General features: G+C 46.2%; 1 protein-coding gene across 7 annotated transcripts; it reads right to left on the bottom strand.

Annotated features, from left to right (window-relative positions):
* Nucleotides 1–6,631: 6,631 nt before the first annotated feature.
* LOC147416446 (DEAD-box ATP-dependent RNA helicase FANCM-like) lies at nt 6,632–38,382 on the bottom strand. 7 transcript variants are annotated; one of them, XM_086508349.1, is made up of 9 exons: nt 38,271–38,380; nt 38,008–38,173; nt 37,785–37,912; nt 10,837–11,169; nt 10,636–10,768; nt 10,352–10,555; nt 8,300–9,530; nt 8,050–8,199; nt 6,632–7,872 (listed from the first exon to the last, which is right to left on the bottom strand). In XM_086508349.1, the coding sequence occupies exons 2-9, from the start codon at nt 38,162–38,164 to the stop codon at nt 7,260–7,262; spliced, it is 2,949 nt and encodes a 982-aa protein (XP_086364475.1). In that variant the 5' UTR covers nt 38,165–38,173; nt 38,271–38,380; the 3' UTR covers nt 6,632–7,259. The 7 variants fall into 7 exon arrangements, with proteins under 7 accessions (XP_086364475.1, XP_086364476.1, XP_086364479.1 ...); XM_086508350.1 differs by having other exon boundaries at nt 10,352–10,549; nt 38,271–38,379; XM_086508356.1 differs by having other exon boundaries at nt 7,737–7,872; nt 7,961–8,199; nt 38,271–38,382.
* Between the last annotated feature and the right edge of the window lie 14,575 nt (nt 38,383–52,957).

Below are 52,957 nucleotides of genomic sequence, written 5' to 3'. Positions count from 1 at the left end.
AATGGCTGCGATAGTGCATATCGTTGACAAGGGGATAGGCTCAAGCATGTAAGTGTGAGTACGATTTTCATTTTCAGTGAAGAACATGGTTTTTTAGGGGGCACTATGGGTGGTGTAATGTATGAAGCATGATCCACCGGATTCCTCCCAATCTGTAATACATTGGCATTGTAGAAAAGCTTCATTCACTTGCGAGTCAATTGAGGCATCATGTAGAAAGTGTAATGCATCCCAGCTCCCAAACCACTTCTTTATGTCTTGCATCCATCCGTGCTCAAGATCTTTCTTTTATGCGTCTTTTGAACTTTTTTTCTTGCTTCCCATGCAATTGTAGGAAGCCGATGTGAGGGGTTTTGACGCATCTTTATTATGTACTCCACAACATTTTCCATGCCCATAACCTCAATTGGAAAAGATCCTGACTCAAGAAGTAGGAGCATATATGGTGTTTGTGTCTTAACTTGAAGAAAGTTTGTAAGAAAACTCTTTTGGACATTCTCAAACTCTTTCTGAGTAGACTTTGAGATGCTCCCACCCCACAGTTCACCTCCATAAAGAAGAACCAGTGTCACCAATGTGTCAAAAAGGTACTTCTTGAGAACCCAACACTTGATGTTTCCCACATTACACATGCTCTCAAATGCATAGTATGCTCTCTTTTCCGCTTTCAAGCATGCATAAGCACATTCATGCCACTTGTGATTTTTTGAAATCTCAAGGCCACAGTAGTTAAAGCTCTCAACAACTTCAAGTGTCTCATTGTTGTACACAATGCATGGCTTATCCTTATGGTTGGTTTTCACAAGCATAACCTTTGTTTTGGATTCATTCACCATCAGACCACTATGCAAGAAAAAGTTCTCAAGGACAACCATAAGCTTTTGTGCATCTTCTAAAGTGTGTGCTAGAAGCACTACATCATTCGCATACAACAAAAGCATGATTACCGCATTGCAAATAGGGACCATTTCGATGCCTTCTTCTTGTATAAAGTCAAGTACCATTTGTTTCAATTGATCGATGCATAGATCAAAGAGAGTTGGTGACAACGGACATCCTTGTTTAATACCAATAGTGCTTACAAATGTTTTTGAAATCCCTCTTCCCATGCGCAATTGGCACATCACCTATGTGTAGGATAATTCAACTCGTGTACATAACTTACAAGATTCATAAGCTATTGGTTTTCATTCTTGAGATAGAATGCCACCGATTACTTGTCCACTTGCATCAATGAGCACACTTAATGCCTTTGAGAAGTTCAAAAGCGGTAATATTGAAGCATTCACTAAAGCTTCTTTGAGTTTCTTGAAACTAGCTTGAGCATGTTCATTCCAGTAAACACTTAAGCCTTCTTAAGTGTATTAGTCAATGGAGATGCAATCTTTGCGTAGCCTTCAATAAATGTACGATACCATCCTATTAAACCAAGAAATCCATGTACTTCTTTTACCGATTTTGGCGTAGGCCAAGCTACAACAACTTTGATCTTACTTGGATCAGTAGAAACACTATCCTTCGATACAATAAATCCCAAATTATCCACCTTATCTCAGTGAAGAAGGTGCATTTACTACGCTTAGCATAAAGTTAATCTTGACGAAAAAGTTCAAGTACTCGTCACACATGTTGTTCCTGTTCTTCTTTGTTTCTTGAGTAAACCAGGATATCATCAAATAAGACAAGAAAAAAATCATCAAGATGCTCTTGAAACACATCGGTCATGAGACGATTAAAAGTTGATGGAGAATTTGTAGGTCCAAATGGCATAATTGCAAATTCATAATGTCCAAAACAATTGTTGAATCCTATCTTTGGTATGTCCTCCTCCTTGATTCGGATTTGGTAATACCTTTACTTAAGATCAATTTTTGTGAAGATAGAAGCTCCATGTAATCGGTCAAGCGACTCATCAATCCTTGGTATTGCATACTTATTCTTGACCGTCATCATATTTAATCCACGATAATCAATACAAAGATGTAGAGTACCATCCTTCTTCTGATTAAACAGAACATGAGTACTCCATGGAGAAACACTAGGTCGAGTGAAGCCTTGTTCAAGAAGTTGAGTCAGTTGCTCCTTGAGTTCCGCAGATTCAGGTACCAACATTTTGTATGGCCTACGGGCAACTGATTGAGCTCCTAGAACAAGCTCTATTGCACGATCAACATCACGCCTAGGCGGTAACTGTGAAAGTTCTCTCGGAAATAAATCATCAAATTCCGTTAGCCATTCGGGTTCAGACAAATCTAACTTCTTCTCCTTAGGGTTAAATTTTACTGTGTAAATCATTTCATTCTTCCTAAGACCCTGCATAAGTCTGGTAAGGTTCACTAGCCTGAGTTTAGGTTTTCCCCATTTCCCAGTAATTGTAACACTGGAGTTTTTGTCATTTTCAAAAGTTAATGAAGCGAATTTACAATGTACGTGAGATCATTGGCCTTAAGACAATCCATTCCCAAGATTCCATCATAGACTGCTATGGGTAAGACTCTGAAGTTTGCAGAAGTATTGTGACCATCTAAAACAAAATACAAGTTACTCACTCAAGTAAAAGATTTAACCTTCCTACCTGTAGCTAATTCCACTGTAAGGTCTGCATCAAGGTGTTCAGGCGAAATGAGATTGTTTTATAAATGACAAAATACTCCAAAGCCATTGAAATCTTGACACACACAACATTTCAATCATAGTATAAATCATTCTATAGTTCTGAAACTATTACATTCCATGATGCATTACACTTCTATGTCCTTTAGATTGTCTCCATTTAGATTTGGAGTTTTGTAACATTTTTTGCATTTGTTTGTGCAAGTTCTTATGAATTTTTGAATGCATTACCAACTTTTCTTATGGGAATGGGTCTCATAGCCCTTAGCATTTTCATCTTGTGGCCTGTACCCCCAATGCCCTGAAGCCTTTATTATTTTATCATCATCAAAATTCATGTTGTTCTCTACAGTGTCAAGCGAGTTGCAAGCCTAAATGATGAGAAGGACCTTTGAATGATTTAGAACTTAGGAGATGATATGATCATGCCGCATTATTCTCGACAAGACACTTGTTAGCCCCTAGGTTGCAATAGGCAATTCTCAACGAACTTGTTAGCTTGTCTGTGTTAACACTACTCACATGTTTTAGGTATGGTAGTAGCTTCTTCTTCTCTGTGCAACACATGCGTGTTTAACAACCAAGTGCATTAATGCACCACGACGGCAAGGGCATGTCATTGTGACTCAAATCCATGTTCTCTTAAGTGTCACCTAGGTTGATGAAGAGCCCCCTAGGTGTTGCATTTGCTCAAATGGGTGTGGGACCTATTGGTTATTACTCCAATTGAGCACAAGTTTTTGGACCTTAAAGAGGAGATCAATGCCTTTCGGAGAGAGACTTGAAAAACTTGCACCCCAACGATGAAATGCTTTATTTTCTATGTATTGTTTTGTGCAATGGCCCGACATGTTATGTGGCCTAACTCAAGTCTCATACCATTTACACTTTGAGCTCTACTTTAGTTAATTTTTAGAGGTATATCCTCTACCCCTTCTTCGTCTAAGTACATGGTGGCCATCTTGTTTTTTTCATGGAATCCTAGTTGCACATGCAATTTGCCTTTACTATTTTTACTTTTTAAAGCTAGGGCCGCCAAGCTGGCAAGGGGAAAAGAACCTACAGCCACGAGGGGGGGGGGGATGCATTTTTTTTATGCCATGCCATTTATTCCATGGCCCCATGTTAGGCCACCACCCAGAGGTGACATTGAAGATTCACCCCACACAATGACGCACTTGAGGATCAAGGGTGAGAGGGAGGTACTCTTTTCTTTCCAGTCCCTACTTTGCCAATCAAAGTATAAAGCTTTATATATTTATGAAACTTTGCCAATCAAAGTATAAAGCTTTATACTTTGCCAATCAAAGTATAAAGCTTTATATATTTATGAAACTGTGCCACGTGCTCTCGTGTATTGCACTTCTCTATCCTCCAATTTCTCTTGATTTTTGATTTGGATTTTATTCATAGCTTGTTTTACATTCATGTATACAATTTCTTGAGGATTTTGTCTCTCACGAATCTATAAATGCGATACCGGCTATTCTTAAGGATGGATTTCATAGCCGGGAAAATTTACACCTTGTGGACCATCCTCTCAATGCCTTGAAGCCTCTATTAATTTATCATCATCAAAACCCATGTTGTTATGTCTATACTAGTCTTTGAACAATTCACTACAAAGGAGATGATATGAGTATGCCACGTTATTTTGGGCCACACAACCGCGAGGTTGCAATGGGCAATTATGAATGAAGTTGTTAACTTGTTTGTGTTAACACTACTCAAATGTTTCAGGTATGGTAGTAGCTTATTCTATGTGAAGTGAACAAGTGTTTAACAAGTAAATAGAATAATGCGCCACAACGATAAGGACATGTCAATGTGACTAAAATTCATGTTCTCTTAAGTGTCATGGTTGAGGAGAGACACATAGGTGTTGCATTTGCCCGAAAGAGTGTGGGGCCTAATGATTTTTTACCCCAATAGAGCATAAGTGTTTGGGCCTTTAAAGGGAGATCAAGGCTTTTCAACAGAGGCTTGAAGAACACATGACCCAATGATAAGGTAGTTTCTTCTATTTTGTTTGATGGCCTCACAACTCTATGTGGTCAAACACAAGTCTCATATCACTTGGACTTTCATGCTCTACCTTAGTTATCTTTGGCAAGTATATACCCTAGCTCTTCTTGATCTATGTACATGGCGACCAACTTGTTCTACCTTTTGACTTTTGACTTTTTTGGGCTAGAGCCGTAACCGTCGGCAAGTCACGAGGGCACGAAGCAAGTTTCCCCTTCAAGGGAGTAAAAATCCTTTCCATGAAATGCCATGTCACGACACCCAAGGATGACGTCAAGGAAACATTGGAGATTCACGTCATAATGATGCAAGCATTGAAGACCAAAGCCGAGAGGGATCACCCTTTTTGTCCCACTCCCTGCTTTATCAATCATAGTATTAGGTCCCCTCAATCTTGAAAAACTAAAAATCCTTTAAAGACATCTTAAGTGCATAAGTGAAGCGTGAGCTCGAGAAATGAAAAGACCTATTAAGGTGAAAAGTCAACAGACATCTTGTTTCCATATAAAGAGGTGGTTGACTTCAAATTGGTGCATTTTTTATGTTTTTCTTCTCTTTTATTTTCCCTTTAGTGTTTTCTTCTCTTTAAATTGTCCTTGCACTATGTTGAAGGTAGTAATTTTTTTTTTTTAAAGCCATTAGGAATACTTTTAAGAATTAGTATAAATCTTTCTATAGTTATGAAACTATCACTTGCTCTCATGTATTGCACTCCTCTGTCCTCTAGCTACTCTTAGTTTTAGATTTGGACTTTCATACTAACATCTTTTGCATTTGGACTTCTCATGTATTGCACTTCTTTGTCCTCTAGCTTCACATCTTTTGGATTTGTTTATGCAAGTTCTTGAGGAATTTTTCTCTCACAACTTTAAAAATGCAATACCAGTTAAGTTGAGGGTGGGTCTCATAGCCAATCAAATTTGAACCTTGTGGTCCATACTCTCAATGCCTTGAAGCCTCCATCAATTTATTGTCACCAAAACTCATGTTGTTACGCCTACAATGGCATGCAAGTTGAAGCCAAAATGATATGAAGGCTCTTTGAACGATTTAGTACGTAGGAGAGCATTCCACATTACTTTTGGCCAACACTTTTTGACCCCAAGGTTGCAATAGGCAATTATGAAGAAGGTTGTTAGCTTGCCTATGTAAACATTGCTAAAGTGTTTCGAGTACGATAGTACCTTCTTGTTTTATGTGAGGTGCACGTGTTGAACATCTCAATGGAACAATGCACAAGTGTTGCATTTTCCCCTAAGAGTGTGGGACACATTGACTTTTACCCCAATTGGGCATAAGTATTTGGGGCTTAAAGAGGAGATCAAGGCCTTTGGGGAGAGGCTTGAAGAACCCATGACCCAATGGTAAGGTATTTTCTTTTCTACATCCTATTTGGTTCGATGGCCCAAAAACCGAAAATGGCAAAACACAAGTCTTATACCATTGTGACTTTGCAACTCTACCTTAGTTATCTTAAAAAATATCCTTTTCTTCTTGATCTCCATGAATGGTGACCAGCACAAATGTTAACTTGCAATCTACCTTTAAAGCTTTTACCAAATATAAATGCAGTGTTTCTCAAGGATGGGTCTCATAGCCAATAGAATTGACACCTTGTGGCTTAAAGAACCAACGACCCAATGATAAGGTACTTTCTTTTCTACATCTTGGTTTGTGTGATGTCCCATGTGGCCAAACACAAAGTCTCATACCAGCTGGACTTTACGAACTCTACCTAAGTTTTTTCATGATTTGATCATTCCTACCATACCCTTGTCTTTTAACTACATTATGCATACAGCAAATGGATTACTTGTGGGTTTAGAGAATTCTCTTTCTTTGCTTTTGATTTTCTTGTTGAAAGCTTTATCTCACAACACTGATCCATGCATACGTTTCCATTTTCCATTTGTTGAGCTTTCACCATGAAGTGCATGCTGACTTGACCAAACCTTATAGTTGACAGAGTAGCTTGACCAAGGAAAGACATATGTCAAGTAACTCTCTTCCTACTTATGGCAACTTTGATGTAAGCTTGGAGCCGGAGATAAGAGAACTTTCACATCGCTGCACAATTCAGCGAGATTGCAGGTGCAATAATGTGGCATACTAGAAAGGTCTGAATCGGAGAAAGAGAGTACTTTTGCAACAAGCCATTCTGCTGCAATTCCTACACATTTTTGAAATTTGTTGACATTCTGGAGTCTTGGCACCATATGAATCTTCAATAGCAGTGGGAAATCAGCCCTCCACAGTCCAAACCTCTTAAAATTACTCAATTTTGATATACAATGTTGCATGGTACTTATTGTGGGGGGTAATCGGAATATTAACAGCACACAAAATTGCAAGGTTAGTGATCATCTTCAGCATGTAACCTCAGTCCAGCTAGTCGCTGGCCGTCATTGGATATCACTAGGTAACTCAGCACAGCAAATCATACCTGCATGGCAGAAAGACATCCGTCCCAATGCCATCAATGTAGCCAACTTGACTATCCACATTTGGATTCAATATCATGCTTGTCTCACGCATAGCATCAGCACCAAGTTGTGAGTTGCATTGCACTTTTCGAGCTTACGAGCCAGAGCACAAAATAATTGGCAGGCAAATGGCTCTTGTCAGCAATCAATGCCAAGATTGAATGATGGGAAAAACTCGAAATCTTCATCTTGCTTTCTGTCCAGGTCAGCATCATTATTGCATGATTGCTTTGGCACTAATCGTGTTGCTGCCTCGGGTTGAGGAGCAGAATTGCCAAGGAAATGGGAGCGGGACTTCTGGACAGCCTCAACTTCTAAGGCATCCAAGTCGAGCCCTGCAAACAAGTCATCATCGAAATGTCCGGACAGATTGCGCGTCATGGATTGCTCCTGCTGAAAGCTTAGTTTCCGCTTTCTCTCATGTACTTTGGTTGTCGAATGCATGCTGCTATGAAGCTGCCCTGGCACACCCTCTTTTTGGCTGCTGGTGAATCTTGTAGGCTCCCTTGTTTCTAAGGTGCATATGGATGGGTGGTTGCTGACAGTCGGGGTTGCCCGCAACTCCCTCATATTGATTGTAGCTGAGCCAGGGTCCACTTCACCGTGACTGTCAGAAGAGACAGATAGAACACTTTCAGAGCAGTTCGGCAATGTGAAGTTGCCGTCACCAGAGATGGGAGTTCTTTGCAATCTATGTTGCATCCATGGTAAGGGGCATTCATCAAGTGGTGACTGTGTCAGCAAGGATTTTCTGCATAAAACGGTTGTATGTCATGTCCTTGCTAACACCTGGAACTCGTATGTGCAGTTTAATCATTTAAAAGCAAACATAGACGAACCTTGATCAATTACTCAATCTAGATGTCTCATGACTTACAGTTAGCCGCCAAACAACAAAAATGAGCAGGATTGGTAGCAAAACAAGAACCTGTAAACTGCCATCATATCTATGGGCTCATCAGTCCCCTCTGAAGCGCCCACAGTAGGTTCAACTTGGTCATCGATGAAATCCTGCAGTGACCCCTGCTCATCATCTTCATCATCCTCATCCGTAGACACGTCCTCACCAGAGGATACCCTACAAACAGAAAGAGAAATGAGCACTCTTGATCACATACAATGAAGTGACAGCAAGCCCCACTTCCAAACCAGGACTGACTAGTTATCAAAGTACATACTCTGCTTCTTCATCCACAAGCAATGCAGCTGCAAAGCACAGCTTTTGTTTTCCTGCACGTTTTTTCATATGATCCGATGCACACAGTTTCTCTTTCCCTGGACATCTGTTTAGGAGCTCTAGAGGTTGGAGCTCTCGAGATAACCGCTTGCTTGTCTCTTTGGCTTTACAAAGCCGTCGAAACCTTCTAGGCTTTTGAGCAGAGGAAGATGCCTCTAAAGAATGGTTCCAATTACTGCCATCACTCTGCTGAAGTACAGGCGTTTCTAAGTTCTCTGAAAGCTTTTTGGCTTCTCTCCTCCCATCACACACTTTAATAGCAGATAGTGCTCGAGTTAACTGTGTATCATCAATGATCTGGTTATCTGGTTTGAATTCACTGTCTCCAATCTTTTTAAATTTGTCTGCAGTTGAGAGTAGGGTTAACCCACACAATGGCTGTGGGTTCTCCTTTATTTGTGGTGTGCTGCTCATATCATTCAGAGCATTTCCCGAATGCTTGATTCTGTCGGTTGATTCCTCTACAGGCAGAGAAAAATTGCTCTCTAAACCTGGTGACAATGGAACAACACCTTGCTCTGCCAATGTGCAAAGTCGTGGGCTGTCATCATCGACACCATCCTCACAACCATCTTTATCATCCTTCTCATGGAGACTACTGCTGGACATTTCTTCTTCAGGTGTGGATGCTACATAGTAGCAATCTCTTGGCTTGGTTGCAAATGGTGTTTTGCTTGCTGGTGTGTCCTCAAAACCAGGATCCACATTCTGCTTTTCTGTAGCGCTGTTTAATCTCCGTTGAACATTGGTCATTGGCAGTTCCCTCTGGATACTCAAAAAGCTGTGCAACATTGTGTTTATTCCAGTATCCAACTGTTTCAAGAGCGAAGTTCTGAGAGGCAGCATTGGTGGTGAAGCCACTTGAACAAAGCCCAAAGCATCAACCGATACAATTCCTTGGCTATAGCGATAGCTACCCTCAGAGGCAGAACCAAATTGTCTGAACTTCTCCACATGAGCATGAAAATCATCCCCAGTAGACAGTCCACAATTTGTATGACAATCTGGTGGTAACGGCTGTACATGTTTTCCCACAGAGTTTGGAAAATGTGATTTACAGTGACCTATTGAAACTCTCAAGCAATCTTCCTCTCCCATTATAGTTACTTTCTCTGTGGGGCAATGATCTGTGCACCTCCCTTCTATGCCATCAACATCAATTATAACTTGTGCTGTATGTAAACAAACAACCCCAACATTATTTCTATTCAAAGAAGCAATTTTGGTTTCACAAACACATCAAAAACAGACTCCAAAACTTAACAATATTTAATGCATACAGTGGGTGCACTCTTCTGACACTATTACAGACGACCCAGATTACAACTAGATAAGCATTGTTTACGCATCGATGATTCTTCCTTCAGCTTCTTGATATGATCAGTACATTGCTTCAACATTAGTTTACCGTCATCTCTGCTCATAGAAGCCTTTCATTTGTAATGGGCTGCATTTTCTCATTCTTGTCGATATTGGTCTCATTTTTGGCAAACTTGGACTTCAACTCTTTTCTCTTGGTCAGCCACGTAATTTAAGTAGTGTGCCATGCATGATCTTCAGGAGCCATGGTACGATCATGCCTCTATTGGTTCTAGATTTTTGTCTCCTCTCTCTTGGTCAGTCACATCATAAAGACTCTTGAAGGGGTTTGCAAGTGTTTTTTTCCCATATCTCAGAAACCGAAAACTGTTGTCCAGAATATCAATGCTACAATTTTAACAATGGGCTCCACAAGCCACTGGCACCATCATGTACCAATTGTCTTCCAAACAACTCATAAGACAGATGAGAAAAGAGGTGGTACGTTTTCAGTACCTAAAATTTATTAAATTCTCCGGCACATGGACTGAGCCATCATTTTTCATTCATTTAGTTTGTTAGTTTTCAAAAACGTTTCACCCTCTCTCTTTCTTTTCAATCTAGTCATTTGGTGCAATAGAAGCTCCTAGACAAAAGAGGTTCAAAAATTCTAGTCATGAAAATTGAAACTTACCTGGATTGAGGGTCATTGATCCGATGTCCTGAGCTTCCCCAAAAAAGGGTTTTGGGTGTGGAGACACTCCATTGGCGTTTACGTCATGTTGTTGACCATGAAATCCATGTAATACATCATCATCTCCATTGTTTGGTACAGAAGAATACGAAGCTTCCTCTAGCTCAGTAGTAGGGGGATTCATATGATTTGTATCATCTGGCGCTAGCAGCAACATATTAATGTACTCTAGAATTTTTCGTCTCAACAAAGAAACAAAGCATTTTGTGCAGCAAAGTGCGTACCTTGTTCAGCAAGGAAGAGATCATCATTCCCTATGTCACCATCCTCCTTAGTGGAATCATCACCTTTCAAATCATCTTGTTCTGAAATGCTCTTGTGCAAATTTTCACTATCCTTCCCATCAAATTCACATACCTATGCATAAAGAAAATGTGACTTTGGAGAACCAGCTTTCAAGTCAGTGGAAGAAAAAGCATCAATACCTCGTTATCATCTCTTCTCCTGGTTTTGAACTCGTGTAGCGACTGCAATGTATCAATGAGCATGGAGGTGGTTTTCTCTGAGTGTCTGACATTATGCACCTGAGTCGGGAGTAGCTGACAGTGCGGAAAAGCGATCAAGGAAGGCTTCCATCTATCACTAGCAGCCTGATGGGGGTTGAAGTACCTTCGCAGTATCAGAGATTCTTCAGGGTTCAGGTCTACAGCAGAAGGATCTACCGTTTGCACTACTTTTTGTTTGCTCTTGACACGTGGAATAAACTTTTCAATTGCCAGCTCCACGAGTTGAGCTTCTGGTTTAATAGAGTGTGGTACCTACAATAGACCAAGGTAAAGCAAAATGTGATGTTATCAGACCACAAGATACCGTTACTACTCAACCTCATTACGTTAATACCAAGAACTTTCCAACAACTTAGAGGAGATGGGAGAGGAGGCACAAGATACAACAGAAAGGAGCAAAAAGAGAGACCCTGCAAACTTGGGCTTGCAAAACAGATTTCGCAGGTACAGTCTCTTGCATTGAAATGGGTGCGTTAATTCTAACCTTCCAAGTTAAACAAGGCGTCGGCTGATTGCCAGGAACTATAAAAGCCATCCCATGCGTGCATTGTTCTATCGCAATCAGCAGATCTATCTCTTGACACATCATCACACCTACTTACCCCCCAACCTACTGCCATGTAAAGCACTTCAAGAGAGTCAAGAGGTTCAAGCCACAGAGCAAAGCTAAACCTGACAAAGTCCAATTTCTTTGCAGCACCTATGCTAAATTGGATTGTTAATGTGATACAAGCCAAGGATGATGCTACTAGCCCTGTCAAACAGGGATGTCGGCATTCGTGCAGAGAAGGATAAGGGGAAAAGCAAACACATCAAAGCACTCAAAGATACAGACAAATCCCTTAGTGCCTTACCGTTCTCTACTAAGGGCCATACCATTGTCACTTCTGAAGGACCACACTCGACAATCTTAACAGCTCTCAGTTCCAATTTCCACCTCCCACTTTCCTTTCCACCCTCCCTTCTATCACGCCTCACATCCCTTCGAGCAGCACATCACACCAACTACCCACCACAGTTACCCATCCTCATATCACTACCTCCCTTCCATTCTCTTCTGCTACAACGCACTCCCCTCTATTAAGGCTGACAATAGGAAAAAAACAGCATATATCTGGAAAGCAATAACCATGTTCCCCATTGTCATCGTTGAACCATTCTTAGAATCAGTGTAGAAGAATGTCCAAAGGCTAGATTCTACGCCGTAAGGGTACAAGAAATTAAGCACTTGAGTGTATTCCCAATCTGCTAAGAGATTACCTGAAACCTGCTAAGAGGTGCCCTCTCTGGTCTCACGATGCAGAAGAAAGGGGACTGAATGACCATATGTGGACGGGTAACTCAGAAGACAAAAACACACCCAAAGAGACAAAGTTGCCGCAGGAGAGGAGACACGTGATGGCAGACTGCCTTGTCTGTGACCAAGAAAGGGACATGAATGAGGACCAAAAAGATATTGTTGTTTTGTGGATTTGTGCAAAGCATTTGACATCGTGCCACATATGAGACTCATGAAGAGACGCAAGGAATACTTTAGGGCTAAATCAAGGCATCCCACTTTAACCCATGTGAAGGTCTCACAATGTATAGACAGGATGGGAGGTCTAGAGATAAAAATTAAGCTAGAGTGTTGATACTCATTCTATTATATGCACTCCTTTCTCCCACTCTATTACATGAATATGTCATATTATAAAGTGAGACAGAGTGCAAGTACACTCATCTCACAAAGGAACATTTAACACTTCTATGTTTATTCCACATTGCATGTTTTCCAAAATCTCAAGATTTTGGAAACATGCAATAGGTAGAGATCTTTTCTATGGCACTTGTTATTAGTTACAAGGATGGATAGTATGGTTTAGGAGCTGATGGAGTTCAATTTAGCCACATAAACTCAAACTCTTTTTTGCAAAGGAGAATGACACGGATGGTTGAAATATTGACATCAATATATGAGAAGTTCCACATGTGGAGAGTATGAATTCTCATGAACTATGACACTAGAGCCATATTTTCATGTGTCACCATGGATCCTATAGTGTTGGTCAATCTTGTTCTCTGAAGATCATTGTAACACTCTCGTTTCAGACAATTATGTGACCAAGATTTTCTATTTAGATATGATTATGATTCTGCTTGTAAAAATGGCATATGACAACTTTATGAGTGGTTGTATGGTAGCAATGCACATTTTGGTAATCTTTATCAATTGTTCTTTTTAACAGGTGAATCAAGACATTCCACTTAAAAAATGTTTATGCTACGAGTATTATGATTTAGGGAAAATTACCAAAATACCCCTCTAATTTGTGGAAATTCCCAAAATACCCCTCAAATTTCAAAAATTCCCAAAGTACCCCCTGAATTTGTCATAAATTCCCAAAATGCCCTTCAAATTTTCCAAAATTCCCAAATTACCCCCGGTTGTGAGAGTAAATTTCTCCAAAAACAAAAAAAGTTGTAGCTTTTCATAAGAAGAGTGAATGTCTACCATACAGGATGCTAAAACTAAAATTTGAGTCGGTTATGTAGGCTTTGGAGATGAATTGCTTCATTAATTTTAGACATATTTCGCTTTTTTGTGTGAGGTAATTGGCGACAAATTACATGTAAGCACTCAAAAACCGATCTCAATTGTCAAACAAGAATATAGATTAAAAAATCTTGAAGAATCCAACGAAAATAGATACGAGGGTATTTTGGGAATTTTTGAAATTTGAGGGGTATATTGGGAATTTCCACAAATTAGAGGGGTATTTTTGTAATTTTCCCTATGATTTACTATAACATGTTTACATCTCCTCAATAAGCATGCCTGTTTGTGGAGACTCTGTTTTTATGATGTTTATTACGAAGTTTTTGGTCAAATGGAAAGACAAACCTAAGAAGGTTCCACTTACGAAATGATATATTAACGTCTTCAAAAGGCCAAAATGACCTATGAGACCAAACCGATACAAACTGGTGAATCTGATATCATGTCTGGATACAAAAAAGAGATGCTAAGAATGAAACTAGCAGTGCTACTAGCTAATACTGTGTGGGATATGTGTGATCACTGATACAATGGGTGCCTAGTATAAGAGAGTGATATAATGGGTCATGAGTCTATCGTACTCTGGATGTCGAGATAGTATGGCTCGAATCCTCAGTTGCAATCTCCGTCAATGCTGTTAAACTCCTCTCCTTAGTCGCGGGCGTCTCGATCTCCCTAGCTCCAATGCTCAGTCAACGAGAGTACCGTGAGTGAGAATGAGTTGAGCTTTGCAGCGGTGGCTGCTTCTCTATCAATCTAGTGTCTGGTGTGAAAAAATCGGTAATCTATCTCTGGAATAGTCTCTCTTCATATCTCCTCAGTAAGTTGTCTTTGTGTCTGTGTAACTCAAGTAGATACAATGCAAGGCATCTCTGGTCCTGATAGCTCATGACTCTAAAGAGGTGTTTGAAGCCCTCTCTTAACAGACAGTGGAAGCCACCCCGTATCTTGTAGTACATTGTGCACTTCAGCGGAGATAATGTGTCGTGCTCTCTACAGTGGGTGCTCCTCAGTGCAATGTGCATCACATCTCACTCCAACAGAATAACAACACAGGAAGCAGGAAACAACAGAGAAATAACACAAAGAAATCAACAATAGAACCTTAACATATCGACTCAACTAACTCAAAGAAACCCGTACAGACTCTAGCATGGCAGCACACTCAGCTCCAGCCAAGAAACAACACAAAGAAATCAACAATAGAACCTGAACATATCGACTCGACTAACTCAAAGAAACCCGTACAGACTCTGGCATGGCAGCACACTCACCTCCAGCCAAGAACTCATAGGTACAATGGGGTGTCGAGGCTCAGATGTGCGAGGATGGTGCGGACATGATGCGTATAGCTCCACATGATAGACTCTAGACTATTGACCACACAAAGTAGATGATGTCAATAAACCCACATAGCTACGGATATATACAACCATAAAGAGCCATCAACGGCTCACAAATATCTAATCCAACTAAGACTATCTCAAAACTATGGTCGTGGTGGTTTGGCCCCGCGTCCTCTAAACCACCACTCGTATGCCTGCCACGTGTCACTGCCCACGCAAAAGTCAGTCAAGTGTGGGCTCAGCCCAACTGCAACTAATTGTTTGTCCAGTGCCTGTGACACTGTAGCCTTGCTACAGGTTGCCCGCCACAAAACCACTCACCGTCTCGGTGAAAATAACACTATGTTGCAAAGAGAACCGAGAAGTCACTATACGTACAAAAGAAAACTGAGCAGAGCAATGGGGTCCTGTCAACCGAGAGAAGCCACTACTGCACCTGAAGTATCCGCCTTTGGGGGAGGAGCCATCGAATCGATAGTGGGAGGCTGTTGCTGATAAGCTCTACTGCTTTGAACGAACTCGCTCCCGGTGACGAGAGTTGCCACTTGGTGTGTAGCTGATGGAAGTACCTGGCTTGAAGTGTACTCAAGGTGTCGACTAACACAACCATGTCGGTGTGCACTAGCAAGGCCGTCGCAAGGAATGCTCTGTGTCGACTACATATTCGGTAAGAAAGTCGATGGCTAAGCCCCTGAGGATAGTAGGTAAAGTGCTGAGAGTGGCCGTATCCGACAGAAGTGTGTGTAGAGGGTCCCATGAAATGGGCAGAGCTACTTGGTTGTACATACCCAACAAGAGTTTGTACCTGTATCCCCTACCCTGTCCAACCATATCCCCTACTCACTGGAGCCGCAAATCCCATATCACTGTGGAGTAGCACTACCAGAAGTCCCTGCATCTGAGCTCGGAGATCTCAATGATTTTAGACTTTTCTTGCAATGCGTATCGCAAAGCAAAAATAGTAGCGTCTCTATCCGTAATCGCGCTCTCTACAACACGCAGAGAGCCCTCCACAGCTGCATATGTAGCGGAGTGGTGTTGGTGAGTAGCTGCCAACCGCTCTGCCCCAAGCTCAATGGTAGCAATGGCCTGCCTTGACTCCTGTAGTATGTCCTTAGATAGCCAAAAAAGTGATGTAGAATCGCAAACCCATCCCCTGTGAGTTGGAGAAGATGCTCTTTATAGAAAGCCATCTTCGTACCCAGCTCATGTATCGGTTCTATCCATGTCCTCCTAGTGTGCAATTGGGTTAGGTCCTGGCGAATCAGTCTAGTAATCTCCACCCATGTAAGAGACAACGATGGTGCATCAAGGGAGTACTAGAAGGAGGCCAAGTTGTCCATGTTGAAGCCATGTATATGGAACCATGACGACATATGTGCATAACAGCATGATGTGCCCCCCTGTAAAACTAAAAGTTTGGAGGACTCAAAGGCCAATCAGACATATCTATCTCCGATAGTATCCCATAAGTTGTGCATAAGAGAGACTGATCTGGTAATCACCTCTGTCTCCATGGGGGAGGTTGCTAAGTCCGCTCTAATGATCTCATGTGGTACGGAGACCTTGGCTCTAATCGACCGAGATATCATAGATACCAAGGGTCTCTCCACCCATCCTGCCTACAGACGGTTCCCAAACTTGAACCCCATAGAACATAACTGAAGCTACTAAGGTATCAAAGAGCCAAAGTTTTGTTCAGGATTCCTGAAATTGAACTTGTGAACACAACCTCTCTAATCCTCCCAAGGCCGCATATGCTCGGATTAGTCTAGTCTCTGCTGCTCTCTTCAAACAAAACCTTGGCCTAGTGAAGGCTACCCTAAGATAAGTGTATGCATCTGTGTACACATTCTCCTGACCATAGGTGAATGTAGGTGCTGATCTCCTGATCTGCTGCAGTGTGGTGTTAAACACCATAACCTTGGTTTTATAAAGGTTTACAGACAATCCACTATCCTCTGCAAAGCTATGTAATGCATCCAGATGTCAACACAATATCATCAGCATATAGCAACAATGAAATCCATGTCCCTGCCAACTGGGCACCTCTGTCACCCTCTGTCAATTATAATCAGAAACCTCATCTACATACAAACCAAATAGAGTAGCGGACAATGGACAGCCTTGTTTCACTCCAATATTGGAGTGCACTAAATCAGATATCCCCTCTGGAGTGGGTACATGTCCCACCACTGATTTGTATAGAACCATGATCCCCCAAATCACCTCACTGGGCACTCCCATCTCCTGTAGTCTGCGCATCAACCTAGCTCTAGGCACCATGTCAAATGCTTTTCGGAAATCCACAAAGCTACAGTATATCCGTCTCCCAGGTGCCCACCCCTCCTGGATGATGGCTCTGAGTGTCAGAATGTGGTGGAAAGCGGAGAAGCCTCTCCTGAAACCGACCTGTCCCACTGTCCGTATACGCTCACTCTCTGCCCATCCGTGCAATTGTTATTATGAGCGAAGTATAGAGCTAGAAGAAAGCAACAGAAGGCGCTCACAATAATGTACAAGAACTTGGGACTTGGTGATAAGCTTAATCTTGATTACAAGACTTAATACTTTATTAAGAGAGGTAGATACAAGACTTGGATTACATGACTTGAGTACAAGACAAGGCTTGATTTCAAGGACAAGACTTGAAAATAAGACAAGAACTAGTAGAGGGCTTTCCTCATAGGAGCCTCACAATTGGTGTTGGCAAGACTCAAGGGCTTGTGGCCCAAGACCACTATTTATACTAGTGCTTGACGAGGTTAGAACTTTCTAGGTTCTTCTTGAGGAGGTTAGAATCTTCTAGAACATTCTTGATCCTTCTAGTTCTTCTAGATCCTTCTTCAAGTTTCTAGAGCTCCAGAAACTTCTAGATTCTTTCGAAATCTTCTCCAAGCTTCTAGAAACTTCTAGAATCTCCTTGATACTTTTAGAACCTTCTAGATCCTTCTAGATTCTTCTAGAGTCTTCTAGTAACGATGCAAGCGATGACATCGGCGATGATGTAGATGATGGCACAAGTGATGACATCAGTGATGATGTAGGTGATGTCATAAGCGACTGACTCTCAAGCATCCATGACATTACCCTCTCCTCTAGCGACGAGTTCCACGAGGAGCGGTGGTGTTCCTCGAATGGGGCTTCCATAGATGCTGGCCTATAAGAGATAAGGAAATCAAACCTTGATAGAACACCACTCCACCTGACTTGGCGATGATTCAAGACGCAGGATGCCATGAAATATTCCAAATTCTTGTGATCTGTATAAACAATGATCTTATGAGGAGCTCCTTCAAGTAGGTGACACTAGGTTTCTAAGGGGTCGATGATTGCTAAGAGCTCTTTGTCATGGATTTCATAATTGATTTCTGCAGCTGAGAACTTGCGGCAATGAAAAGCCATTGGATGTACTCGACCATCCTCACCTACTTGGGATAGAATAGCACCAAGGGCAAAATCTGAAGAGTCTGTTTCTAGGATGAAAGGCTTTATAGGATCTGCATAAATTAGAATGGGTGTGGTCGTGAAAGCTTGCTTGAGAGTCTGAAAAGCTCCGCGGCCTTTGAGTCCCAAACAAACTTATTATGGCATGTCAACCTTGTGAGTGTTGTAACCACCTTGGAGTATCCTTGATAAAGATACGATAGGAATTTGCAAATCCGAGGAAACATTGGACATCTCTTACCGAGGTGGGTGTCTCCCAATCAAGGATGGTTTGAACCTTTTTTGGATCCATGGAGATTCCCTTTTCAGAGATAGCATAACCAAGAAATTCCACCTTAGATTCATGAAAGGAACACTTCTCCAACTTTGCATATAACCCTGATGCACGAAGCTTTTCAAGCACTAACCGTACATTGTGCATGCTCTTCTTGATCCTTGGAAAATATCAAGATATCATCCAAGTACATTACCACAAAATAATCCAAATACTCCCAACAGATGTCGTTCATTAAATGTTGAAAAATTGTTGGGGCATTTGTGAGACCAAATGGCATGCCGGTATATTCAAAGTGGCCATACCTTGTTGCGAAAGGCTCTCTTCCATTCATCACCTTCTTTGATCCTAACTAGGTTGTAAGCACCACGAAGGTCTATTTTTGTAACTGAGCTTGTATTTTGCAATGCCTTGATGACTGACCGTTGTCGCACTCTGCATTGGCGCAATGCAACATGCTTGACAAGGCCTTGCAACATAGATCCTAGTTCAACTTTCTAGAGCTTTCCAGAAACTTCTAGAGTCTCCCGGAATCTTCTCCAAGCTTCTAGAGATTTCTAGAATCTCCTAGATACTTTTAGAACCTGCTAGAATCTACTAGATTCTTCTAGAGTCTTCTAGTGACGATGCAGGTGATGACATAGACGATGACATCAGTGATGATGCAAGTGATGTCATAAGTGACTGACTCTCAAGCATCCATGACGATTGCTGCTCAAGGATAGAAGCATACAACCGTGCCAATGTGTGTCCCATCATAATACTACGATAGTTTCTAGGCTCTGTAGGATCACTTGCCTTGAAGAGAGGCACAATAGTAGATAGTCTCCAAGTCTCAGGTAGACCCTCACACATGACACGATTGAACAAGACTGCAATAACCTCTGCCAGCTCTAGCGCGGATAATGTGTCGTGCTCTCTACAGTGTGGGTGCCCCTCAGTGCAATGTGCGTGGCAATCTCAATCAAACAAATGGAAATTCACTCAAACAGAATGAAACACAGAAACAATGGATAGCAACAGAACAACAGAGACACAACAGTGGACCAGAACATGTGGACTCGACTATCTCAAAGAACCATGTACAGACTCTGGCGTGGCAGCACACTCAGCTCCAGCCCAGGACTCACAAGTACAAATGGGAGTGTCGAGGCTCAGATGTGCAGGGTGAGTGCCGAGGTGCTCTGTGTAAGACTCGCTACCAAGACGATGACCAGACCATCCATGAAAGATAATGATAATGGCCCAACGGCTACTACTCATACATACAATCATAAAGAGCCACCAACGGCTCATAAATGTCAGCCAGCTAAGTGTGACCTTGCCACATGTCCACTAGGCCACCATCCGTATCCCTGCCACGTGTCACTGCCCAGAGTGTCCGTCCAGTGTGAACAGACCAAACCAGCTGTACTAACTGTAACTGTGTCCTGTAGCAGTGACACTGTAGCCTGCTACTACAGGTTGCCCGCCACAAGACCGCTCACCGTCTCGGAGAGAGGAAGACTGAACAACTGTGAAAGAAAACCACTAGCTACTGCATATTTACAATGGTGCTTTTCTGAACCTGTCATCCAAGAGATAGAGTGGTGGCCACTGTTGCACCCAAAGTATCAGCCTCTGGAGGTGGAGCCATCAGATCGATGGAAAAACTCTGTACTCTATGAGGGCTATCCACAAACCGACTCTCAGTGAAAGAAGCAGCCACCTGCTGCTCGGCGAATGGGAGTACCTGACTTGAAGTGTACTGAGGCCTCCGACTCAAACACCCATGTCTATGTGCGCCTGCATAGCCATCACAGAGAACCGTCTGGGAGGATGACATATGCGGTACGGAGCCAAGAGTGCCAGGTTGCTGAATTCCCTGAGCGTAGTAGTCAAACTGCTGCTGTGAAGCTGTACCTCCCCCAAACTGTCGATGATTGTACTCAGCATAGCCCATAGTCGGCTGTACTGATCTAGCTGGATGAACCCACCCGTACCGCATGGTAGGCTGAGGGTGCTGCTGAAAATGCATGTCCCCTTGGACTAGCATGTCCCGAAATCCTTGCATTTGAGCTCTGAGGTCATCAATAATCTGTGTCTTTAAGTGCAGAGCCTGACGCAAGGCAAAAATTGTAGCATCTCTATCCGCTATGGCACTCTCTGCAACTCGCAAGCAGCCTTCCATGGCTGCATATGTGGCCGAGTGCTTCTAGTGGGTGGCTGCTAGTTTCTCTGCACCAAGTTCAATCATGGCTATGGCATTTCTTGACTCCTGTAGATTTTCTTCGAACAACGAAGAAGAGTCATCTCCACTAGAGGAAGCAGTAGTAGCACCTGGAGGCGTAGTAGTAGTAGGGTTACCCGGAGGCACTGCAGTGGTCGGGGTGATAGGTGTGATCGGGGTGACGATGGTAGCGGGTTCAATGGGTGAGCTGGAGATGGGAGAGAATGACGAGGGTACCATAGGTGCTGCCGAGAATGGTGTTGTAATATTGGCAGTAGTATAAATGGTAGCAATGGGAAGAGATACCTGTGGAAGAGATACCGTTTCAGTAGCAGGAGTGGGCGTACTAAAAACATCGGAGCTCACAACGGCCTCTGGCACTGTAAAGACGGGAACGGGGTGAGAAGAAGAACGTCTTGGAGGAACTGTCACCCTAGTCTGACTCTCTGAAAATGGCAGAGGTCGTAGTGTCTCTGCCGTATCTTTGATCACTTTGACTCTTTTCTTCTGTTTCTTCTTCTGAGCATCTGTGCCGAGAGATTTCCTTTTCACTTGCAGTGGTACTGTTGTATCCTTATCCACTTCCAAAGGGTAGATACGGATGTTGATCACCCAGGTCAATAGTGGCGCTGCAAAACATTGGAAGCTGGATTGAGATGACTATACTTGTGCTCTAAACCTTTTCGCCCAGAATCTGATGAAATCCACAAGGAATGTTCTTGATCAAGCAGTAAAGACCATCACATAGTGGGAATGTGGTCGGCACGTCTACTTTTCCTTTTGCTCCTTGCGCATCTCGCACCAAAAAGTAATATCTGAAAGCTGCTAAGAGAGCTTTGTGATGCTGCAGCTCAGGATGATCGGGTTCGAACAATGCCTTGCATGCCTTTATGGTATCAGCCTTGGAGAGCTTTGAGTAAGACCGGGTACTAGGCTGCAAGGAGGGAAAGTTTGTCATCCCCATTGCATTTCCTATACGTGTAGCTGTCAAAGTGTGACCTCTAACTTTTGGGAAATTCTTCAACATCTGATGAACCATGCCGACAGGTATGTTATCTGGGAGGATAGCTTCAGCTAGTGATTTGATATCCAAGGTATCCAATTGGGCCTGTGAGAGAATATCTCTCAGCGATGGTTTGGGCAGCTGCATGTGAAAATTTAGTGAAAACTGCAACCTCATGACTGATTACATGACTCATGATTTTTCGTTTTCCTTTTGGATCTTTCTCCTGATCACTTGAGCTGCCGTTGGAAGTGCTATCACTATCCACGTTCGAGCTGGACTCTGCCTCTGACGTCAAGGCCTTGTAACTTTTGTCGGATGGAGCACTAGAAGACATGTCAGTGACCCCATGGCTGGTATGTTCTGATTCTTCGTCAATTGCATCAATTTCCTCTCTGTGTGGTTGAGCCTTTTTCCTAGGCAACAATTTTTTTCCGCCTGCCATAGCAATTTGTTGCCGACTGTATACACTGTAGTAGTCTCTTTTATACAACCCAATAGCTTATATCAAACTGAATGCAGCAGAGTGGATTTGTTGGATTCCAAAGATCATACTTGGACAATATCCCTAGTGAATCACATACATCAGTACATACATCCTTGTGTCTCTCACACAATTGCAATTCAATCCCAAAAATTGCAGTTCTGTTAAAGCCTCTTTCTATCGGTTATGTTGCTGTTCTGTTCTGCTGAGAGAGAAAACGGTGGATTAACGCCTTTCTCAATAATTGATTAACACCTTCCTCAATTGGGGCAGACCGGCTGATGTAGCTTCGATAGTGGAGGCCCAGCCAGAATCCAGATCTGCGGGAGAAAGTGGGCGAGGACTCGCCAGGTATGGCAGAGGTGCGGGTTCGACAGGGGGCTAATTTGAAGGCTGGAGAGGAAGCTAGTGTCAAGAGAAAGGATGGCAAATTCGATAAGGGAGGGCGAGGGTTCGATAGGTGGGGACGAGGGCGAGGGCGAGGGCGAGGGCTGGAGAGGGGAGGGCAAGGGCTCGATAGGGAGGGGCGAGGGGAAGGGGGCGATAGGGGGGGTGGGGCTCGGGCTCGGGCTCGAGAGGGAGGCGAGGGGTCGATAGGGGAAGGCGAGGGCTGGAGAGGGGTCGACAGGGGAATGTCGAGGGCGAAGGGTTGACAGGGGACTAGGGCGAGCTTTGGAGAGGGGGGGCGAGGGCGAGGGAAATTAGTGGTGAATGGTGAGGTTTCTGTGGCTTCAAAAGAGGATTGAGGTAACCAATCCACACAATCAATATCCAGGGGGCAGCCACATTCGACAAAAAGCAGTTATGAGATGAGGCTTATTGAAAATGTAAGGAAATTGGTGGGCAGCAAACGGTATGAAGATGCCTTTTTGCTGTAAGAAGTGCCATTTCATCTAAAGAAGACCTCCATGTGGATGTCTACAAGGCATTGTTAGGTGATATAAAACATGAGACATGGCAAAAAGACGCATTCAAGCATGTTCAGGATGGGAACTCTGTGCTTGTTTCTGCCCCTTGCGGTCAGTAGGAGGAGATGACAAGGGGCTCATTAAGCAAGAACAGTGCGGGGGAAAAGAAAGAACAAGGCCTAGATAGAGAGCCATATATAAATGCTGTCAGAGATAGAGAATAACATTTAGGCCTTATCTTTTCGGCTATGGGGTTTCATTAACCAGAACGGGCTATTGACCTGGTGGGTGCTATCGAAAGATGTGTTGAAATTCCCACCCTAGAGAATCTCACCTTGCACGTGTGTGAACGAGAGGGAACAGATAACCAATTGAAAGGAGGAAAACATCAGTATTGAATCAATTTGAGGAGTCGTTTACAAGAGATAGTCCCAGAAAGCAAAGAGAGAGATTTGATGGTAAGAGAGTGCATGTAAAAATTAGAGACGGAAAAGAGAGATGCAGTTGAGCTCGTTTAATCGCCGAACAATATCCAATAATCAAAAGATCTATTCGATGAGACTTGAACCTCGGAAATTACAGAGGGGGGGCAGAGACAAAGACAGAACAAGAGTAACTGATGCATGCATTGAAACAAGGGGAGTTTTGAAAGATACCAGCTATCATGAGGAAGATTTGAGAAGAGGGAAAAATGGTAAGCCAGGGAGAAATACCGAACTGAGGGAATAATCATATGGTGTTGGGATAGCTATCATCAGTAGATGCGTATATAAATAGGGCGAGTGATAGCACTTAATCCTTGATCCGTTTACCAGTGGCAAGGGAACGACTTCTAGAGTGACTAACTGGATTGCCCCCTATGGTAAAATCTCTTCCACCACGAAGGGCCCTTGCCAAGCTAGAACCAGCTTCTTTGCTTTTTTCAAATATTTTGCCTGATAGAGTAGCACGAGTGTGCCTTGCGTTATTTCTGAGGTGGCGATCATTACACGCTTTGCGACGAAGTTGCTCCGCTTGCACAGCATGTGAAGCTAAACGGCGGTTTTCATCCAATGAGGTGAGACGGGATATAGAAGCAGATTCCATGCCCCAACTTGCACGCAGACTGCCCACCCTAGGGGATCCGGAGTTGAACTCAAATGGAGCTATGGCTTCCAAACCGAAAGCGAGTTGAAAAGGCGTATGATTCGTTGTTGCTTTGAAAGATGTGCAGTATGCCCAAAGAGTGTTGTGCACAGCCTGAGCCCACGATGCTGGATGGAGATGACATGCTTTCCGCAGGAGGGCGATCAGAACCTTGTTGGTGCTCTCGGCCTGCCCATTGGCTCTCGGGTAATAAGAGCACGACTTGCAATGAAAAATCTTGTAATTGGCCAGCACAGTTGAGATCATGTCATTGACAAAATGACTGCCCCTATCACTGGTGATCTCTAAGGGACATCCAAATCTGCATAAAATATTTTCATATAAAAATTTGGCTACTATATTGCCAATGCAATCTACTGTCGCCAGTACCTCTGCCCACTTTGTTGCATAGTCTGTAGCCACTAGCAGATATTTGCGATTACCTGGTTGAGCCGGGGGATATATTGGACCCACGAAGTCCAAGCCCCATCTCTCAAAAGATAGCCACGCCATCGAGACCTGCAGAGGACGGTTGGATTGCTTACTTGGCTTCGGCCCAGAGCGTTGGCACACATCACAAACCTTAGAATATGCTATTGCATCCTTAAAAACGTAGGGCCACCATAGACCACTCTGTAGAATCTTTTGGGCGGTGATGTGACCAGGGTAATGGCCACCAGTGGGACCATTGTGGGCATCCTCCAGAATATGCTCCACCTCATGAGGTGAAAAGCCTGGACTTCAACAGCAATCTCCTCTTCTGCAGTGGAGATGCCTTCTCTGGGTACAGCCCAGTAGATAGAAAATGTAAGACCTCGCCGTACCATTCCGGTGTTGTATCTATTTTAAAAAGATTGCTATCTGGAAAGTCATCCGCAATCCCGATAGCTTCTTCACCTGTGTGAATGCGAGAGAGGTGGTCAGCCATTACATGATGCTTACCAGGACGGAGTACCACTTCAAAATCAAACTCTTGGAATAGGAGGAGCCATAACCATACTCGACCTGCGACCTGTGGCTTATTAAGCAGATAGCGCAAGGCATGGTGATCAATAATAATTCTGAAGTGGACCCCTAGCAAATAGTGACGAAATTTTTGTAGAGCATACACTATAGCCAAACCTTCCCACTCTGTGGTGCTACAGTTGCACCCTGCTTTGGTGAGCAGGGGACTTGCATAATGTACAGGGCGATCCAAGTTGAACTCTTTGCTAAGAGGTGGTCAGCCATTACATGATGCTTACCAGGATGGAGTACCACTTCAAAATCAAACTCTTGGAATAGGAGGAGCCATCGCCATACTCAACCTGCGGCCTGTGGCTTATTAAGCAGATAGCGCAAGGCATGGTGATCAGTAATAATTGTGAAGTGGACCCCTAGCAAATAGTGACGAAATTTTTGTAGAGCATACACTAGCCAAACCTTCCCTCTCTGTGGTGCTATAGTTGCGCTCTGCTTTGGTGAGCAGGCGACTTGCATAATGTACAGGGCAATCCAAGTTGAACTCTTTGCTAGGCTGAGTTAGCCAGCACAGCACCCACAGGTAGCAGACTGGCATCTATATGCACATGAAAAGGTAGGGCGCTTCAGTGAGGCGTTTTTTGAGGTATGCAAATGCTTCAGCCTCGGGTGTTGACCAATGGAAGGGAATAGAAGCACTGGTGAGCTGGGTCAATGGTTGAGCCACTTGTGCATACATATGTATAAACCTGCGATGATAGCCGGTGTGGCCCACAAAGCTCTGAACACCTTTGGGATTTATGGGAGGAGGTAACTTCAAGATGGCCACTATCTTCTCTGGGTCAAGTGCTAAACCTTGAGCACACACCGCATGGCCCAATAGTGTGCCCTCGGTCACCACAAAATGACACTTGTTCGGATTGAGCTTCAAACGTGCCTCTCTGCACCTGAGGAAGACTGCAGAGAGCTGAGCAAGATGCTCCTTTAGATTTTCTACTGGGGTCGAACATTGAGCACCCGAGAAGGTGGAAAAGTCGTCCATGAATATGCGAAGGTGATCAGTAAGCAGAGGACAAAAGATGAGATATACTATGCGATTAAAAGAAGGCGGTGGATTTTTAAGCCCAAAAGACATTCTAGTGTAGATGAAAATACCGTAGGGAGTCACAAAAGCTGTTTTGACTTGGTCGTCAAGATGTATTCCTAACTGATTTGTAGCCGCTGAACCCGTCCATAAAACTATACAGTACATGGCCAGCGACATCTTCGAGGACTCTCTCAGTGAAAGGGGTCGGAAATCCATCCGGGATTGTGACCTTATTCAGAGCCCGGTAGTCGACGCAAACTCGAATTTTGTTGGACTGCTTCTTTGGGGCAATAACCATAGGGGACAACAATTCTTAGTGCTCTACTGGTACAATAATACCTGCTTCTTGCATTTTTTCCAACTCGATTTTGACTGCTTCTGCATACTTGGGATTCAGTTTGTAAGCCTGTGCTCTGACCGGCTTAGCCCCCTCAACCAGAGGAATTGTGTGGACTCCTAGCTCTGCTGGGATTCCTTCCAAATCGTGGTAAGACCAGGCAAACACATCCTTGAAAGAGCGCATGAAAGAGATTACCTGGTCGAGTAGAGCGGGGTGATCCCATAACCAAGCGGCTAACAAGATGGGCTGATGGTTGTCAGGGCCGCCTAGGTTGACCTCTCTGACTAGGTCAGGCGGTGCAGTGGGCGAGGCTGCGTACAAGATGGGCTTCTAATCACTGTAGTAAGTCTTCATCGCACCCATGAGGAGGCACCGGCTGCTCCAAGTCAGGGTTGGAAACTACTGACAAAGAGCTATACTGAACGACCGGATCCATACCTCCTTCAAGACGAATTTGTTGCATTGGAGAGCCAGGAGTATGCATCCACATGGCGTCGTTTCCCCAATCGTGAAGTGCTTTCGTATGTCGCAACCATGGCCTACCAATCAGCAAGGGATAACCTCCCTCTACCTGGGGAAGATTAACTACCACAAAATCCAAGTTAAAAGTGAAATCTTGTACCTTCAGAGGCACCTTGTCGACTATGCCCACTCGCTAGACTGTTCTTTGATCGGCCAATGTAACAGTGAAAGAAGCAGGTCGGGTAGGCTGTAGACCTAAGGCCATCATGGTGAATTCGAGCATCAAATTGATTCCAGATCCACCATCAACGATGACGCCGGATAGCTCGTGCCCAAGAATAGATACAGTGAGACGAGGACTTTTATAATCGGTGAGGGGAGCAGTTGGATAGGAAATCAAATAAGACTCTGAGGGTTGTACAGGGAGGTGCCCGCCACTAGGCCCAACCCCAAGGTACAGAGACTAAATGACTGACAGGGTGTCACTTCTGAGTGTTGCGTCGAGCCTTAGCATGTCGTAAAGTGACACCTGTTGAAAAGTATTCTTCAAAATGGCTTCTGTTGTGGGCTTGGCGCCTTCGAACTGGGCTCCCTTTGGGACCTTAATCTGTTCCAATTCAGCCACTGCTTCCAAGAAGGCTCCATCAATGTTAGATAACAGGGAAGTTGGTTTGCTCTGAGCAATTTTGAAGGACTCGTCCTTTGGTATAGGTAGACCAGATTAAGGAAGTGGGGATTGGCGAGGTGGACCTGTGGGCAGACTGAGACCAACAGCTGCTCTTTGTGCCCGAGTAAGGACCCCAGCAGGCTCCTCCACTTGTAGTGGCTTAACCACATGAGTAGCAGGTGATGGTTGAGGCACGGTGTTCACAGTAATCAAGTTTATCTTCGGGAAGGTGAATTCTTGCTGGTTCTGAGTCGAGCCTGAAGACGTGGATGCCCTTTGCGTGGGACAATCCTTACTGTAGTGATCCTTCGAATCAGGGCAATGACGACAAGAAGGGGACCCCTCAGGTAAAGGACACTTGCTCTGATAATGCCCATATTCTCCGCATCTGTAGCAGAGTATGGGCCGATTGGAAGGACGAAACAGGGACATTAGCATTATAAAAACTTTAAGTCGGGAAAGTACTTGACATACCTTGGACAGCAGGGGTATTGAGCAAAGGTGGCATGTAGTTGGGATGGCCGTAGTGGGAAACCATGTTGGATGCTGGTGCTAACCCCTGTTGGAGAGTAGGACCAAGACTTTGCTGTATTTTGTGCAATCCCTTTATATAGTAGCAATCCTTATCTTCATGACCCGATTTTTCATAGAAGTGGCAATAAGAGCGAAGGGGACAGTCCTGTGGAGGGTGTCCTGGAGAGCCGCATGAACTACACCACACCATATCCTTAGTCTCCTACTGAGACCTGAGCTCTTCTAACTCTCTTTTAAGTTGATCATAAGCCTCTTGATGTGGAGGCTTCTCCTATCTGAGAGAGAAGGATCTCTCTTCTTGAAGGGCCCGTTGTAACTTTAGGGCTTCCAGTTCCCTTCGTAAATAAGTCAAGGGGTCTGATGGACTGTCCACGAGTACAGGGGCAGTATCTAACTGAGGAGAGTCAGTGAACTGCATTCTTGCTCCCTCTATTCTAGTAGCAGTAGCAAAAAAGTCTTCCAGATTGGCTTAAGAACGGAGGCTTTCTTTGAGCTTTTGTTGAGAAGTCTTAGGCAGAGCCTTCTCTACCCACTTCTTCACCATGAATTCCCCTGGTTGGTGAGGCAGCTTGGCGACCAGGGACTTTGTTCTGGTCATGAGCTCTGCAAATGTCTCCTTGGGCTGGAGGAACAGGTTGGCCAACTCATCTAGAATCTTCTCTTGATAATCCCCTGGTCGGAAAGCTTCACAGAACTACTGTCTTAACATGGTCCAAGTAGTAAAGTGGTTTTCAACAAACTGACTGTACCATTTATCTGCAAGACCATCCAAGGTGGACGGGAAGAGCACCAAGTATGCGTCTTCTCTGTTGAGGCCATGACCTCTGCAAAGAGAGACAAACCTCCGAGCATGGTCGTCTGCATCCTCTGTGGAGAGACCCTTAGAGGTAGGGAATTTGATGTTCGCCTTTGCAAGAACACTTGTGAGCTCCTCCATGGCCTCTTGCTCCTGAGTCTGTTGGTCACTAGCTTGCTGTAACAAAATGGGGGAGAGCCTTACCGGAGAAGGTGACCTGGAGGTTGTAGAACCGGTTGAAGGAATGGAGGTAGCCGTATGAGTAGGTATGGGTGATGGGGTTAATATGCTTCTACTGGTCACCAAGGGTTGACGCCGTCTGTGGTAGTACTTCAGAGGACTCAGTAGTGCACTGACGCTCCAATGACCTCCTTGTATGTGTCATGCAGTAACCGCCAACCCCACCAAGCTTTGGGCAAGAAGACCTTCACTTGGGCAAGACGACCTTCACTTGGCTGAACATTGATCTAGACTCTACTAAACCAGGGCGAGTGACTAGACCACTTGGCGTGGACCAGGACGAGGAAGGACTAGACCAGGGACGAGGAGGACTAGACCAGGACGAGGAGGACTAGACCAGGACGAGGACTGGGTGGACCAAGGTGAGAGAGGACCAGACCAGCAAGGCGAGAGACTAGACCAGCTAGATTAAGCTGTCAAGGGTGAAACGGGACCAAGGCGAGAGAGGACCAGACCAGCAAGGCGAGAGACTAGACCAGCTAGATTAAGCTGGCAAGGGTGAAACTGGACCAGACCAACAAGCTGCACAAGCGAAGCGAAGAAAACCAGCTACTCAACAGAGTGAGACTTCAATTGAGGTCCCACCGTGATCGCCAAAATGAGAAGACCTGTAGCGCGGATAATGTGTCATGCTCTCTACAGTGTGGGTGCCCCTCAGTGCAATCTGCGTGGCAATCTCACTCAAACAAATGGAAACTCACTCAAACAAAATGAGGAATTTTTCACCGACTACCTAGATTTGCTAGCCTCGTACAAGGGAGGCCATGCAGATCAGTACCCGTACCTCAACTTAAGCAGGAGGGGATGTCACGTACATGTGGCTCTGTGTGCTAGGTGGACATGCTTCATCGACTTCCATAGCCAGTTTTCCCTTTCTTCCTAGATACCATAGTCAAAGGGGAAGCCCATTTTGGGCTTCCCATCCCCACTTGCCGTCCTGGTCTCTTTTGTACACTAAAAATCCATTTGAGCCCCGTCCCATCTCCGCGAGACGCGTCCCTTGTGACTATGCTAGAATCCTAACAGGATTAGTACCGACAATTTTATGAGACTGTTCGCAGGATCTACACGTCGAGAAGAGAACATCAATGTGATTGAAAGACGATTTTCCACTTCTGTTACCAAGGATGAAAACTCTTCTCCAAGGGTGGGAGTAATTTGAGAACAGGGTTCTTTTTTTTTTCCGAGAAAAAGATCCTTCTATTAGTTAATGAAAACTGCCATAGGGCTACATCCACCTCTGCAAGAGAGGGCTACAACAAGCATGATGGGGAGACTCTCCCAATGAAAAAGCAGCATATATACAATGAGGCTAAATCAAGAGATGGGAGGAGGGAAGAGCCACACAGGTGGACAGTAGTGTCATCTGAGCACCCCCTGGACTATGGTGTAGAAAGGTCCAAGGCGCCAGAGTCAAAGGAAAGCCTCGCGGCGCTCCCTCATGCGGTCGAAGCTGCCCTATAGTCCCTCAAGCTGTCCTCTGAGGGTATGGATCAGCTCTAGCCAAAAGTCACGAACAGTCTCTGCTAGTGGCACAGGGCGAGCCTCAAAAATGCGGAAACAGTGGGCCCGCCAGATGAACCAGAGAGCTAGGCCACTGACGAGCTCCGAACACTCCTCTCTCATTGCACCACTCCTGTGGAGTAAGCTCTGTAGCAAGCTGGAGTGTAGGTCGCCCCCCTGCATCACTATCATCCTGCTGGTGGAAGATAGCTCAAACTGAAGTGCCGGGCCCGTGAGGGTAGACCAAGCCGCTGCCCCCCAAGTGTACTATCGAGCCATGGAGAGGGCAAGCATCAGCCGAAGAACTCGTAGCCACACCTGCTGGGCCGAGGGACAGTCCCAAAGACAGTGACGCTGACTCTCCACCAACTGGTCACAGGCTGCACATGCGACCGAAAGACCACTATGCACAAGCCAGCTCCCTACGGCTGTGGCTCTGTGTGCAACCAGCCACTAGAACAAAGTGACGCGCCTCGGCTGTCTGGAGTCCCACAGCCTCTGCCAAAAGGCTGCCAAGAACTCGACTGTGAGGCCCTCCTCCTGCCAATGACGTGATGCAGCGGGGCGGGCCTCTCTCTGTGCTGCAAGTATATGACGTCCAAGCCGAACAGTGTACTGAAAGAAGGGGACTCCTTGGCGGTCTGCAGAAGAGAAGGGGTCCCTCCATAGCCACTCACAAGGATCCCACTGTACTCGTGCTAGTGGACAACACTCCCAAGCCCATAGCCTCCAGTGTCCAGTCTCAAGAGCTGCTGGGTCAGGGTCCTTGACGCAGGTCCTCCCACAGATGCCCACAACTCGAATCCTCTGGAAACAGCACTCTGCTACCTGCGGGGCCTCTACTGCAACTCACTGTAATCGTCTCCCACCCTGAAGCTCGAAGAACAGGGCTGGGACAGAGCAAGCCCTGACTGAAATGAGAACCTCCAGTCGTGTGAAGGCTCCCATCCACCGGGGTGCTACTAGCTCGAGAGGCGTGAGCCACTCAGCTGGAACTGACTATGAGATGTCCTGACACATGGTCTGCACCCCTCGCATGCCCTGTAGAGCTGGACACCCTGCACCTCCTCTAACAAACCTGTGAACTCTAGCCAGTCACCTAGAGAGCGCGTTGGACCTGCTGCCATGGGACCCCAAGAAACATGAGGCCGACTCCCAACCACGTGGCCTCTCTGAGTGCTAACCATGGGGTTCCAGACGAGGGGCTGTCGTAGGCGCCATTCCGTGCAAGTCGGCTGTCTCTGCTCTAGGCCACGCCGTAAGAGCTCCCAAGATCGAAGCAAACTCACAACGAATCGGTCCTTCAGTCTCCTGCTCAGACCAACTCGGCGCAACTCTGTAAAGATCCATATGGTCGAAGGTTGCCAAGGGCCTCCTGACTGAGGCACCCTGGCACGAAGCCTCTGCAGCAAGAACTCCTTCCAGGGCTCCTCGCCTGGAAGAAGTCCTCTGACGACGAACTTCCCAAGAAGGGCTTTGCTCTGTTGTGCTGGATCAATGATCCCAAGCCCTCCCTAAGAACAAGGAAGTGTGATGACCGACCAAGACACCTTGGCTCGGGCAATCTGAGTGTCACGTCCTGACCAAAGAAAGTTCCTGATCAGCCTCTCTACCTGGCTGATACAAGAACTCGAGAAGATCCAGCAAGAAGTGATGTACCACATAGTCGCCAACAACACCTGGTTGGCAACTACTACTCTACCAGCTAGCGAAAGTCGTGTTGAGCTCCAATGTAACAGCTTTCCCCTGATGGACAGGAGAAGAGGAGCAATCTGCTGCTCGAGGGACATGTCCACACCAACGTGACAACCCAAGTACCAAACTGCAGTCCCTGGAGGAATCCACCTGAAACCCTCTCCTGGCATCCAATCAGGCAAGGGAGCACTGCCACCCGAGAAAACCGCTGTCTTTCTCCAGTTGATCAGTGCGCCCGATGCACAACAGAACGTCTCCAAATCCTGCTCACATCTGTGTAGATTGGCCGAGTCGTCGGCAAACTTAGCGTCCAGAAGCTCATCTCCCCGTATGGGGAGTGCTAAGCCCCTCAGGCCAACCTGCTGTGACACCAAAAATCTGCTCATCGCCTCCGCATAGAACAGAAAGAGAAAGGGGAAAAGAGGACGGCCCTGTCTGACCGAGCGTGTGAGCATGAAGCGCTCACCTCTACCTCCTGCCAAAAGCACCTGACTGTAAGCCTGTCTGTACAAAGCTGACACCCCTTTGATCCAAGCATCTAAGAAGCCCATCCTGCGTAGAGTGCCCTCTAGAAAGTCCAAGTAAACTCTGTCGTATGCCTTCTCAAAATCGAGAAGAAGAATCACAAGGTCCTCCCCACGGAGCCGTGCCAGGGCAGAAGCCTCCCAGAAAGTCAAGATGTTGTCAAGGATACTGCGTTCCTTGAGAAAACCTGTCTGAGTCCCATGTATAAGGCTCTCCAAGAGTGGCTGAATCCTCAAACTAAGAGCCTCGGCAAGAATTTTGTAGGTTGAGTTGAAAATGGTGATGGGGCGCCACTGTCGAATCTCATCCAAGGAGCCACCCTCCTTTGGAATGAGGTAAATCAGGCCCTCACTCATGCTATCCGGCATCACTCGTGTGTGCAGAATGTACTGAAAGGCACTACAAAGATCTGGGCCACACAGGTCCCAGTACTCCAAGAAGAAGCTGGGAGTCAGCCCATCCTCACATGGACAGCTACCACGAGGGAGGGCCCTAAGAGCCGTGTGCAGCTCCTCAGTCACAAGACAAGGCATCTGTGCCCAAACCTGCTCCCTGCATGCATCCTTCCTCTCTGACTGAGGCTCAGCCGACATTAACTCACGGTAAAAGTCAATAGCAACTGCACGCATATCCTCGGGCTCACAAACAACTGACCCATCGGGTCTCCTCAATTGATTGACCTTGGCAGGCGAGTGCCGAGGTCCCACTGTCTCAAAAAAAACATCTGTCACTCTGTCTCCCACCTGAGTCCACTGAGATGCCTGTCGATGAAAGGCAAACTCATGACGCCTCTCCTCTGTGCAAGCAAGCTCCTGTCGAGCCTGCTGTAACTGCTCCTCCAACCATGGAATGTCTGGATGCTCCTCCTACATCCTCTGTAGTTAGGCAATGCCTCGTCTGCGACGCTGCTCCTCTCTCGCTGCAGTCCGTCGAGCCGGAGACTCCTCGAGAAAAAAGTGGCTAAGCTGACCCAGGTCTAAGGCCACTCTGTCTACAGGTAGAGCATGGCTGTCCATGCTCTCTGTCCAAAGAGCCTCTACCCTCTCTCTGAGTGGTGAGTCCAACAACACCCGCTCCGGGATGCGAAGCGTCGTGCTCCCACTCCTCTGCCTGTCTGCCACTGTGAGGATCACTGGTGCATGGTTTGAGAAGGATGTCCCTGCCAGGATGCCCACTGACCCCCCCAAGTCACTGAAGTGGTCACTAGTGTAGAAGTGATCTATCCGCGATAGATTCACTCCTCCCACTGTGCGGTCCGACCTAGAGAAGGCAAGACTCTCTGGAGGCCTCACAAAGCCAGAGTGCTGCCATGTATCCGAGACCCTCAAAATCATACACAACCTCTCCCAGGCTGCTAACCGACTCCATGCACAGTAGCATGGCTGCCTCCAATCCTGTCGGACGGGTCCTCCAACATGTTGAAGTCCCCTCCGAAACACCAAAGGTCAACCTGTGGAAAAGAATCAACAATCTGTGACCAAAACTCTGCACAAGCACTCGCCACATTGGGCGCATAGATGTTCAGGAAGCCCACAAGGCCACCCTGAACCTACATAGTAATCCATTGAGCCCTACCGGGCACAATAATCCCTCTGCCCACAATGCCCTGCTGCAATGAGTCCGCAATAGTCATACATACCCCACCCTGGATGCCTCAACGTCCAAAAGCAGCTGACCAAAAGGTATCATATCGTCCACGCAAAATCTGACCACATCGCCGAATGCGGCTCTCAAACTGATGGTGCTCCTGTAGCATAAGGAGATCAATCTCTCCTCCCACAAGGCAATGCTGAAGCTCCTGACGCAATCGGCCCCGCTGTCGCGGAAACTCGGGCCCACCTAGTCCCTGCACGTTCCACAAGACGATCCTCATGGGGAGCGAGAGAGAACAGATGGTGCCACAGTAGCAAGACGGGCTATCTTCGAGGCTTGCTTGGATGGGGAGTAATCCGCATCCGAGCGTCCTCTAGATAGGCGAGACTGTAGTGAGTGCCTAGCCCAAGCCTAAGCAGAGCGAGCCGTGCGTAAAGCAACCTCCTCTGTCCAGGAGTCCTCATGAATGTATACATAGCAAGGCAAACACTGCGTATCAGCAAAAAAGTACACCACAATGTGCCTACATCCTGCTGAGTCTTGGGGTGTCACCGCAAACTTGGCCAGTGGCCACAAAGTGTGCAGCAAATCTGTAACTCCAAGTTCTCCCATGTGGTGAGAGAACTTGAGAACCTGTGTATGCAGCCATCCCATCACTGAGTCGAGGGACCACTCTGTCTCAGTCCTACCACAGAGGGGGAAGCAGAAACCAACTGCCGAGTCCAAGGCCTCTGTCCCCCTAGCGGCGAGGAACAAAGCATGGACCCTGAAGCAGGCTGCCTCATGGTCGACTGCGGAATCGCCGAGAAAGCGAGTGAACCCGTAGTCGAAGAAATACCAACGGCGTCGGAGGTCAATGCTCGTCAGACCACGAGGGATAGCTGCAAGGGAAGATGTCTGAATCTGCAGAGGGGGCCGCAAGAAGGGTTGACCTTCTCTCGCCAGGCGACTCGTGGCAAAGGCACTGCCCAGAGATCTCCTAGCCGTCGGCGAGGGACCAACCTCCTGAGTCGACTGTGGAATTGGAGCAGAAGGGGGGGAGAGGGAGCTGGGGGAGGGCGGAGGGGAGGAAAAGCGGGGTGGGGCGAAAGAGGTAGAGAGGCGAGGCGGGGGGGAGTCGAGCACATGACGAGGGGGGGGGGGGGGGGGGATGAGGAGGAGGAGGGGAACTCTGAAGGGGGGGCGGCTGGCGAGGGTGAAGCGGAGGTGGAGGCTGGCGTAGGGGGCTCCTCCTGCTCAAGAGGACCAAAGCGGTTCTCCGTGGGAACCCACTGCTGCTGAGTAGGCACTTGAGGGCCACTCTGAGTGCTAGGCTGTCGTTGTGGCCCCTGGCGTCGACGGCCACGGGCCTGGTGCCACCCCTCCTCCGCTGGAGCCCCAAGCTCGGAGGGTGACTCTGAATTTGTGCTCTGTGCCGCAGGCTGTGGCTGCGGCCCAGCCTTGGCAGGCTGGGGCTGAGGCTAAGGTGCAGGTCGTGGCCTCCTCCGTGGACAGGCCTTCGCTAGGTGGCCCATCTGTCTGCAAATGAAGCACTGGTTCGGGAGACCCGAGTACTCCACACTCTGGCTAAACCAACCCCCACTCACCCGAGGTAGAAGGATGACCTTTCGGAGCGTGTGGGTATCTTTGACCAAAACTCGAACTGAGGGGATGCCAGCCGCCTTGGCAGCTACTGATGCTGCCGTATGAGGTGTCTCCAGGACAGTCTCGATGACGGAGCCAATCCTGGAGAGAAGTGGTAGGTACTTACTCCGTAAACCCGCAAAGCAGACTGAGATGGGGATGTCTGCCTCCTCTACTAGCACATCCAAAGACGGGTCAAAACCATGATGCCACTGTCGAAAGTGGGCGCGTGATGCTCGGATGGCCAGTGGACTCATAGCTATGACCTTGGCAGACATCTCGGAGGTCTCGAATTCGATAGTACCCCCGTCCGAGAATCTGGATATCCAAGATCTTGCCCACCTCTGCGAGAAGGCAGACCTGGAGAAGGTCACGCAGCTCTCCTCTGCTGGGTCGGGTGCCGAGAATCTTGCAAATGACCGAGGTCGCCTGCAAACGCTCTACCTCTGCGGCTAGGCTCGCTTGCTCTGTCGGTGAAAGAGCAAGTCGAATGGTGGGCTCAGCGGAGTCGGGCGAGGGGGCTTCGGAGGAGTCCCTCTAAGGTGGAGCATGAGCCTTCATTAGTGTCTGTTGCTCTGAAGGAGAAGGGCGGACGAGAAGGCTAACGCTTGAGAGCTCGGTAAGAAGAATCCAACTGAGAATCCACTGCCAAGCAATTCAAGCGAGGCCTTCGGAGGGGGGGGGGGGGGGGGGGGGGGGGGGGGGGGGGGGGGGGGGGGGGGGGGGGGGGCGTGAGGATAGGGGGCTGGAAAGGCGAGGGCAGCGGGCAGTGAGCAAGAGGGGGGCAGCGGGCGGGGCTGCACTCTGGTTGGGCTGCGCGCAGGCTGGGTGCAAGCTCAGCAGCGCTCGAGGACAGACAGTGCGCAGGTAGGGGGCAGCGCGCAAGGGGGCAGCACGAGGGCAAAGGCGAAGGGGGGCTATGGCGAGGGGGAGCAGGAGCAGGAGCAGGCGGGGGGGGGAGGGGAGCGCGCAGGAGCAGCAACGAGCCTCCTCAGCGGTGTAATCCCAAGAACAAGGTTCTTAGGTAGAGCTTGAGCAAGAGGCTAGGAGCCCACATGGCATGCTAGATATGAGGGGATCTTTCTTTTGTTTGCAATTATACATGTTGAGACTATGGAAAGAGCCTTGAGAGCTGTCTATCCCATAGTCATGTAGTATAGTAGCTACTTGATAGACTTCCTTTTACGTTCTTAAGCTTCTTTTCCTAACCAATTTTCTCCTTAAAAATCCCTCTGTTCTACCGGTGTCCATGCAGCTTGGAGAAACTTTGAGATTATGTGTAGAATTGTCGTGGCTATTGTCACCTATAGTGCAAGTACAGATTATACTGCTATGCTTATTTTAAAGCCACAAATATTTGAGAGAAAATGATGAATGTCACCTATACCTCTAGCACATTTGAGTTATTATGATTTGCAAAACATTTTGTAAAGATATACATCATAAACACCATTTCTATTTTACGATCAGGGAAAACTAAGCTGCACATGGCCATTGAATCTCTTACCATGCGTGGACTTGTATGAAAATTGAAGCTGTGTAAACCACCATTATGCATGTGCTTGCCAAGAACTTTGTTTTTGGCTTGCTTTTTGAGGTATCCTTGAAACTCTGCTCCTTCACTCGCTAGAATAAGTAGGAATACAGGTTAAGGAGAACTCTTATTACCTGTGAGTACAACCATAACATGCATTTATGAATGATATAATTGTTCCAGTGATTAAGGATATTCACTCGGCCATCACGGTTCCTCCCTGTTCTTCCCATACGTTGTATCATCCGAAGAGGGGATACATTTGCATCAAAGCAGATCACAAGGTCAACCTCCATAATGTCTAAGCCCTCTTCAGCAATTGAAGTTGCAACTATTGTGTTGAATCCACCCATGCGGAATTTCTATGATCAAATTGCATAGGAAGGTTTATGATTCAGATTCCCTAGAGTCCGTGCCCGAATTGTATAAAGAAATAGGCAGCAGATATGACTGTATTACCTGCAACACCTGCTGCTGAACCTTTTGGCTCTGACCTTTTGAACTTTTACCTGAAAGTTTGCAGCACTGAAAATACTCTAGGCTCAAAAAACACTCAAATTCATTCACGTACATAAACCTGCTCATAACCCCTAGGCTAAGAGCACTTCACACATGTACTCAGCACATAAGGATTGGAAAGTGTCCATCTGTTTAGACTAAAATGGAGCTCAACATGTTTATTTGCATTTACAGCGTGAGGTGTGTAAACATGCACATACAAGAAGCCTTTCATGTTCATTGAGGAGGAATGCAGGCAATCAACAAGTTAGGCGAGACTTTATAGTGTTAGGTTCTCTTGTCTTAGCTTGAATCCTTTTTGCTTGAGTGGGACGTTTTTGAGCCACAATGATCCATAAATTAAAATCCAAATGGTGATATAAAGAAAAAAATATGAGAGATATTATGAGATTTCATGTCATCGCCCAACTAACTATGATTCCTACTTTATTAAAACACAAAATACAACTTATTTATGAAACGTTTTAGATATCTGTGAGAGAGACACTTTCTGAAAACATGCTAAACAAAGCCTACTCTATGGTGATTCCACATGCTTAACACCTGGACTTTCTCTTTGTATAAATTTACTATTCACATTCACACCTTTTGATATACTTATGCAGACTTTGACATCGAAGGTCATGGGTAAACAGACACATGTGGCCAACGTTTTCTTTGTTCAAGGAAGCTCATGCACTCTACTTAATGCATGAGGTACGTAGCAGGAAAACTATGTCATGCTCTCCAATATAGGCGCTCCTCAGTGTAGTATACACAAAAATCTTACTCCATGGCACACATCAATACAACCAAAAGACATGATGGCATAATTCAATGATATACAACAAGAAGATGAATAAGAGTGTATACAGCAAGATAGACCCCAAACTCAGCATGAGTGCAGCTACTCTCAATGTAGCAGCTACAGACTGGCTAGCAGCACACACAGCTCCAGACCAAGTGCTCACAAGGTACAATATGGAGCCTCAAACAGTGCAAGGGAAGTGTTGTGACAATGACCCGGCTCTAGACCAAAGATTCCTACCGCTGAACCACACAAGAACGAATATATATACAGCAGACACATCTCATCCATAACTACTAAGAAGTATCTTTGAGAGACAGCTACACATATCTGGATTGTGGTGGGAAGTGATAGGTTGGCCTCGGTGTCCACTTGGCTACCACATCAAGATAAGTATTTCTCTTACTAAAGTACCATATTTTTGGGTTCCTCCCCTTCAGCCACTACTCTCTTGGCTAGCAGGAAAGCTAGTGGTTGATTAGCAATAGTTATAAGCTCTCATTTGCATTTCACCCTTCACATAGAAGTAATTAAAGACAAATTTTCTATCCCTTTCTCCCCTTTAAAATCAATAATAATAAAAAATTGCAACCAAGCACAAGAACATCTTGTGAAAAGCATGTCTATTGATCTTGTGTAATTGTGAGGAGTTTAGACACTAGCCTTGGCATTAAAAATCCAAGTGCTAAGACCGCTTCAAGGCCCAATGGCAGAGAAGGGGCTTAAAAGATTTAACGGTGAGGGTTTTCAGACCTAGCAGACTAAGTTGAAAGGTTATTTGATGAAAAAGGAATTATGTGGAAGAGTCAAGCCACAATTAGTGACCCTTCATCGAGCAAGTACAAGCACAGACTACGAGCGCACAAAACCAGGCCAAGGATGAGCAAGCATTAGGACTCATAATCACTGCACTACGCGACAATTATGTACATTTCACTAACGATTGTTAAGCCAAAACCACTCCCCCAGATCCCACTGCACTCGCACACCAAGAAGCAACTTTCCCAAGCCCATAACCGTCAGCATCCTACCTCAAGAGCTGATTGGTCTGGGTCTATCACACAAGTCCTCCCACGGATGCCCACAACTCGGATCTGCTGAAAGGATTTTGCTGAGAGGATTTTGCAATCAGGTTGCTGCACTTTGGACCGAGAGTCTCGACATGCAGAGGGACATTACTGCTAGAGCGAACAATGGCCTCAGGGAGCTTAGTCGCTTCTTTCTCCAAGAGTCGACAGCGCGATTGGCTGCGACTCCGGAGGAGAAGAACCGGCTACGTCGGGGCATTGCCTCCTTACAGAGGATGCAGGAGTGACACCTAGGTAGCCCCTGGATGGAGCACCAGATGCAGCAGGCACGACACGAGCTGATCACCATTGAGGAACGGCGCCATGAGTTTGCTTACCACCGTCAGGCATCTCAGTGGACTCAGGTGGGCGACAAAGTTACTGAAGAGTTTTTTGAGATGGTGGGTCCCCGCCATGCACAACCAGTGTTTGCCAGTTGAGGAGACACGATGGAACAGTTTCCATAGAGCCTGAGGACATACGGGCAGAAGCTACCGACTTTTACCAAGAGCTTCTCTTAGCTGAGCCACACTCAGAGCGCAAGGATGCATGCAAAGAGCAGGTGTGGGCACAAATGTCTTGACTCCTCTAAGGAGACGCGACAGATGCTTGAGAGACCTCTCTTGCAAGAAGAGCTTTAGGAGGCTCTCAAAGCACTCCCTAGTGGTAGTTGCCCAAGAGAAGATGGTTTGACTCCCAGCTTTTTCTTAAGAGTACTCGGAGGTGCTTGGACAGGACCTATGTAGTGCATACCAACACATTTTGCACACTAGGGAGATGCCTCACAGCATGAGCGAGGATTTGATCTACCGCCTGAGGAGATTCAGCAGTGGCGACCCATCACCATTCTCAACTCAGCCTACAAAGTTCTTGCAAAGGCTCTGAGTTTGAGAATTCAACCACTACTTGAGAGCATCATACATGAGACTCGGACATGTTTTGTCAAAGAGCATAGTATCCTTGACAACATCTTCACGCTTGAAGGGCGATTGCCCTCACCCGCTTGCGAGGAGAGGACCTTGTGGTGCTCCTTCTCGACTTTGAGAAGGCCTATGATGGAGTTCACTAGGACTTCTTGGAGGGCCGTTTTTTAGATGCATGGATCAGAGGGGTGTCTTCTCTTTACACGTGTGCTCACAGTCAGATGTTGCCAGCAGGAGGGCAAGGGGAATACTTCATGCTTACACGTTCAATACGGAAGGGCTGCCCTCTTGCCTCATTCTTGTTTCTTTTCTACGCATAGGCGATAAGCAGGTTTCTCGCCTTGCAAGAGGTAGGTTTTCATGGCCTACAATAACCGATTCGGGGAGGACATTCTGGAAGCTGAGTTTTCTTATGACTCGGGCATGTTTTTGCAAAGTTGTGAGGCCAACTTGCACAAGTGTGAGCAGGCTTTGGAGATTTTTTGTTGTGCATCGGGAGCATTGAACAACTAGCACAAGACAATTTCTTTTTGGGTTGGTGATGCTCCCAGGCCTGACTGGATGTATTACCATTGAGAAACGGTGCCATAAATTTGCCTACCACCGTCAAGCATCTCAATGGACCCACGTGGGCGAGAGTTATTGGAGAGTTTTTTGAGATGGTGGGTCCCCGCCATGCACATACCAGTGTTCGCCAGTTGAGGAGACCGGATGGGTCCGTTGCCACAGAGTCTGAGGACATATGGGCAACAGCGGTTGCCATGAGCTGGTCTTAGCCAGATGCATGCAAAGAGCAGGTGTGGGCACAGATGCCTTGCCTCGTCACTAAGGAGATGAGCCAAATGCCTGAGCGCCCCAAGAGGAGCTTCAAGAGGCGGCTCTCGAAGCACTCTCTCGTGGTAGTTGCCCAAGAGAGGATGGTCTGACTCCCAACTTTTTCTTGGAGGGCCGAGAGGTGCTAGGATACGACCTATGTAGTGCATACGAGCACATTTTGCGCACTAAGGAGATGCCTGATAGCATGAGCGAGGGTTTGATCTACCTCATCCCCAAGGAAGGGGGATCCCCATATGAGATTCGGCAGTGGCCACCCATCACCATTCTCAACTCAGCCTACAAAATCCTTGCCAAGGCTCTGAAAAGTTCGAGAATTCAGCCACTACTTGAGAGCATCATATATGACACTCAGACAGGCTTTGTCAAGGAGCGCAGTATCCTTGACAACATCTTCACTTTCTGGGAGGCGACTTCCCTCGCGTGCCTGTGAGGAAAGGATCTTGTGGTGCTCCTTCTCGACTTTGAGAGGCCTACAACACGGTTGACTAGGACTTCCTTGAGGGCACTATGCATAGGATGGGTTTTCAGATGTATGGATCAAAGGAGTGTCTTCTCTCTACAGATGTGCTCACAGTCAGCTATTGCTAGCACGAGGTCGAGGGGAGCTGGGCGATTCATGCTTACGCGCTCAGTACAGTGGGGTTGACATCTTGCCCTTTTCCTAGTTCTGTTATATGCAGAGGCAATGAGCAGATTTTTGGCTTCACAGAAGGTTGGTTTGCATGGCTTATAGTTACCCATTCGGGGAGAGGAGCTTTTGGACGTTGAGTTTGCTGATAATTCAAGCATGTTTTTGGAGGGCTGTGAGGCCAATTCGCACAAGTAGTCACTTAAGGTGTTCTCCTATGCCTTGGAAGCATTGATCAATTGGCGAAGGACAATGGCTTTGTGGGTTGGTGATGCTCCCACGCCTAAATGGTCACCTAGAGAGGGTTTCAGTTGGATCCCTCCCGGGACGCCAGTTGGGGCTGCCAAGTTGGCTTTGACTTGTCACCAGAGCAGCAACTCCTCCCCTCCTCCTAACCATCAAGAGGAAGTTGTTGCATTGGAGCTCGGCACAGTTATCTCATAGTTACCAGGGAATGCCCCTCCTAGGGACTGGAACGCCGGATCGCCAGAACGGCGTCCCGACTGGTCTCTTGTGCAGGGAACGTCCTGGAACGTCTGGGCGTTCCGACAAGCCGGATGGTACCGCAACGGCAGAGCGGGAACGGACCGGAACGGGGTGGAACAGCTTTAACGGACCGGAACGGCAGCAACAGTCGAAATCTGGCAGTCTTCAACGGTCAAAAACAGGCAGATTTCGAAGGTGTTTGTTTTCTGGCAGCCATGGCCCCTTATAAATTGCTCCCCCCTCACCCCTTTCCTTCACAAATCCAACAAGCCTCAAGGATCTCCCTCTCCCTTGCTCTGAAGCTCTACCCTCAAGCTCCCAAGGACCCAAGCTCTCTCCCTTGGGCTTGCCCTCTGTATTATTTGGGTGTTTTTTAAGCCTCCCGTTCCGGATCCGTTCCCGTTCCCCCGTTCCGCAAGGAGGCCCGTCTCCGTTCTCATTCCGCGTTCCAAGTAACTATGAGTTATCTCTTGCGGGCAAGGCTGTTGTGGCCAACCAGGTGCTCTTAGCCACAGTGTGGTACATCAATTCCTGCTGGATTTTTTCGAGTTCTTGCATCAGCCAACTAGAGAGACTGATCAAGAACTTTCTATGGACACGGAGAGATACACAATCGGCTCAGGCCAAAGGCCAAAGTCTGCTGGTGGGTCATCACCCTACCTTGCTCTCAGGAAGGGTTGGGTATCATTGATCCAGCATAGCACAGAAGAGCCCTCCTTGGGAAGCTTGTTGTCAGAGCTCTGCTTCCAGGTGAGGAGCGCTGAAAGGAGCTTTTGTTGCACCGAATTAGAGGCCCAGTCCCACAGACAGATGGCCCTTGGAGCCCATCCACTCGTTGGATTTTAACAGAGATGTGCACAGTGGGCCTGACAAAAAGATGGGAGGACCGTTTCGCATTGAGCTTGCTTCGGTCTTGGGAGCAGCTGAGAGGGAGACTTGAGGCGCACCAGGCCAAATGCATTGAGGAGGGCTTGAGGCAGCCTCTTATTTGGAACCCTTTGGTCAGTACATAGTCAGATCACATGGTTGGCAGTAGACCTCATGTCTCATGGGGTCCCATGGCAGAGGGTCCAGCTGGCACCCTGGGAGACTAGTTGCAGTTTCACACCCTAAGGAGATTCAGAGCACCTAGCTGTGGATCATGAGGGGGGTTACAGAGCATGTCAAGACATCGTCGAGGCTCTACCAACAGAGTGGCACACACCTATCGAGCCAGTGGCAGCCAGCTGGATGGGGGCCTTCACTCACCTTTAGGTCCTCATCGTAGTTAGGGCTTCCTTAGGCTCAACTTTCAAGCCATTGCATGCTCTTTGATGTTCAACGAGAGGGTCGCCTCCATAGGGTTACTATTGAGGCACCAGAGGTAGAAGAGTGTTGTTTCCAGCAGATTTGAGTTGTGGGCATCAGAGGGAGGACTTGTGTGCTTGATTCTGACCCATCCGATCTTGAGATTGGACATTGGAGGCTTTGGGCTTAGAAGAGTTGCCCTCGTCTCTTGCGGCTGCAGTGGGACCCTAGGGAGTGGAGGGCCTCACAGCTGAGCTCCTGAAAGACTTTTGGGAGCGCTTGTTGGACAACAGACAACCGAGGAGAGTCACCATGTTTCAGTGGCTAGTTGCCCATCGAACTTACCGCAATTGGGAGTTGGTTGGTCTACAGTGGCCATCCGGCGGGCTGTACCGCTTGTGCCCACCCACTTGAGTCATAGAGGCATTGTCTATAGTACTCCACCATGGCGTAGCAGGTTTGGCTTCACATTGTCTGTGGGACTACCCCATGGCACAACAGATTTGGCTTCGGATTTTATGGATGCTACCAGCCTTGTCGTGTCAGCTAGGCAATACACTTAAGGTGTTTCTGCCTAGTCCACCCTAACGGGCTCAACACTTCGTTTTGAACTGTCTTCAGCTAGCAAGATGATTGTGATACAGGAGGGCCGGCCTACACTCCAGCCTGTCATAGAGCTTAAGCCTAAGGAGTGGAGCAGTGATAAAGAGCTTTGTTGGGAGCAAGAGCTCCTCTCCACTCTCACTGTTTGGTTCATTTGGAGAGCCCGTTGCTTTCGCATCTTCAAGGCTCGCCCCATTCCATCGGTGGCGATTGTACGAGATATCTAGCTGGAGTTGATCCATACACTTCGAGGAGTCCAGAGGCTTCAAGGCAGCTCCAACCTTATGTAGGATCGTCATGAGGCATTCCTACGACTATGACGTGCAGGGCCTTTCTACTACACCATGGTCCATGCGGCTCCTAGATGGCACTATCCGCCACCTGAGTGGTTGTTTCCTCCTCCCATCTCTTGATTTAGCCGTCATTGTACATCTCATTTTCCCATTGAAAGAGTTTCCCCTCATGCTGATGTAGCCCCCTCTTGTCACAGCAGTTTATAGCCCGTTGGACACCTTTATTAGCTAATAGAAAGATCTTTTTCCTGGGGACAAAAATTTCCTATAATCTTCAAGAGAGATTTCTCCCACATCATGACCAAAGTGAAGTGCTTGTCTAAGAGCAAATTTGAAGGGAAAGAGTCAATTTACATCGCATGGAACATTTGAGAGTTACGTTGGTGCCATATGGTCCACATAACCCTAAATCTGACCCAATTGAAGAAGACCTCAAACACAGACTATGGCACCTGGAGGACTCCATAACCGTCTGTGAAAGATTCCAAAGGGGAAACGAAGGCATAGATCAAAGGACACTTGCTTGATGAAAGACTTGGAGCAGCCACAATCCCAAAGCAAATGCGTCACAATCTCATCAACCCCATGCCATCAGACACAATGAGAGGAGGTAATGCGCCGCATATGCAACAAAGCACAAACCAGTAAAGCACCCACCATACATCGCCATAAGAAAATGCGCTCTAAGAGGTAGATGATTCTTCCAAATGCAAGATAGCGTTATTTGCCAGCACAGCTGAGACTTGGAGAGTGACCACAACTGATTTTCGTGAGACACAATCCATACATAAGACTCAGCAAAGCATAAACTGATCCTACTGATACACAGTCCAACCTAGTATGGGCGAGATTCCAATCCGAAAGCCAAGAGTCCGCAAGGAATGGAGACATTGGGGAAACACCATCAAGAAAATGCTAAATATGTTGCCTCAAATGTCAATAATGAGATCCCAGCTCATAACGAAGAGCGGCAGTAGGAAAGGATAGGACCTGCCCTATGTAATCCACCACTTGATCAACTTGGGATACCCCTTTTTGCGAAAGAAAGTATGCTTGTCAAGCAGAGAGCTGAACGAAAGTGAGAGAGAATGCTTTACTCCAATAAATGCTCTCCAATCGGAGGGAATTACTTTTAAGGAAATTGGCAACCATGCCAAGACAAATGCAAGGTGACAGCCTTGCAATAAGCACAACCAGGGACGAAACGAAGTGAGATCCAGGAATATGGCCATCAAGCTACCCAAAGATGATACCCAAAACGACCAGCGGAAATGAGGGCCTCAAGATGCAATAGCAAGGGTGTTGAGCTGTTAAGCTCAATACATACGACTCCTAGATGACTACCACCGACAGTCATCATCACTCGCCCGCCTTGGTGGATATGCATACCTTCGTCAATAATACTACAATTGTACTACACCGAGCTAGTCTACCTACCGGAGTGATGACACACTTATCTACTCACCTCACTCACTAGCGGTTTACACTAGACCGTTGTACTAGTTCCCTTTTTAGGTTGTACTTTCCCTTATGTTTGTAGAACTCTTATCTTGAGTTAATGAAGAAGAAGAAGTATAGTCTTTTGCCTCTATCTTTGTGTGGTATGTGCTTGCAAGAGCTCAAGCTCTCTCCTTCTCAATCTCTTGACATGGTATCAAAGTCAGGTTGTCTCTGAGGAGCTTGGAGCAGCAAGCAAGAGCAGCCTAGGAAGCGGCTTCGATATTCTCGAGAGCCATTGTCAACGATCTCTGCTTGAGGTGATTTCTTTTGGAGGTTGTTCTTTGGATTGAGATTGTGTAGCCAGAATTCCATTCCGAGCGCATTTCGACCCCCGTTTTGGAGTTAGTGTACATTCACATGCAAAAACGCTAAAGTTTGGGATTCTACAAATCTGCATATTGGTTGTGCAAAAAGTCTCAGTTTGGAAGCAGTGTGCAAAGATACTGTTTGGCACTGTGAAACAGATATATGTATGTAGATTGTGGTTACAGACGGTAACTAACTATTTTTAGCAAGCTGCTCAAAGACTTTGTGAAGTGTTGGAAACATGTCGTCCAACAATCATGGGTTTAACCAGATTGTCAGTGAGAAGCTACACAAGAACAACTTCCATGCTTGGAAGTTCAGAATGACCAATTTCCTTATGGGCAAAGGTTATTGGGACAACAACACCGTTACCGGAGGAAGGTACGAGTGCTACGTAAAGAAAGACGTTTAAAGATTGAAAACAAGGAGCTTGGAAGGTCATGTACCGGCTTTCTGTGAGTGTCCAAGACACTACGATTAGGCATATACAAGATGCTCATACTCCTAAGGAGGCTTGGGACACTTTACTATCATTGAATATGTCCAACACAAAGGCAAGGAAGCTGTAGTTGAAGACTGAGTTGAAGACTCTGCAGAAGAAAAACCTATCCATTGCATCGATTGGTGTAACGGTCGATGACAATGACATAGTAGAAGTATATCTGCGAGGTTTGGGTCCACAACACAAATACTTCAAAACTGCCATCCATCTTCCAGAGAACATCCCCTCATTCACAGATTTTGTGTCCTTATTGATTGTGAAAGAGAAGGAACTCGAGGAAGACTCCTCTACGTAGGGTGGAAACAATTCTAAAAAGGTCCTTTATAACAACAAAGGAAGAGGTAGAGGACGTGGTACAGGTCGTGGACGAGGCTGAGGAAGAGGCAATCACCAACAACAACAATGGCACAACAATCAAGGTCGGAACAAAGGTGGTCAACGAAACTTTCAAGGCAGGGGGACTCCAAGAGGTCGTGGAAATGCTCAACGCAATAATACATTTCAACACGGAAATGTAGTATCTTGGGGTTGTGGAAGACATGGTCACTTTGAACGTGACTATCCAGACAAGAGACAGCAAAACAATTATGCAACCACTTGTAGGAATGGAGATGAGCCTGAGAGGCTATTTGTGGTGTAGCACATGCTGAATACTATGTCTGCAAATGTGGAAAAATCCTAAGATAATGTTTGGTATGTGGATTCTGGTGCATCGAATCACATGACCGGTCATGGTGAATGGTTTAAGGAAATGCAAACTTTACAAAGTCCTGGTTATGTAGAGACTGGGGAAGATACTGCACATCCCATTACGCATACAAGAAATGTACCATTGTCTATGACAGATGGTGAAGTTAAGTACCTGGCTGATGTACTGCCTGTACCTAACATCACAAAGAATTTGGAATCTGTTGAGCAACGTTTGCAAGTCACATTTAACTCCGACGATCTCTTTGTCTAAGAGCATAAGAAGAATAGAAGGCTGGTTGCGCAAGGAATGAAAGTGGATAGAATGTTTACTTTGGATGAAAATGTGCCCGAGGTGAATGCTGCAATGTTTGCACAAGGTGCAGGTGTTGTTCCAAATATAGAGATTTGCCACAAATGTCGTAGCGGGAAAAGTGTGTCGTACTCTCTCTACATTGGGTGCTCTTCAGTGCACTATGCAAGAATCCTCACTCCAACAGAAAGACACCACATTAAAATGGAATGACGACTCAAAGCACAATAGACCCAGAACTCAGTGGAACTCGACAAACTCAAAGAACCATACAGACTCTCGCTTGGCAGCACACTCATCTCCAAGCCCAAACTCAAGGGTACAATGGGGGTGTCGCGGCTCCAATGTGTAGGGACGGTGCAGACGTGTTGTGCATGAACTCAAGACTCAAGACTCAATATGCTCGAACATACAAAGTAGATGATCCTCAAGACTAGAAACAACTACCGATATATACAACCATAAAGAGCCACCAACGGCTCACAAAATATCCAATCCAGCTAAGTCTATCTCCAAACTGTGGTGGTGATAATCTGGCCCGTGTTGCCCGTATCCTCGCCACGTGTCAGTGCCAGAGGCCATAGTCCGTCCAGTGTGAACTCCATCCCAACTGTAACTAATTGTTTGTCCCGTACCAGTGACACTGTAGCCCTACTACACGTTGCCCTCCACAAGACCACTCACCGTCGCGATGAGAGAAACACTGAAACAGCAAAAAGAAACCACTAGGGTACTGAAATAGCTGAAAAGAAGGCAATGCATATGTAGAAGAGATGTTGAGCAGAGCTTCTTGATCTTGTTACCCAAGAGAAAGAGTGGTCACCATTGCTGCATCGGAAGTGTCAGCCTCCGGAGGGGGAGCCATCAAATCGATGATGGGAGTCCGATGTTGGACTAAAGGCTGTTGGACTCTGCTCTCAAAAAACTAGCTCTTTGTGAAGGGAGCGCCACCTGCTGCTCCGTGGATGGAAGCACATGTCCTTAAGTGTACCACGGCCACCTACTGACACAGCCATGGCGGTGTGCACCAGCAAAACCATCGCAAGGAAGTCTCTATGTCTGGTGCATCTGTGGCATGGGGGTGGGCTGCTGAAACCCCTGAGCATACTACATAGTCTGGGAACTACTAAGGCTGAGCATATCGTACACGAGTCTGTGTAGAGGGTCCCATGAAGAACCGTGTAGAAGGACCTGGTTGTGCATACCCAACAGGAGTCTGTATCTGTGTCCCCGGCCCCGTCCATCCATACCCCATATCCACTGGAACCTGAATCCCCATATCTCCGTGTAGTAGCATCTCACAAAATACTTGCACCTGAACTCAAAGGTCGCAATGATTTGAGACTTCTCTTTCAATGTGTGTCACAAAGCAAAAATAGTAGCATCTCTATCCACGATCGCACTCTCTACGACACACAAAGACCCTTCCATAATTGCATATGTGGCGTTGGTGAGTAGCAGCCAACCGCTTTGCTCCGAACTCAATGATAGCAATAGCATGTCTAGACTCCTGCAGTATCTCCTCAAATAGCCAAAGAGGGAGTAGAGTCCACCACTACTGAAGATCCTACGATGGTGTCTGGTAGGATAGGGCTTGCAAGTGGCACAGTTGCTGAACTGGTAGGATGCATAGTAGGAGTAGCTGAGACAGGTGGAGAGGGCGTAGCTGAAATAGGTATAGAGGAAGAGATAACTGCACACGGGATATGGGAGATGGTCATTGTGGTAGGAGTGAAGATGGGAGGAGTAGAGAGAGGAGCACACAATGGAGAAGCCACAGCTGGGACATGAAGAGTGTGATCTGAAAGACCAGAGCAAAGCATCGGCTCAATAGAACAAAGAGCGGAAGTAGACGAGGAGCGTCGTGCAGGGTGCCTGCCTGAGTTAATCGGTATACCTGCTGGCGTAGGGATGTCTATATCCCACAACATGTAGAATATGTTAGTATTTGCATCTAACCTGAGAGGGCAAACCACTTTACCCAAATGCGCAGCCAGTAGGCGGAAGAAAGTGACGCCATGTGCGGAGAAAATCCACCAACTCCACCCAAACTCGACATTTATGTCGAATGAGACTTTGATAATCCTTGGTAAGATCCCATGACGGTGACATTTCAAGCAAGGCATCCCTAGCCTCACTCTGTGTTAACAAAACCTCATAGAAACCTCGGGCCCCGAAGTAGACTCCTCAAACCGCTTGACGCTTAACCAAGAAATCCACCATTGTCCTACATCCTGAGACATAGCCATTTTGCCATGAAAGAAAAATATAACCGCATTTATTGGGCGACGAGATCCATCAGTTGTTGAACGGAAATGAGGACCCCTTTCTCAGGTTTCGGACCCTCTCAGATCCTACAAGCATCCTCAAAATCCTCTTGTAAGCATTCCTTAATGAGGGACATAGCATCCACCGATGAAGAATCCATCGCTTTGCTTAGCTTATAGATGCACAGACTATCCGTCGTGAAACTGCAAAACCCTTCTATAGACAAGAGCGCCTGCCCAAATCCCGCACACGTTGACACGGTGCTTGAGATTGTCTACAATGACCACACACACATTGAGCAAGGTGACCCACTGTGCAAAAAGCGTAGAGAACACAGAGGAAGCTATGGAGATAAAATATGGCGATGAGTTTTATTTATATTAAGCTAGCGACCGTTAAAAAGCTATGAAGCCTTATAAAACAAATAAATACGTAGGTAGCAGATATATGTAACCGGCTTGGACACTCCAAACCCGAAAATCAATAGCAACACACAAACAGATACTTCAAAATTAATGAATTTCAATTAAGAAAGAGAGAGAGAGAGAGAGAGAGAGTGAGAGTCGACTTGGCCCAACGTAGTTCAGCGCCCAGAGATATTGGCCGCAAAGTTTGGCACCTCTTTTGGTATTTATTTTTCATTAATCATTGCATAGTACAAATCCGAGGGACCTTTGCTCGCAGACTTTGCGTCCAAATCCCCTCAGAGTGAGGCCCAAGGGCTCTTATAAAGTTTACAAGGGATGCCAAAAGCAGAGTCCCAATAGCTTCAAACTCAAAAGCAAATTAAGCTAGAGACCGTTAAAAAGCTATGAAGCCTTATAAAACAAATAAATACATAGGTAGCAGATATATGTAACCGGCTTGGACACTCCAAACCCGAAAATCAATAGCAACACACAAATAGATACTTCAAAATTATTGAATTTCAATTAAGAAAGAGAGAGAGAGAGAGAGAGAGAGAGAGAGAGTCAACATGGCCCAGCGTAGTTCCGTGCCCAGAGATATTGGCCGCAAAGTTTGGCACCCCTTTTGGTATTTATTTTTCATTAATCATTGCAAAGTACAAATCCCGAGGGACCTCTACTCACAGACTTTGCGTCCAGATCCCCTCAGAGTGAGGCCCCAAGGGCTCTTATAAAGTTTACAAGGGATGCCAAAAGCAGAGCCCCAATAGCTTCAAACTCAAAAGCAAATAGTCCCCAAACGCATCTAGTATAAAATCTACGCCCAAAAGCAAGCAGCACAAATTACGGAAATCCGTACAGGCTACCATGTCAACATGTCGGAAATCCATACTATTGCCGGGCACCCTGCCATACAGTCTGCCACATCATCACTTTTGTCCGCCAGGTCATGCCACGTCATCAGCTTGTGACATACACCCCTCTTGAAAGAATTGTAATCGCCCTCGATTATGCCTGCAAAATCAAACATAAACCAAAAATTAATTCAGTATACACTGACTCTAAGTACCGACGCACTAGACGAGACAAATCCAACACTTGTACAAAGACAACAATCACATCAAATCACATTCAAATCACATAACAAAAAAAATCATTCCAAATCTCAGACCATGACTGCCAGCAACGTATTTAGCAATGGCATCTAGATCCATCCCGGACCTCACTGATGTCGGATTAACTAATTCTTATTGCAATCCTGTCAATAGAGATTCTCAAGACCGAAATGTTGCAGTCATTTCGTCTTTGAGTCCTACACTCAAACACAGTCACATGTTAGAGTGTTCACCAATCAGAATCAGTTCGGGAATTCCCATGTGAAGTACTTCTTTCATAAAGTCATCCAGCAGAATATTGTCAACCCATCAGTATCCCTAAAATCCAAAGGAAAATCAATGACTTTATTCTTTTTGGGTAATCTGTGATAAAGGAGCGGAGTAACTCCTCTCTTGTGCAGTTTCACCTGCACGAGATTCAACCTACTGATCTCTGGAATAGCCAAAGCTAGACCAAAAGCGTCAAGGTAAAGTTCCAAATTTGAGGGTATCCACTAGGTCCTCCTCGTCCATCCACTTCGCATTCAATGCCGGATGGTTCTTAATTAAGAACCATCGTTCACTTTACCTTTCTCTTTTCTTTCCTGGTGAGCCAGAGAGTACCTGTTCCAAAACAAG

This window comes from Adiantum capillus-veneris, unplaced genomic scaffold, assembly GCF_014529385.1.
Source record: "Adiantum capillus-veneris isolate H3 unplaced genomic scaffold, ASM1452938v2 Hic_scaffold_969, whole genome shotgun sequence".
Lineage (NCBI taxonomy): Eukaryota > Viridiplantae > Streptophyta > Polypodiopsida > Polypodiales > Pteridaceae > Adiantum > Adiantum capillus-veneris.
The sequence above is the reverse complement of the archived record's forward strand: the minus strand, read 5'-3'. Positions and strand labels throughout refer to the sequence as shown.

What these genes read in the sequence shown, in the direction of transcription:
- LOC147416446 (XM_086508349.1), bottom strand. Translation starts at nt 38,164, where the DNA reads ATGGGTGGATTCAACACAATAGTTGCAACTTCAATTGCTGAAGAGGGC. An exon ending in GGAGAAGAGATGATAACGAG is followed by an intron (nt 10,769 to 10,836) that starts GTATTGATGCTT and finishes CTTTATGCATAG; the next exon opens with GTATGTGAATTTGATGGGAA. An exon ending in CTTGTGGATGAAGAAGCAGA is followed by an intron (nt 8,200 to 8,299) that starts GTATGTACTTTG and finishes TTCTGTTTGTAG; the next exon opens with GGTATCCTCTGGTGAGGACG.